Below are 72089 nucleotides of genomic sequence, written 5' to 3' on the forward strand. Positions count from 1 at the left end.
AGAAAGGAATTTACTTATTTGACCACTTGAGCGGGGATAGACAGAATATGACTTACAAACTCTACCAGAATCACATAAAAACCTGATATGGTCAAAACTGGGTAACCACAGAAGAAGCTCGTAATAGGATTCATCCCGTCAGGAGTGGGACTGCTTTAGCTGAGGGGTGTCCACTCTTATCCAAAAAAGGGCGGGTGTGGGTGCAGGTTTTTTTGCTTCAGCCCAGCACTACGACCCCTGATCTAACTAATTAACTAACCATGGTCTTCAATCAAGACCTCGATAAGTAGAATCAGGAGTCTTAGTGTTGGGCTAAATCGAAAACCTGCTCCCACACCAATATAAATAATATACCATTTAAGCAATATAAACATAAAGAGTGCCAGTGCAGTATAATGGATAGGGAACTGGGCTTATAATCCAGAGGTTGCAGGTTTGATTCCCAGGTATGGCACGGCTGCTTGCTTGAGCACGGTACTGATGATGTCAGCGTATATCCAACGGTTTCAATGGATTGTATGTAAAATATAAAAAGTTGAGGAAGTTGCCCTGGATAAGTGTGTCCACTAAACGCCAGTAACCCATATATTGGCCACTTCCATTCTCTACATTATAACTTTACATGTTATTTTGTAGACGCTTTCATCCAAAGCGGCGTACAATAAGTGCATACCGAAACGTCAGAAGAGGTACAATTCTCATGAAGTATCAGTCATCCATGCCCACGAACATCAAGGCTGGTTCACGCAGTAAGTATAGGTCAAGTCAGTGAGGCTATGGCACGTCACAAACTGGAAGTGGGGCACAATTACTAGAGATGATAAAGGCTGCGTCGTGGCACATTTACAAGTGCAACGTCAAAGTGCTAGATGAAGATGCTAGCGCTCTAAAAACTTTAGATCACAGGTCAGATTAGATTGTTCAAAGGCCCCCGCTGCGTTACCACCAGGAATACTACAAGAGCAATCGAAGTTCAGTTACTCCAAAACGATGGGTCGTGCGATGCAACTGGCGTACGACATGTACGCGATGCTTCCTACAGCCACGTCAAATTAACACGCGCTGCACTGAACACACCGTCCATGTCGTGTCGACTTCTCTATGGCGTGGTGTCAAAAACCTATGCGATTACGCTGTAGTGTGAAAAGCCTCATGTTGGAATAAATGTTCACACATTTTGTAAAGTGGTGGGTCCCAGAAGAAGCATTTCAAGATGCAGTGCACTCTTGAACTTTTCAGTTTCTTCATTTCTTTCAAATGAATTTTGCTTTCAGTTTCACTGTATATATTTGTGGGTGCCTGTCCACTTTAAATCAATCAGTGCAATATTACCATTTTTTAAACGATGCAGTCGCTTCCAATTTCCTGTTAGCTAAGGACGGAGTGTAGCACAGTGGGTAAGGAACTGGGCTTGTAACCGAAAGGTCGCAGGTTCGATTCCCGCGTAGGACACTGCCGTTGTACCCTTGAGCAAGGTACTTGCTTCAGTATATATCCAGCTGTATAAATGGATACAATGTAAAAATGCTATGTAAAAGCTGTGTAAGTCGCTCTGGATAAGAGCGTCTGCTAAATGCCTGTAATGTAAAGCTCCAGCTCCCTGGGTCATTGCTGGGCTACTGCCTGTGATGTTAGCAACGTGCTTGATGAGAATTCAGCTACAATGCCAAACTGTTTTGCGAAGAAAACAAATACCGTAGGCAAATACTTTTGATACCAGTTTTGAACATTCTTTCTTATTAAAAAAAAAAAACCTTATCGATGACGATGATCTGTGCCAGCAGGAGGGGATTTCCATGCTCAAACTGATCTTACCAACACACAGCAACCTAAGCCCTTTCTTGTCTTGCAAATTGGCGATCTGGTTGCGCAAGTTAGCCCTGAGCGCTACTATTCTACATCTCCTCCAGACCGGAACGGACTAAGGATCTGGACCCGGCCAGGCAGCACAATTGTGATTTCACCAATTGTGATGTCATGGAATGTGCCTTAGCAAAAAAAAAAAAACAAGAATCTCCCTTATAAAGTGTCCAGGCCTCTCCTCAAAGCCTTCTCAGAGAAACATACATGAGCAAGGCCTGTACCACAAAGGGCCCTCATAGCTGAACACGACAACCGAAGATCATAAGACTTCAGTGTCAAGAGTGTAATGCGTTATCTTTTTCTAATCACTGTTCTATATATCTTTGAATAAATAATGTAAATAAATGTTTTGTGTTCAATATTCTTGTCTCTAGTACATAGGGCTCTACTGACAAACAATAAAAAAAACCAAAAAAACTCAAATTAAAGTTATCAGTGGTTTCCTGCTAAACTGTTGTGAATTGTTAATGTTGATTCATTAACTGGTATCCAGTAACAGGACACCCTCAATCCACCCCAGGTGTATAACTCAACAGGGGAAATATATACCAGCCAACACCACTGCATAAAGTGGTGCCTTGTGTGGGAATCATTCAATCTGAAAGGCAATCTGTGCAAACAAATTGGGTTTCGCTTTAAGAAATCGCATATTTATGACACGTTTGATGTGTCCACCCCCACGACAATGGCAGTTCCACTGTATTACTACATAATAAACCAAGCTCGGTTTAAAAAAAAAAAAAAAGAAGTTTGGGAACCCCTGACTAAGTGTGAACACCACCTCTCCGCTCACGGCTAAATTCCTGGAAACACAGCTCAGCAGGTAGACATTCAGAGGGCCGGAGATCACCTCGACTGACCTACTTTAGCGATTAATCGTACTGGAGCACGTAAGCAAGGCTAAAAGTGTGTGTGTGTGGCGTCTGACCGTGGGTGAGCATCAGTGTACGTTTGTGCATGCATGGGCCCACCGCGTGTATGTATGTGTGTGTGCATGCATGTTCGTGTGTGTGTGTGTGTGTGCCTGCGTGCGTGCGTGCGCGCGCGGGTATGTGCGCGCGTGTCTGCGTGTGGGTGGATGACGCGTTCTGCCTTTGTCGAGTACTGATCTCCACAGAGGAAACTGAAACTAAAAGCCAGGATAACGGCTTCAAGCCTTCATATCTCAACATCACGACCTCAGAAAACCAGCAACACGCACGCACACACAGACCAATCTTCCCACGACCTGCAGAATTCCCCACCGCCATTTCAGAAAAGGCCCAAAGAGGTTTTACATAACTATGCACCTGGAAGAATGCATACCAGTATCTCGCAAACAAATGAATCTTGCAGGAGTTCTGCTAAGACTATCAAAGCATCACTGCCAAGGTACAAAGAGTAACGCCACAGCCAAGTCAGATGCTGGAAAGTTTTATTATTATTTTTTTTTTAGAAATAAACATTCAATCATCAAATACTTTGATAATTACTTATTACCCTCAATCACTGTTTATATATAAATACATATATATATATAGACTATGCAGCAGTGTTCAGCGTTACAATTAGGTGTATGGAAAAATGGAATAATAAATGGCATGAACAACTGATTAGGCTAATACAATTACCGTTTGTGAATTTTGGAAGACGCTTACAGGCTGTTTGTGGTAATACATTCACCGTCAAATAATAATGAGAATTTTCCTCAAAAAAAGAAAAAAGAGACTAACTCAAAATGCACAGGTATCTTTCTCGCAAAACCACGTTTTTACTTTAACGGGGCAGCCCGGATGAAGAGGTCCAGACAGAGGGCAATGCCAGGCCCGTGTTTGTGCGTGAGCTGCACGGTTAGCTCGCTGTAGCGGTTAGCTTGCTGTAGCGGTTAGCTCGCTGTAGCGGCTAGCTCGCTGTAGCGGTTAGCTCGCTGTAGCGGCTAGCTCGCTGTATCGGCTAGCTCGCTGTAGCGGCTAGCTCGCTGTAGCGGTTAGCTCGCTGTAGCGGCTAGCTCGCTGTCGCTGTAGCGGCTAGCTCGCTGTAGCGGTTAGCTCGCTGTAGCGGCTAGCTCGCTGTAGCGGGGCGCTCAGTGCAGGTAAGCGTTGAGCGTGGCCACGCTGCACTTTGAGATCTGCGAGCACTGCTCCACGTTCTTCCTGATCCTGTAGAAGTCCTCCACGTAGTTGGATCGGCACAGGAGCTCCACGAAGTCTTCGTCGTGCGTGATGATGAGGAGCTGGAAGTTGCGCTGTTTGGAGCGGCTCTTGATGATTCTGTGAAGAGAGACACACGAACGACCGCTTTACAGCACAGTGAAACTCCCCAAATTTCACCCCACTGGTCTTGGAACATTAAAGGAAAGTGTCATCTGTGCTTCGATGTCTTAAATGTTTGAGGGCCCCCTCCTAATTAAATGGAAAAATCAGAACGAAGCAACTTCCAAAGAGAAAGAAAAAGGGGTCTCTTTCACTCGAGAAAAAAAAAAATGAAACAAATTTAAAATATTGGCTTATTACAACGCAATACAATGACCGCATTGATACATAGTTTTGGGAGATTCTCATCGCAATTAATGGCTAGACTAGTGAGTATGCTTGTGAGACTTGACGTTTCACTAAGCAAGACTAGGTGCTCCAGAGCTGAAATGGTACAGGGTTGTATGATTTATAGAAATAAGGCCGTTATATATAATTTTGCAGTTCCAGCAGTTTTACTTTCATTAAAGTGTTCTGATGATGGCCAAACTGTGTCTAAGCTATAACCTGAAGGCCAGAATGAAATATTACAGTTTACCAGGGAATGTGCGCTGGAATGTGCTCAAAATCGGTGCTAGAACTAAATCCACTTTACAAATTTTACTTTATTTTTTTTACAGAAAAGGGGGGTTTCATATTTTGACTTCATCCAGCAAAAAAAAATTACATTTAACTGCAGTAAACTCAGGACAGCTGAGTCCAGAGTTCACTGCAGTTAAAATATTTCAAAAATGTAAACTTTATTAATTAACCCTTTGAAGACTTTTTATGAATGTTTTTTTCCAGTGTTCTAGAACTCCATTGCTTTCAGTTGCCAGCAGTGATTGTTACATCACCATTAGAATGTTCAGTTAAAAGTATTCTAATCACAAATTTGTGATCTTACACTCTAGATGGTTAAAAATGCAACAAACAAAGAAAAAAAAAAAATTTAAATAAATTAAATTAAATGTAAGTCCCTGTGAGTCGATACTCAGGCGTTCCGGTAATGTGTGGGGAACTTACTCCACCAGAGCGTGAGCCAGTGACTCGATGTTCTCCCGGTCCAGGTTGGTGGTGGGCTCATCCAGGGCCAGAATGCCACAGTTCAGACAGAAGGTCTCGGCGAGGGCCAATCGGATGATGAGGGACGCCAGCACCTGTGGGCACAGACCGCCTTCCCATTGGCCTGCAATCCAGTGCGCGTGGCCCGGAGCCGCCATGTCTTTAAAATGGCCGCCAAACCTCCGCGGTTAAAACCCAGACCCCCTCACAGAGGAACCCCGTCCGTCACACAGCCCACAATACCATTTATGCGCGTGTGAACGGTCTCTTGGAAATCAGCAAAATCACGTGAAGTGAAGATCAGATAATACAGCAGCGGCTTTCGCATTTACCAAGAAATTTGTGATTGAAGGGAGTGTGGGAACCGATGGTTTAACGTCTGGCGTTTAGCAAGCTAGCTAAAGTGTAAACCTTGCACTTGTTTGCAAGTCTTGCTGACCGCACTTTTCAAAAATGCAACGAACCGCAATGCAAATCCGCTTTTTCATGCAAAATCGGGCCTGTGCAAATAAGGTTCTCACTTCAGCCATGCAAATAAAGAGAGGACTTCAACTCAGGCGTGACTCGGGGGGCAATGTAAGTGCAAAAGTAACGACGAAGATAAAAACAAAACACTGATAATAAAAACCCAGCGGAAATGTGGCTCAGGTGGTCGTCACGGTGGCGCAGTGGATTGCTGCCGGATGAGGGCCTTTCTGTGCGGAGTTTGCATGTTCTCCCTGTTTTCCACGCGGACAGGGTTTCGTCCGGGTACTCCGGTTCTCCTCCCACAGTCCAAAGACATGCAGGTTAAGCACAGTGGACAGTCTAAATCGCCCCTAGGTATGAGTGTGTGAGTGAATGGTGTGTGTGTGTGTGTGTGTGTGTGTGTGTGAGCGAATGGTGTGTGTGTGTGTGTGTGTGTGTGAGCGAATGGTGTGTGTGTGTGTGTGTGTGTGTGTGCGTGCGTGCGTGCGTGCGTGTTTGAGCGAATGGTGTGCGGGTCTTGCGATGGATCGGCGACCTTGTCCAGGGTGTAATTCCTGCCTCTCGCCCAGTGCATGCTGGGATAGGCACCCCTGGAAGGGCCCCCCACAACCCTGACCAGGATTAAGTGGGTTACATAATGGATGGATGGATGAAATGTGGCTCATGCAAAGGAAAAATTAAATAAATTATAAAAAAGAAAACGACAACAAAACACAGAACAGTTACGGCGATCCAAACGGTGCACGCTAAAAGGTCTCGGTACCATGACCGGTAAACATCCAAACTGCTACGGCATCTTTTTCCCATAGCATTATTTTCCCTAATTTAAAGTAGAGGGAGACGGCTTCATTCTGAGGGGGCGGGGCAGGGGGCGGAGCTTACCTTCTGTCCCGCGCTGCAGCGCCCCCGCATGTCCAGCGCCGTGTCGCCCTTCACCATCACCACGCGGTAGTTGTACGTCCTCCTCTTCACGCCGGCCGAGGCGTTCTCGTCCACGTCGGAGCGGATCTCCACGTACTCGATGTCTGAGGGCGGAGAGGGAGAGAGCAGCGGCCATTTTAAAGCAGGATCTCCACGTACTCGATGTCTCAGAGCGGAGACAGCAGCAGCCATTTTAAATACGACAAACAGAGGTGCTGAGTCTCGCAAGAAACACGTTTAGGTTAAAGCCCGGGGTTGGATGATCAGAACATAAGATCAGCTACTCTGTACAAAGTGTGTACCAGGTATAGACTACTGCGTGTAACAGGCTTAAATTACTGTGTGTAACAGGCTTAGATTACTGTGTGTAACAGGCTTAGATTACTGTGTGTACCAAGCTTAGATTACTGTGTGTAACAGGCTTAGATTACTGTGTGTAACAGGCTTAGATTACTGTGTGTAACAGGTGCAGATTACTGTGTGTAACAGGCGTAGATTACTGTGTGTAACAGGCTTAGATTACTGTGTGTAACAAACTTAGATTACTGTGTGTAACAGGCTTAGATTACTGTGTGTAACAAATTTAGATTACTGTGTGTAACAAGCTTAGATTACTGTGTGTAACAGGTGCAGATTACTGTGTGTAACAGGCTTAGATTACTGTGTGTAACAGGTGCAGATTACTGTGTGTAACAGCTGCAGATTACTGTGTGTAACAGGCGTAGATTACTGTGTGTAACAGGCTTAGATTACTGTGTGTAACAAGCTTAGATTACTGTGTGTAACAGGTGCAGATTACTGTGTGTAACAGGTGCAGATTACTGTGTGCAACAGGCGTAGATTACTGTGTGTAACAGGTGTAGATTACTGTGTGTAACAAGCTTAGATTACTGTGTGTAACAAATTTAGATTACTGTGTGTAACAGGTTTAGATTACTGTGTGTAACAAGCTTAGATTACTGTGTGTAACAGGCTTAGATTACTGTGTGTAACAGGTGTAGATTACTGTGTGTAACAGGTGTAGATTACTGTGTGTAACAGGTGTAGATTACTGTGTGTAACAGGTGTAGATTACTGTGTGTAACAGGTGTAGATTACTGTGCATAATGCAATAAGGCCACAGAAGTGAAGGTTCCAGAGACCTTGCCCCCTGTAGGTGCTGCGCCACAGGTCGCGGATGATCTTGTTGATCTCCTCCATCTTCATGCTGTGAAACTTCATTATGGTTCTGCGGAGTGAGAAGAGAAGGTTACAGTACAATCCAGCATATATAACCCGCACATATACACGGACGTAGCAACAGTGCTGCTAAGAGCTATCGACGGACGGACTCGGGCCAAGCATAAGTGTGCATCTAAGGACCTCCCCCAGCTGTCCTCCAGCCCCGGAGTGATAGGTCCCTGTACTCAAGTGCTTATTTTAAGTCACTGATTGGCTAAAGAGTCTGCACACCGTGGCCGAGTCTGAATCTGTGCACTTGCCTACTATTGAGCACACAGGTTGTGCGACACTTGTGTGCAACCTGTATACTTGTAACCTTGTTTCAGAGGCCCAAGATGGCCGCCGGCAGAGGCCGCGGTCCCCCAGGAGCGGCGTTTGGGCATCCCTGCCTCAGGGGGCCAGCCCGCCGGAGCATGACACAGCACGAGGGCTCAGTGGCAGCGATAAAGAAATCAGAACGGTTCCGTTTTGGCTGTCGCTTCTGCAGGCGCTGCGATTCTTATCTAGCAGACACAGCCGAGAGTGGCGCTGTCACTTCCTCTGGAGAGACACGCAGTAGCCGAATTTGCTCTACGGGAGATCAAAAACGCAGATTTCGTCGCAAAAAAAAAAAAAAAAAAAAGATCAAACTGTTAAAACACACAGAAAGACCGAGAGCAAGCAGCGAAATGCCCTTTCCTAAATGAGTGTGCGAGAACAGCTTCTGCCTGCAAGTACAATAAATAAATAAATACATAAATAAATAAATAACGATTTCTGCGTTTCTGCATATCTGTATTTATCACAGCAGTTTGACACATAACACATTTACTGTATGAAAATAAGACTGATTATGCGTGTGAAGTAACTGCATAATTCAGACTGAGAATTACTCGAGCTTCCGCATGAATGCGCTCGCATTACAGCAGCCCCACGCAGTCTGGGAAACGAGCAGACTACCGCCAATCAAAATGGACGCAATCGATGGTGCCCGGCCTGTGTTTGCGCACGTTTAACCATACAGGCCAGCATTGAATGGAATGTGACTCATCGCTGATTCAGAAATAGAAACAGATGGTTTTGTGAAGCCCCGGCCCCCCAGCCCCCCGCCCCCCGTCCCCGGGGCCCGGTTCCAGGACGCACTGGTCGAGGGCCTTGTAGTAGATGTCCAGGTCCTTGTTGGCCAGCTCGGTGGTCCTCATGACGATCATCTTCTGGCGGAAGTGCGTCTCGGCCTGGCCGTACTGGTCCTCGCGCAGCTCCTTCCGGAAGCGCAGGATCTCCTCCTCGAAGCCCTTCTGCCTCCCCAGCGCCACGCTGCGGCTCTTCTTCAGCTCCTCCAGGCTCCGCTCCGCCTCCCTGCGCTCGCTGAGGAGAGGAGAGGAGAGGAGGCGCGCCTCATTCACCAGAAACCACCTCCTTCACCGGATGCCGCCTCCTTCACAAGATACCACCTCATTCACCAGATACCACCTCATTCACAAGATACCACCTCATTCACCCAGTACTGCCTCCTTCACCAGACACCACCTCATTCACCAGGTATCACCTCCTTCACCAGACACCACCTCCTTCACAAGATACCACCTCATTCACCAGGTATCACCTCCTTCACCAGATACCGCCTCCTTCACCGGATGCCGCCTCATTCACAAGATACCACCTCCTTCACCAGGTATCACCTCCTTCACAAGATACCGCCTCCTTCACAAGATACCACCTCCTTCACAAGATACCACCTCATTCACCAGGTATCACCTCCTTCACCAGACACCACCTCATTCACCAGGTATCACCTCCTTCACCAGACACCACCTCCTTCACAAGATACCACCTCATTCACCAGGTATCACCTCCTTCACCAGACACCACCTCCTTCACCCAATACCGCCTCATGTACCAGACACAGTGAGAACAGATGTTCCATTCACCAAACATCATCCCATTCAACCAATCTCTCCACCACACATCTTCTCAGCAGAAAATGCTTTCAGCCAATCAGCTTCCTTACTTTCTCAGCTGCAGGACCTGCATGTCCCCCATCTCCTTCATTAGGGTCTTCCTCTTCTCGCACACTTCCACCAGCTCCTCCATCCTCTTCCTCAGCGTCAGATTGTCCTGCAGCCAGCGCTCCTGGACCTACGAGAGGCACAGAGGAACGCGTGTCAGGTCTGGATCATACGTCAGTTCACACCGACACACAGGTCTGACTCAGCTCAGCACCCATGTTCATTCTCGGGCAGAAATTCCTTGAGAGGATCACAGCTGTGCTCCACAACTCTGACACAATCACTCTTACTATAGACCTAAACACAATGCATCTTGTGTCATTTACTCTCAGGGTACAAGCAAACACCAGAGAGCTTTTTTTTTCTTGCTTTCGTTTGACTTTTTTCTTCCCGTCAGGGAAGTTTTATTTATTTATTTATTTTTACATTACATTACAGGCATTTAGCAGACGCTCTTATCCAGAGCGACGTACAACAAGTGCATTAGTTCAAGGTGCAGAGGTGCAAAAGAAACACACTAGAGTTAAGTAAAGACTTAACAGCTCACTTGCTGTTCGGAGGTTCAGGTGTCTCACCTTCTGCGTGTCGATGTCCTGCCTGATGTTCCCGATGTCCTTGTTGATCTTCTCCCGCTGCTTCTCGGCCTCGTGGAGCTGGCTGTTCGTCTCCTGAAGCTCCGCCTCCTTTTGCTGAGAAAGGGCAGACGTCACCATTTATTTATTTTCAAATAAATAAATTAACGAACGAACGAACGGACGAACGAATGAACGAACAAACCAGGGAGCATTTTCAGGTCAAAGGAAGGAGAAGGTGAGCAGGTGTTACCTCTTTGTACTCTTCTTTCCCCTCTTGGATGTACTTCTCGATCTCTTTCTCCAGGACAGTTATGTTCTTGAGCCTCTCCTTAATGGCATTAACCTGGGAGGGAATAAGACACAGGTTAACACCGTGCACTTCAGTCTTCTGGCTCCATATTTAAAAGACTGTTGCAACTCCCACCTCGCCCCCCCCCCCCCAAAAAAAAAACCACACACACACTGAATCACATAGATTCCCCTTTAACATAGATCCTAATTTCAGTTTCCGCTCAGCAAACAATGACTGTGTCCATATCAATGCAAAACATACAGGACTGGTTCTCAGTGACTGGGGCTAACAGATGAAACATGAAAACGTAAGCAAGTGAACCAGCTGGTTCTCCAATAAACAGATCTGACTGGTATTGATCGCGTGACAGAACGGGCCCCTCTGTCTGATACTGAGAACTGCGGCACCGTCACCCAGTGTGACTGAGATTAATATTCATTAGCCTCGGTGTTCAAAGGCAGGAGCTGACGCAAGGTTAGCCTGAAGCTCTATCCTGCAAGGTACGTGCGAGGGCAGGATTTCTGGAGCGCGGTTTGCTCTGCTTAGCTTCCTATATGAATATTAATGCGCACACTGATGTGAATAATAATGCCTGTGGTGTTTAGATGCACCCTGTGGCTGCCGCGGTTTTCAGACCCAGTTGATGTGAGAAACCGGTGCACTTCCTCGCACCTTCTCAAGCCCCTCCTCCTGCTTCTGTTTCCGTCGGCCAATCAGCTCCTCCTTCTCCTGCTGAAGCTTCTCCAGGGTGGCAGCCAGGGGGTTCAGCTGCTCCTGGGCTTCCTGTAGGACAGACACACGCACGCACGCACACACGCACAGACACACACACACACGCACGCACGCATGCACACATGTACGCACACGCACGCACGCACAGATACAAACACACACAAGCACACGCACAGGCACACAAACGTACGCACGCACACACACGCACGCACGCACGCACAGATACAAACACACACAAGCACAAGCACACGCACAGGCAGAGACACACAAACGCAGAAACACAGAGACGAGCTGATGCTTTAAACCTTAAAGTGAAAACGCCATTTCAACCTCATAAGACCAACAAAACTCTTTCTACTCTAACAACAGTAATAATATGTGTGTGTGTGTGTGGGGCCTGGATCTTTGTGAAGAACTCCACACACTGATCCTTTAGCTGCCGTGTGTGCAAGTGTGTGTGCAAGTGTGTGTGTGTGTGTGTGTGTGTGCGTGTGTCTCGTACCCGGATCTCACGCTGCAGGGCCTGGACCTCCATAGAGAACTCCACACACTGCTCCTCCAGCTGCTCTGTGTGTGTGTGTGTGTGTGTGTGTGTGTGTGAGAGAGTATGTGTGTGTGTGTGTGTGTGTGTGTGTCTCGTACCCGGATCTCACGCTGCAGGGCCTGGACCTCCATAGAGAACTCCACACACTGCTCCTCCAGCTGCTCTGTGTGTGTGTGTGTGTGTGTGTGCGTGTGTCTCGTACCCGGATCTCACGCTGCAGGGCCTGGACCTCCATAGAGAACTCCACACACTGCTCCTCCAGCTGCTCTGTGTGTGTGTGTGTGTGTGAGAGAGTGTGTGTGTGTGTGTGTGTGTGTGTGTGTGTGTGAGAGAGTATGTGTGTGTGTGTGTGTGTGCGTGTGTCTCGTACCTGGATCTCACGCTGCAGGGCCTGGACCTCCATAGAGAACTCCACACACTGCTCCTCCAGCTGCTGCTGCCGCTGCATGTTGCTGGAGATCTGCAGCTTCTCAGCCCTGGTCTCATTCACGGAGCTCTTCAGCGTCTGGATCTGCTCCTGCTGGTCCTGGATCAGCTTCCTCTTCAGCTCCATCTTACTGGAAACTGCACGCAGTCAACGAGCAAAGAGAGCCAAAATGGGGGAGATCAACAGGAAGCCATTTGCAGGGACAGGGGGAAAGTAAGCTGAAGGCCATGCAACTTGACTGCACACAGCTCTGAAGCTGAAGTGTGCAAGATGGACGCTTGTCTGGTGTGTGTTGATGAGTCTGGGTTTGTGCTAGCCATTTTCAGAATCGCGTTGTTTTTAAAACTTTATTTTCCTTTCTACTGTGTCTGTTTCTCTTTCTATGGGGCCTAAGATTCGCTGGAGGAGGCAGGGGTCCCGGTTACAGCACTGGAGTGGGGGGCAGGGGCCCTGGTTACAGCACTGAAGCGGGCCAGGGCTGGCGGGGACTCACTGGTGTCCAGCCGGTGCTGGGTCTCCTGCTTCTCCTGGTTCACCTGCTGCACGGTTCGGTTCAGGTCCACCCCCTGGAGCCGGGCCGCCTGCTGGGCGATCTTCTTCTCCACGTCCCTGAGGTCCAGCTGCGGATTACACAGCCCGTAGGGGTCAGGTTCCGCAAGCCAATGACCGTCCCCGGGCACACATTCCCCGCCCCCCCATAGGAGTCGTCCAATAGAGGGGCAGCTTGGCCCAAACTGCTCTACGGCCCTTTTTAACAAACAGTCAAATGTGTCAATCTGTGCTCTTGACCACGCCCCCTCTTCTTTACCGAACCAACACATCGCAAAAAAATAAAATAAGAAATAAACACAATAGAATAAAACACTACACAAACGAACTGATAAAAACTGCTATCTCGCCTGCATCGACATGACATGAACCAAAAGTGCTTGCTAAAAGAGAAAGCAGAAAGCCCAAAATGAAAAAGAAAAAAAAAAAAACGAATGACTCATAGGATGTTACCTGTCAAAGCCTGGCTCTCCACTCGCCCGACTGATAACACTCGTGAGAAATCACAAGCTTGCAAAGCGTGCCCACACCCAGCACACAGCAGGGAGCCAGTGATTAAGTCACTTCAGAGAAAAGGTGCCCAGTTGCCACTTTGTGTGAGTAAAAGAATGCCAAAAAGGGCGATGAGCCAAGATTTGCGGGGGGATTCCTGCTGAAATAATACCTCTAAATTCACACCGGCAAAGATCTGCTTCGTATAGTTTTTTTTTTTTTTTGGTTGTTATTTTTGCCGACTAAGGTCGGAATCGCAGCGGAAGCGCAGCGGACGTGCGGTGCGGCGGCGGCGTGGAGTCCGCTTCCTCTCGCCCGCCCGAGCGGGATTGCTCCTCCTACACGCGTCGTGGCCTCGCGACTAAGCCCTGCGCCTCTGATGCACTGATTTCACAGAATTTACACCGTGGGCGGGGCGCGGGGGGGGGGGGGGGGTACGCACAACCCCCAACGCGGAAACGGTCTCATCTGCATCATCACATCACCACAGAAGTGCTAGACCAGGCGTTTGATGAGCAGCCCACGCTCACGTTGTTACCGATAATGTTTATTGGCGGGCTGTATGTACACGCACCAAGGTGACCTTTAAAAGCAAGAGTCGGTGCAAAGATTGATAAATGTCCAATCTGCTTTAAAGCATCCCTTTCCAAAAAAACATTGGGTATTCCTTACCTGGTATCGGTCCATCAGGGAGATGTCCTACAGGCAGGTCTTACCTGGTACCTGTCCATCAGGGAGATGTCCTACAGCCAGGTCTTACCTGGTACCTGTCCACCAGGGAGATGTCCTACAGGCAGGTCTTACCTGGTACCTGTCCATCAGGGAGATGTCCTGCAGGCAGGCAGGTCTTACCTGGTACCTGTCCATCAGGGAGATGTCCTGCAGACAGGCAGGTCTTACCTGATACCTGTCCATCAGGGAGATGTCCTGCAGACAGACAGGTTTTACCTGATACCTGTCCATCAGGGAGATGTCCCGCAGACAGACAGGTCTTACCTGGTACCTGTCCATCAGGGAGATGTCCTGCAGGCAGGCAGGTCTTACCTGGTACCTGTCCATCAGGGAGATGTCCTGCAGACAGACAGGTCTTACCTGGTACCTGTCCATCAGGGAGATGTCCTGCAGGCAGGCAGGTCTTACCTGGTACCTGTCCATCAGGGAGATGTCCTGCAGACAGACAGGTCTTACCTGGTACCTGTCCATCAGGGAGATGTCCTGCAGACAGGCAGGTCTTACCTGGTACCTGTCCATCAGGGAGATGTCCTACAGGCAAGTTTTACCTGGTACCTGTCCATCAGACAGATGTCCTGCAGGCAAACAGGTCTTACCTGGTACCTGTCCATCAGGGAGATGTCCTGCAGACAGACAGGTCTTACCTGGTACCTGTCCATCAGGGAGATGTCCTGCAGGCAGGCAGGTCTTACCTGGTACCTGTCCATCAGGGAGATGTCCTGCAGACAGACAGGTCTTACCTGGTACCTGTCCATCAGGGATATGTCCCGCAGACAGACAGGTCTTATCTGGTACCTGTCCATCAGGGAGATGTCCTGCAGACAGGCAGGTCTTACCTGGTATCGGTCTTTCAGGGAGATGTCCTGCAGACAGGTCTTACCTGGTACCTGTCAATCAGGGAGATGTCCTGCAGACAGACAGGTCTTACCTGGTACCTGTCCATCAGGGAGATGTCCTGCAGACAGGCAGGTCTTACCTGGTACCTGTCCATCAGGGAGATGTCCTGCAGACAGGCAGGTCTTACCTGGTACCTGTCCATCAGGGAGATGTCCTGCAGACAGGCAGGTCTTACCTGGTACCTGTCCATCAGGGAGATGTCCCACAGACAGACAGGTCTTACCTGGTACCTGTCCATCAGGGAGATGTCCTGCAGACAGGCAGGTCTTACCTGGTACCTGTCCATCAGGGAGATGTCCTGCAGACAGGCAGGTCTTACCTGGTACCTGTCCATCAGGGAGATGTCCCACAGACAGACAGGTCTTACCTGGTACCTGTCCATCAGGGAGATGTCCTGCAGACAGACAGGTCTTACCTGGTACCTGTCCATCAGGGAGATGTCCTGCAGACAGGCAGGTCTTACCTGGTACCTGTCCATCAGGAAGATGTCCTGCAGACAGACAGGTCTTACCTGGTACCTGTCCATCAAGGAGATGTCCCGCAGACAGACAGGTCTTACCTGGTATAGGTCCATCAGGGAGATGTCCTACAGACAGGTCTTACCTGGTACCTGTCCATCAGGGAGATGTCCTGCAGACAGGCAGGTCTTACCTGGTACCTGTCCATCAGGGAGATGTCCTGCAGGCAGGTCTTACCTGGTACCTGTCCATCAGGGAGATGTCCTACAGGCAGGTCTTACCTGGTACCTGTCCATCAGGGAGATGTCCTGCAGGCAGGTCTTATCTGGTACCTGTCCATCAGGGAGATGTCCTACAGGCAGGTCTTACCTGGTACCTGTCCATCAGGGAGATGTCCTGCAGGCAGGCCTTGGCCGTCTCCTCCTCGGACATGAGCAGGGACAGCATGGTCTCCTGCTCCTCGATGTCCCCCTTCAGCCTCTCCAGCTCCCGGTTGACGCCCTGCAGCTTGTTCCGCAGTTCCGGTAGCTCTCGCTCCTGGAGCTCGGACAGGGACTGCCTTCATACGGGACAGAGCGCAGGTACGCACCGATGACACGCTTTCCGTTTCCGAGGGAAACACGCCCTCGCGTGACGTCGATCACGGCAAATGGTAGGTAATTAACCAAAACTTCAGCGCTGCTTTAACTTTTCAGTTAGGGTTCAGCAGTGCATTATGGGATACAATAATGTCCCCCAACTCCATGAGTGGAACAGTTTTTTTTATGATAGATGAATATTACTTACTAATTCAGTAGCAGATATCAGTTACAGATAACATAAACAGCATCATAAATCTACACACATATAAATCCACTTACAAACCCCAGAGACTCAGAGAGCTTCATAAACATAAATGGAAACCATTTGTTAGTGAAGCTGCTTGTGAAGTTGGCTGCCCTCCAGTGGAATAAGCAGAGTATTGCACACACTCACAAGCTGCAAGCTGCTTAGGTAAGGCCTTCATATCCATAAAACGTAAGCGTGATGGCTTTTCAAGAGGATCAATCTCTCGACAAAAAAAAACAAAAAAAAAAACAAGAATTTAAAAGTACCTCTCTCAAGTACACCATTTTCAAGAACTTCAAAAACCATTGAGCTTACGACTGCACGAGTCCTGAAGCAGAATCCACCAATCAGACACAGGGCCCGGGTTCCCCCACCCAACCCCCCCCTCCCCTTTGATTGGTCCTCGGCTCTGCCCTCGCCCACCTGATTGGCTTGAGGGCCATCATCTCGTCCCGCTTCCGCTCCTTCCTCTTCAGGTCCTGCTCGGTGTTCTTCAGCTTGTCGGGGACGAGGCGGAGCTTGGACTGCATGTCGTTGATGACGTCCTGTAGCTCCGCCTCCGCGGGGAAGGTGCGCTGGCAGACGGGGCAGCACGGCTCCGCCTCCTCCGTCAGCTGGCTGATGAACTGGGTGTAGACCGCCGTGGCTCCCGCCAACATGGCTGCGCACGCACACACGAGACGAGACGCACGCACACACACACAGGCACACACACACACACCGGACACACAGACACGCACACACACAGGACACACAGACACGCACAAGCACGCACGCAAACGCAAAGGCACGCACACACACACACAGGACACACAGACACGCACACACACGCGCGCACACACACACGCGCACACACACAGGACACACAGACACGCGCACACACACACACACACACACACAGACACACAGACACGCACAGACACACGCACACACACACACAGAGACACGCACACACACGCAAACGCGCACGTACGCACACACACCAGGGACACACACACAGACAAACACACACACATGCACACACACGTATTATACACGGGCATGTATACGCAGAGGACAATTCTAAATAAAATCTGTTCCTTATCTCATTAGCTCCACTCCACACCAATGTGAGATTTTGACTGTTTTCTCATACTTCTCAGATTCTGCTACTGAAAAATAACTCTTCACTGAAGCCAGGCCCTAAAAGAGCAGACAGCACTAACAACACTGTCACTCATGATGATATTGCCAACAGTGTTCTGGCAATGTTCAAAATACATTATCCTGTAAAATGGTACCCTCCAGTGGCCAAACTTGAAAACTGAGTTGCTCAATTAACTCCTAACCAGTGAGTAGGTTTTTTGGAATTTTTATTTTTTTTTCCCTTCAAAATTCCAAATCAGTGTTCTAGAACTCCAGTACTTTCAGTCACCAGTAGTGATTGTGACATCAGCATTAGAATGTTCAGTTAAGAACATTCTAATCTCACACCATAAAGCGCTAAGCCAGAAGGCATGCCTCCCCTAACGCCGACAGTGGTCCCTGCTCCGCCCCTCTTGAAGTAAACTCCGTACCCCTCTGCTTGGAGCACTTCTCCAGGTCCTCCTGCAGCTTGACCAGATCGGACTGGAAGTCCTGGCTGCCACACACGTTGAACATCTGCTCCTCGAAGCTGGTCAGCTGCTGCTCCTTCCGCCGGATCTCCGCGCTGCAGTGACTCTTATTCTGCTCGGCTGAGGCCAGGTCCTTACTGAAATTACACACGGGAGAGACCAGCCAGGTCCTTACTGAAATTACACACACAGGACAGACCAGCCAGATCCTTACTGAAATTACACACACAGGACAGACCAGCCAGATCCTTACTGAAATTACACATGCAGGAGGGACCAACCAGATACTGAAATTACACACACAGGACAGACCAACCAGATACTTACTGAAATTACACACAGGAGACCAACCAGATCCTTACTGAAATTACACACAGGAGAGACCAACCAGATCCTTACTGAAATTACACACAGGAGAGACCAACCAGATCCTGGTTTGGTTGATTTCCTGGTTCTCACCTGAGTTTGTAGAGCTTGTCTCTGGTCTGGTTAACCTCCCGGTTCTTGCCGTGGATCCAGTCCTCCAGCTGCTTCTTGTTGGGGAAGTGCCCCAGGAGGGACGTCAGGTCCTCATTGTGCCTGGACTTGATTTTCCGCACCTGTTCTTCCTTATCCGTCTGATTAACGGAAAAAAAATAGGCTTTCGACAACGCGTGAAATAATTACATTTATTTATTTATTTATTTGTCTATTTTTATTACAAACGGAAACAGAAACAACTCTGTAGCAGGTGTCAAACCAAGCTGGCACAGGATAAGCTATAGGAGTGATGTCATTTCCTGTAGCAGGCCACTGCTCACTACTGAACTCATATTTGCACCAAAGAAGAAAGAAACCACACAGCAGCCTCGCTCAGATGATGGGGGCTCAAGTCTCGCTGCTGGGGTTTGCCCTCCACCGAACGGAAGAGGCCTCTGCCAGGTGTGAAGACACACAGTCCTCAGCGTCCACACGGCGCAACAAGAGATACAAATTAGCTTGTGGAGATAAAGCCCAAAGTTTAGTTCAAGGCCAAGAGAACTATCTGCACCGTGAGCCCCAGCATTTCATGCAGCCTCTGAAGTCTGGACGTTTACTACCGCATCAGGTATAATCAAAGACAAAACTGACGCAAAGAACGCCAAGACACCACACGGTGGCGACGACTGTTACTGCGCTGAGGCTGCGTGGCCCTGGGGGGCCCCCCCCACCTTGTCCTTCTTCAGCATGTCCATCTCGGTGCGGGTCTTGGTGTGGGCGTTGAGCGTCTCCATCTCCTGGTCCAGCCTGCGTTGGGCGCGGTCCAGCCGCGTCTTCTCCGTCTGCAGCTCCTGCACCTCGGCCTTCAGGCCGTCCACGTCTGAGGCCTGCACCGCGTTCTCCAGCTCCCGCTCCTGGGGGGGGGGTCGGTATAGAGGTTAGGGAACTGGGTCTGTGACCTTTTTTATTTATAGTCTCCACTTATGTTTCTTCTTCCCAGCAGGGAGGTTTTTTTTTACCTCACCGCTTGATTTCTGAGGGTTTAGGCCTAGTTTTTGCCTGGTTTGCCTAGTTACTGTAATTCTGTAATCTTTGTGGCAGTTAAAAAAAAACAAAACAAAAAAAATCTGAGTTGCTTCCGTATATATCCAGCTATGGATAAAATGGACACTATGCAAAAAACGCAAAAGCTGTGTAATTCATTGTGGATAAAATGCCTGTGATGTAAAATGATGTAACGCAACAGACACCTGCGCTGAGCTCGACACCGCACCAGCAGGGGGCGACGGCGAGCTCACCGCTTTGGCCAGCTCCTGCTCCAGCTCCTGCAGGCGGGCGGGCGGACGAGCCCTCGCACACACAGGGGAGCGCTCACCAGGAGGGGGCGACGGCGAGCTCACCGCTTTGGCCAGCTCCTGCTCCAGCTCCTGCAGGCGGGCGGACGAGCCCTCGAGCTGCTGCAGGTCCCCGCGCACGTTCCTGAGCTCCTGCTGCCGCTTCTGCTGCAGGTCCCTCTTCAGATCCACCGTGCGCTCCAGGCCCGTCTTCTTGTCCCGAATCTCGTCGATGCCCCGCTGCTTCGTCGCCTCCTTCTCCTGCATGTCTCTCTGGGGAGGGGGGGGAAGGGGGAAAATAAAAACGGGTTACTGGGCCGATTTTTACAATTCATTCATTTAGAAAAGGGCAGTGAGGTCACTTATCCAGAAACATGCAGAATGTTCTAGAGCAGGGCTGCCCAAACCCTGCTCCTGGAGATCTACCGACCAGTAGGTTTTCACTGCAACCCTAACAAAGCACACCTCATTCAACAACTAGAGATCTCCTGGAGCTGCTCGTTAGTAGAATCAGGGGTGCCAAATTAGGGTTCAAATGAAAACCTACAGGATGTTAGACCTCCAGGAACAGGGTTGGGCTGCCCTGTTCTAAAGCGATGTGGTCAGGCCGGTACCATCATTAGAAAAGCACTGGTGCTTAGCCAGCAGATGCGTCAGCCTGAATCTCTCTCATAGCCTTCTGCTGAAACTTAGCAGGGTTTGGCCTGGTTTGCACTTTGGCAGGAAAACTCCTGATAAAACTTAACTGCTGGAGGTTGTGTTGGGTGGCCAGCAGGGGGTGCTCTTCCACTGAACAAAACTGAAAACCAATGCCCCCGCACAGCACAGAGCTTTATAAGGTGCAGTCCATCGGAAAGGAATGTTACGACGCGGTCCTGACTCACTGTGACCTTCGAAGATCTCACAACACTTTTCTAAATAGTTGGAGTGGTGAAATCCCCCCCAAAAAAGGCTTAAGCTCCTGACTCACTGTGATCTTTAAACATCAAAGCATACTGTCCAAAAGGGTTGGGGTGAAAACAGGAAGAAAACGGTTTTCGCGTGTGTATGGAAACAGCTCTGTGCGTGATGTTGTAATCGTGTTGTAATTGTGCGACGGGTCATCTCGGCTGGCTGGCCACTTAACCGTTTGCAATTGGCTTTTTAAAATGACACAGAATTATTTTAGATTATAAAAAATGGGTAAAAAGCATTGTTTTTTCATATACAAAAAAAACGTCCAAATGTCATAATTTATTTTAAAGAAATTCGGAATTCGCCATTCAATTGTCCCATAGGGGCATCTATTTTTTGAACCGGAAGTCTCGAAAATGCTAACGAACCTGAACGGAATGACGACACAACTTCTGTTGAGGCCTGTAATGTCACAATCACAACTGGTAACTGAAAGTTGAAATGGAGTTCTAGAACACATACTTTGAATTTGAGAAAAAAAATAAATAAATAAAATGCAAAAGCAAAAACCTACTCTTCAAATGGTTAAAAAAAAAAAAAAAAAAAGGTTAAAAAAGAGAATTAAAAAAAACTGTGTGCGATGTGTCCAGTCTATGGATGCCAGAAGTGCCGTATGAAAGGCGGGCCTGTGGGCCTGCCACCCAGTGGCCGCACTGCAGTATGACAGGGCCGACGGTCTTACCATGGCCTGGTTGGCGGCCTCGGTCTCGCGGTCCTGCCTCTCCGTCACCTGCTGGCGGAAGCTCCGGAGCTGGCGCTCGCTGAAGGGGGCGCGCTCGTACCCCTCCATCTCCAGGTGCGCCGCCAGGTTCTTCACGTGCGCGTCCCGGTTCCTCACGTTCTGGGCCTGCCGGTCGGCCTGGACCTGGAGGCGGCCTGGATGACAAATAAACAGACAAACAGTCAGACAGACAGACAAACAGACAGAGAGACAGACAGACAAACAAACAGACATACAGACAAACAAACAGAGAGACAGACAGACAGACAAACAAACAAACAGACATACAGACAAACAAACAGAGAGGCAGACAGACAAACAGACAGACAGACAAACAAATCACATCAGAGTCTTCTGAGATATTCAGATCTGGATATTCAGATCTATCAATTGATACTAATTGGCATTAAAATCTGGATGAGGTTCTTCCCAACACCGAATCCCAAACCAGATGACCGGATTCAGCACTTTCCAAAAAACACCGTGACTGGCCTCGCGCTGCAGCAGTCGCAAACTTGCCCAAGACAGATTTGAAACTACTTTTCCAGGAAGCATTTGAAAGTATCTGAACTGCCTCTGACCCGGGCCTGAAGGCACCGAGACCCTATCCAGTACTGAATAGGCCGCAGTTCCCTGTCTCGACGCCGTTACCTCCAGACATGTTTTAAGGGCGGCAATGTAGTATAATGGGCAAGGAACCTGGCTTGTGACCTACAGGTTGCAAGTTTGATTCCCGGATAGGACCCTGCCGCTGTACCCTTGAGCAAGGTGCCTGCCATGCTTTGCTTCAGTATACACATCCAGCTGTATTTCAGTACAGTACTTGACCAGCAGAGGACGCTAACATCACGTAATCCCTGCGATTGGACCTGGTGGAGAGGACCGGCCTCACGGAGGACTTGGACCGCTGTACTGGCTGCCCGGTGAGGCTCAATTAAATAGCCTTTGTGTCACGGACATTTTAGCTAGGTCGACACTTTTAGTTTATAGGAAATCATTAAGTTGTATATAATAAATAATCATTTTCTCTCTTTAAACATCTGCGCGTTGGTTGCGTTATTGTGTAGATTGGTTGTGGTGGTTTAATGTTACGAACCGTTCCACCCTCTTTGTTATTGCAACACTGAAGGGTATTTCCATTCATAAGTCGGCCTGCATAAGAGCGTCTGCTAGACGCCTGTAACGTAATGTTTTTCGGTGATGTTTTTTCGGGCGACGTGGCGGGACGCACCCTGCTCCATCAGCAGCTCGGACTTGGCGCGGTTGAGCCGCTGGCACTCCCGGTACGCCCGCTCCGTGTCGCGCTGGCACGTCTCCAGGCGACGCTCCTTCTCGTGCACGGTGCGCTGGTGGTTCTGGTACATCTCCTGCAGCTGCTCGTCCGAGCCCTGGAACACCTGGAGCACATCACCACGCCTTTTCATTTTTATACTTTCTTTTATTTTATTTCATTTATTTTTTTTTACAAGAAAACACCAAAAGTTGAAGGTTACACCCGACCTGGGTCAAATGAATATGGATTTGTTTTGGATTCAAATACTACTCTTTACTGATCATGTCTGGTGTATTGGAACCAATGAAATACTCTCAAAAAAGTGCAAACCCCGCCTTCTGGTCATATTGGCAGGCTCAAATACACCAGAGCACAGAAAAGTATTTGACCCAGGTCTGGGTTACACACACAAAGAAAGGGACATCGCTCTACCCAGAATTGCTCACGTTAACAGTATGAGGAGGAAACAGCGCTCAAACTGGCTGTGAGCAGTAACAGCCAGAAAATATATAAAGAATTGACTTATGAACAGGCCACAACTCTCACTCTCAGTAAAATATTCTGATTTCATTTAATCCATTTCTATAAAAACCACTGATGTTTCGTCCATACTGTCAGGCCTACCTCGTCTGCATTAATAGTAAGAAATACCCATCAATCAGAAGGGAAATCTTTTTCTTGTCACTGTTTGTTGAGTGTTTTCCTCCCCACTGGGGAGTTTTTACCTTGCTTGCTTTCTTGGGCCTAGTTTCTGCCCAATTTATAACTTCGTCGTGAAAGATGCCGCGTTTGAAGTTCTGAATGCTTCTGAAGTTTACGTGCAACCTCAGACAAACTAAATTAACTACAGCAGAATCCGCTTGATTGTATTTAGAATGTAGCAGAATGAAACATTCTAAATGCAGCTGAATATAGGGAAAGAGCTCGTTGAGTGCCCATTGGCGGCAAAGCCGGATCGACCACAGTAACCGTTACACAAAGTCATCGCCTAAGCCCTATTTTGAGCCAGGAAAAACCCTGCGTATATTACACGCTTGGACTTTCTTTAAAAAAAAAGAAAAAAAAAAAGAAAACTTTATTAGGTCACGCATTGTCAGTAAGCTACGACAATGTTGGCATCTATCTGTCACGATCAGTGGAAGCTTGCTTCGTTCCTCCTCAGAGGTGAAATTTTACATCCTGTTCAAAAGCCGATGAATCACCACTCTATCATGCATGCTATCAGCGTTTGTAGAAAGGAGTTAGGTATGTGGTATTAATACTATATTTTTTGGTGTGTGGGGGAAAATACAAGATAAGAACATGCCAAATTTAGCATGCAGATACCAGCCCTCGTCTGATGGAAATCCCTTGACTCAAGGCTGACCTACAAGTCCATCCAAATTTAGTCTCGGTCGTATGCGATCAATTCCATCGATACTGGCGCATTCAAAATGCCGCCGCCACCGCCATAGACCAGGGGTTTTCCCAACCTTTCCAAATCCAGGGAGCCCCCCCCCCCCCCATATAACCCATATCGCAATTGTTCCCTAGGGGGGGGAGGTGGGGGCGGCGGGGTTGTTTACATTCAGTGTTCGATTCGGCTGCAATCAAATGCATGGGAGAGGGAAGTCTGCCGTTCTCAGTGCAATGTGGATGATCTCACCGCACTGCAGACACCCCAGACACCTACTCACAGGCCACCTGGCTCCGCCCACCTACGCAACAACTGTTCTGAGGAATCAGAAGGCTTAACTGCGGAATGTCCCACATCGTGGGCTGCAGTACTCCACTGCCCCCCCATCCCTCGGCCTACCAATCAACACACCACCTCACCACACAAAACCCGTATCGGTCACCACGACTACCACCAAGAAAGCGGTCCTCTGAGACTGGAAATATAGGAAATGCCACACAATGGCAAAACCATCTTATAGGAAATAATGTAATAAAAAATGTAATCACGCGGAATCAGTTTGAAGAAATCTGGGCACCATTTATAACCTTTGATTCCAATCTGTTGTTACCTACTGCTGCTTTTGACATTCCACACATTAAAATTTGCCAATCAATTTTGCCACAACATACACAGACATTTACACACGCGCACACACACTTGCTTAAGGTAGTCCATCGAGTTCGATGACGACTTCTTCTTCTGCATTTACCGGTGTGTCCTTTGGTGACTAAAAAGTCTGATTTGTGACTTGCACTCTCTACCACATTCAAGACACACAAATGTTGGGTTTGGTGTTGGTGGGCTAAGTGCTGGCAGGCGTGCATGTCTTTTTGCATGCTTTTCATGGCGTGCATTTGTGATACCTGTCTCTAGTTTTTGTAGACCCTCCTCACATTGTCGCCTCCAGATGGATCGCTCTGCAGCTAGGTTTTCCGGGTTAGCCGGGTTGATGTTACATTTCTTCATGGCTATTTTGGCCTGATCCTTATAGCGCTTTTTCTGCCCACCCGCCGAGCGCTTGCCACGGTGTAGCTGGCCATACAGAGTCCTCCTTGGAAGGCGTTGTTCTGGCATTCTTGTGACATGTCCGAGCCAGCGAAGTTGGTGCAGAGAAATGATGGTTTCTATATGTTTGCAATTGGTCCTTTCCAGTATTTCAGTGTGGGGTGTGCGATCCTGCCACTTGACTCCATTGTAGGCACTTGCGCACTTGCAGGTAAAACACAGTTGTTTGGATTAAATTATGTTCACTGCATTTAAAGGACTAAGAAACAACAGCACAGAGCCCAACACCCAAAGTGCTTCACTGGGTACACAGGTGTCCCATGCGCAGGTCAGAGTTTGGCAGAGCATTCTTATACAGCACAGTTTGGCACTTTGCAACGGCAACAGTCATTGGCTGTTCACGTTTGCATACCCACTGATCGCATGTAAACACATACGATTCAGTGTTACACAGTCAAAGAGTAAAGCTCCCAACTTGGGTTAGTTTGAGTCGTCCCTACAATGCTAGGAGTATAAGAACTAATAAAAAGACATAGTTTATAGTAAGTGGCCTAACACAAGAAATATGATCCCAGATGCACAGATACTGTGCTAATCATAAAAAAGTGACATCATCGTGGTTTGCCCTTTGCACAAGATATGATTCTGAAACACTGAGGTACGTGTAATTGTTCAGACTTGGCGCAGAAACACAAGTTCACGTGCATCGTCTGTTTATCTCGGTTCTGCATCCGGTTTCACGCGAAGAATCAAACGCGCGTCGAGGAGACTGTCTGGCAGTCGACAGGGCGGCCGACGCTGAAATCGGAAAAATGTGAACGGCGCCTTTTCTGTACGGTGATCGCGGCTCGACCTGCAACCCTCTGTGCCTTCCTGTGCGTGCGAAACTAAGCTTCAAATGATATAAGCAGGAGCAGAACGGCCTGCCCACTCCTCAATTAAAAAAATAAAAAAAACACAAAATACTAATTACAAATACTAATCAAGGAAAAGTGGCACAGGAAAGATTTGCATATGCTTTCTGGAGTTGTCCATCTCCAAGGGTTCATTTTGTACAAATTTACCATCCCGATCACTCACCAAGCTTAATGTGGCCTTTTTTTTTTTAAACGTGATGATTATTCAGAGTGAGGCTAGTATTTGAACTTTTCACCAAAGAATATTGGGGGGGTGGGTGTGTGTGTGTGTGTGTGGGGGGGGGGGGCGCAACCTCCAACGGTCACATCCTGGGCCTGCAGTGGGGCATTCTCTGCTCACTGCGGTGATGGTGCTGTACCTGCTCCATCTTCTCCTCCAGCTCCCGATTGTCCTCCTCCATCTGCTTCTTCCTGCTGTCCAGGGCCTTGATGTCGTTATCCAGCTTCATCACCTTACCCAGGTTATTATCGATGTCCATCAAACGGTTCTACAGAAAGAAACACATAAACAAATAAATAAACAAACAAACAAACAAACAAATAAATAAATAAATAAATAAAACAAGATGGCACAGCGATGGTACTTGACATTAGGGAGACAGATTGAGCCAAATGTCCAAAACTCACTCAGCATACTGCTATAATACACCTGAGGATCAATTGATCAATCAATCACTCACTCAGTCAATCGATCAATCAATCACTCAGTCTCTCTTTATTGTCCCTGGGGGCCATTTCAAATGAAAACATTCTGGAATCTGCATGATTCACCATGACACATGGGATACAAGTAAAATTGTATTATTATTATTATTATTATTATTATTATAGTGGAAAGTGATATTTGCTCCACTTCATTGCCCCTGTCTGTCAATTCAAAACATTCCAGTAAGCACAGCCAAGCTTTATCAGGCGGTCGTCACGGCAACGACGCGCGGTCGCCACGGCAGCCACACCCCACCTCCAGGGGCTCGATCTGGCCCTCGAGGCGCTGCACGCTCTCCCTCGAGGCGGCCAGCTGGGCCTCCTTGGCGGTCAGCAGGTCCCGGATCTCCTGGGCCTTCTCCTTGTTCTGCTTCAGGTACCTCAGCTCCACCTGGCAGCTCTTGACGGTGTTGGCCTGCTTCAGCCTGAGCTGGCGCAGAGTCTCCAGGACTTTGATGTACCTGGGACACGGGAAACATTACATTACATTACAGGCATTTAGCAGACGCTCTTATCCAGAGCGACTTACACAACTTTTACATAGCATTTTTACTGTATCCATTGTACAGCTGGATATATACTGAAGCAATTTCGGTTAAGTACCTTGCTCAAGGGTACAACGGCAGTGTCCTACCCGGGAATCGAACCTGCAACCTTTCGGTTACAAGCCCAGTTCCTTACCCACTGTGCCACACTCCGTCCATGCGGCCCGCTTAAGAGCCAAAAGCTCTACTTCAAACCATTCTATGTTCACCTTTTATTTCATTTTAGTTACTGCAGGAGGAAGCAATTTGACTGAACACCACCCAATATTTACCCAAAGGTTTTTAAGCGCTCGCACCGAGATGTGATTCAATTTAGGTAATACTGAGTCACTTCAAACAACTTTTAAAAGCCTTAAAAATTGCTGCCACTTTTTCCATTTTTTGAAAAACGTCACCGACCCTAGTGTAACAAACTCAAGTTTCTCGTGGCTACTCTTAAGAGGCAAACCCTTGCATTATACATATACTGAACTGAGCTCAAACTTGGCAAAAAAGAAAAAAAAGTTCAGCGAAAAAAATACTTCACAAGTTCACAAGTTAAAATAAATCCGTGAATATAAGACACTTCAACGTTAGTCATTTCTTATTGGTCGTCACCCTCCGAGGTGTGAATGTCAGAGATCTTTCTGGGAATGCACCTTTTGCTGACTCTTGAGTCCGCCAGTTTAAATAACCAAGGAAGTCGCTGTCACTCAGAAGACTATCAGTACAGCATCAGTGCTAGAGCAGTTGGAAACTTCCTGCCCCTTCAGACGTTATTTAAACCAGGAATCCCCTGTCTTACATGGAAAGACGGGGGACTTTGCACTAAGACACCTGATTACATTACATTATAGGCATTTAGCAGACGCTCTTATCCAGAGCGACGTACAACAAGTGCGTTGGTTCATGATGTAGAGGTGCAAAAGAAACACTAGAGTGAAGTAAGGATCGTAGTGCCAGAAGTGACCACATTGATCAGGACTCCAACCCTGTAGAGTAAGCTTGTTCAGCAACAAAGAATCCTACCAAGTACAAACTAGCACTGGAATCACATCTAATCACACCTAATCAGACAAAAACAATCCTGCCAGATACACTAACATAATCATATTATCCTAACTAGGTACAGTGAGCTAAACTATAGGCTAGGGAGGGGTGGGGAGAGGTGCAGCCTGAAGAGATGAGTCTTCAGTCTCCGTTTGAAGGTGGTGAGATTCTCTGCTGTTCTGACCGTCACGGGGAGGTCATTCCACCAGCGAGGGTCAGGACAGACAGCAGACGGGAGCGGGAAGTACAGACGCGAAGAGGGGGAGGTGCCAAGCGTCCAGAGGTGGCAGAACGGAGAGGCCTGGCTGGTGTGTAGGGTCTGATGATCCTCTGAATGTACCCTGGTGCTGACCCCTTAGCTGCCTGGTATGCAAGCACCAAGGTCATAAACCTGATGCCACTGATGAACTAATCACGGTCCTTTAATCAAGACCTTGACAAGTAGAATCAGGTGTCTTACTGCTGGGCTAAAACAGAAACCTGCACACCATGAGGGGTGGGGGGGGTGAAATACTATGGGGGGCAGGGGGGGTGCAATAATGCCATTAGGGGATAAAGTAATATGGGGGGGGGGGGGGGGGGGGGCGGTGCACAACCTTGTGGCTGAGAAGATCTCATCGAACTTCTGCTTGAGCGCCTTGCCCTCGCTGAGTGGCCAGTTGGACTCCTCCTGGTGGCAGAAGATGACGTGGTTGAGGACGGCCTTGGACACGCCCAGCGCCGTGATCATCTCGCGGTCGATCTCCGCACATTTGGAGCTCAGGCTCACCTTCTCCCCATGCCTGGAGAGGGGAACACACATTTGGGTGTTCAGGAAAAAGGGGGGGGGGGGGTAGTAAGTTTAATCTCTCTCAAACACTCCACATGACTTTGGCCATGAGTCTCAAATGCTTTTTAACCGCAATGCCAGCAAAAGATTTTATTAACCGCAACCACAAAAAAAAAAAAAAGGTTGCATCTGACACCATATCCTACACCATCTACAGATTGCAAAGCCCTTTCCTGTAGTCAGACTGCTAGTTTCCCAGAAAAATGATAGTTTGCGTCAGACTAGCGGAAAACATTAGATAAGTCACTAGATAAATTCTGCATGAACTTCAACTTGTTCAAACCATAAAAAAAGAGGTTTAAACGATAATTTAGCATATACACAAAAATATGAAGATTTTTGACGGAAAAAAACTTTCACATTAAGGCAACACATCTCACTCATCTTGTCCCCATCATGTGTGCATTTGTAAAACACCATATATGGCACCATGTTCTACATGCTTCCACTCTTGGGCATAGTGATGTCACAATTAGAAGATTCCGTTGCGTGGTGAGACTTTGCACATACTTTAGGCGTAGAGGCTATATTTTCAGTAACTACACAAGCCACGAACACTAGTTCTAGGGTTTTCCCCCCTGTGTGCAACTCCTGTTCAGAAATGGCCCAGGGCTCTATTTTAAGGACGCGAAAGGTCAAGTGCCCTGTCCAATAAGCTCTTGAGCAGGGTCAGTGCGGGGAGTGGGGGGGGGGGAGCCCGAAATTCTGTCCAGCAGAACCCCTGACATCTGGATATTATGAAAAAAATAACTTGACTGAGCTCACATGGAATAGCCTATGAAATAATTCTAATATCGAACAGCTCTAATTAATGACGGGAACGCTATCTACCGGACGGCTGGCGTTCGTCCGGTCGTGCTCGGCGATGTGACTCACTTCACCCTGGCGATCACCCCTTCCAGGGTCTTGAACTCTGGTGTCTTCTTGCCCTTCTGCGTGCTCTGCATGGACCGCTGGACCATCACCTGCTCGCCGTTAACGTCGCGGAACTGCAGCCGGATCTGGGCGCGCACTTCCGTCTCGTGGGCGTCCTGGGACGGGGACGGGCACGGGACATCGCCGTTAGCCACGCTCAGCGAGCGGAAGAGGGTCGCACTCCGCCTTAATTTCCAGTAGACCGGTAGCCCAGGCTAGCTTGGCTTCAGACTGCCACGTGTCTGCAGTTCTTTTTTTTTTTTTTCTTTATTTAGAAATTAAATCATTTAAAGTTTAATTTCATTTGCAAACCTGAATGGTCCTGAAGACCCATTCTGGTTATTGTTACAGCCAAACTGTTTGTCAATACAGGTTGGGTAAGACGTGTCTCGAGGTCTATCATTCATTTTCTTTTGTCCTAGTTATTTTAGCACAGTGCCTGCTTGCTTATTGCCACAAGCTTTGACCTTTGAACTCTCCAGACTTTAAAAGTGCCGAATTGAGAAGAACCAACAAACAGTCCATCAGAATTCTGAGGCCGCACAAGACAAACACTAAAACAAGGCAGCTGAAACCTGGTTTGCTGTTGGGATTTTGTTTTTATATTTATTGTTTATTTACAACAACACTACATTTTTTTGTTGTGATTTTTTTTAAAATTTTTTAAGGAGGGCAGACAGCCCACAATCTCAGCAGGGGAAGGGCCTCGGCTGAGAAACGAACCCCCAGCCACACGGTGTGGTGGAGGGAACTGGTTTTGTGGGTTGAAAGTGGGCCAGGCGTTCTCTCTCCGACAAGCAGCGGTTCTAATAATTGCGTCTGTGCTCAGGCGCACCGTGTCACGTGACAGAGGTCCTTACCTTGGGGTCATGGACAAAGGTGTTCCCCTTACTTCCGGGTGGAAAGTCACCGGATGTGATGTACTTCAGACATTCAATGATGGTCTGCAGTTAAAAGTACAGAAAGAAGAGTCCATTTTAGCTTAAATGCATTTTAGCTCTGGTAATCGAACACAAATTTGCTCTACAACCCTGGGCAAATATGATATGATGCAAGACTGCAGTTGAGTGTCCCTTTTTTAACGTCAGTCTTGCACCTTGCAGGCAATTTTATTATAAAGTACATATATTAAGCAATGTCACTAATAAAATGACTACTTATACTATATGACCAAAAGTATCTGGACATCTCTTGATCTGGGGCTGTTTGTCATGGTTTGCGCTAGGCCCCTCAGTTCCAGTGAAGGCAAATCTTACAGCAAGTACATTCTAGACTATTCTGTGCTTCCAACTTTGTGGCAACAGTTTATGACAATGCCCCTGGGCACGCAGTGAGGTCCATATAGAAATGGTTTTGTCGAGATGGGTGTGGAAGAACTCGACTTGCCTGCACAGAGCTCTGACCTCAACCAAATCCAACACCTTTGACACCAACTGGAAAGCCAAACTTCAGGCCAGGCCTAAACGACCAATCAGCGCCCGACCTCATGCTTCTGGCTGAATGGGAGCAAATCCCTGAAGCATTCCCAGAAGATTTTAACAATAACAATTGGAGGTTGTTATAGCAGCAAAAGATGGACCAACTCCATATTAATGCCCATAATTTTGAATGAGTGTGTCACGTGTCCACATACTTTTGGCCATGTAGTGTATATCAGAATGAGTGTATAGTGTGTATGAAGTAGGCTATGCCATCCCAGTGACTGAAGCAAAATAAGGCTGCACAACAAAAGCAGCCTATAAGAAAAGCCAATGAAGCAAGAGTTCTAGGCAGGAACTGACGTTTCTACACAGGGCTCCAGGCTTTTCAGGTGAACTTGCGAGTGAGTAACATTGCACGACATCGGCTATAGCAGAAAACAATGCTATATGCGCTATTGATCGGGAGTGCACGACGAACCGTTTTTCCCGCTCCGTTTGGCCCCACGAGCACCGTCAACGGACTGAAGAACGTTATGACTTGCTTGTCTTTATCCTCCACTCCGAAACTTCGCACCCCGAGGATGCTCATCTTCTCGATCTTTGACATGTTGATTTCCTAAACTGTAAAATACTTGAGTAAAATGGCATGAAAACACGCGCACAACCGAATGCTTCTAGCGCTAACCGGTTAAGGATATGTCTAAATATAGGCTTTTCCTTGCTGGTATATCTAACAACATTGTCGTGGAATGTATTCTTGCCGTGAAGAACGCTCGACATGTTTACATTCTGGACAGGTGTGACCGCTAAGCAAATGTATCGCTGTAACCGTCGCAGCTCTTTCGAAACAAGCAATATCGGAAATGCTGTCCCAAAATGTCTCCTTACTGTGAGGAGTGCCTGAACCCGTAAGCGTAGGAATGGGTTACCACAGTGACGTAACTGCACTTATATCAAACCTACCATGCATCAAAACATAAAAACACTCATCAATCACCTGTTCAATGTGTTTATAATGCCATCATAGCACGGAGTGTTTAAAAAGGTCCCCCAAAGATCCATCCCAACCAGTACAGGTGGTTCTGTCACCTGAACAGTTCCAAAAGATTTACGAGTGGACAATGAAAAATGTTAGCAACTTTATACACAGAGGCATGAATACATGAAGCGTAATTGAACTGGGATATTTGTTTGTGTTGTCTGCTGTTCTTCTGGTACTGAGGGGAGTTGAGGAATAAGGTGCTGTCATATTTTCATGCATTTTCAATGATTTCTCACTAATAACATCTTCAACTGTGCTGTCAGTTTCATTAACCGAAGAACACGGCTGAGGCTCACTTCAGTTTTCTTATGAACTACCTATGGACACTCCCCTGAATTGTATGATGGGGTGGTGCTCGGATGATATCATATGATAGGCCTACCTTATAACGTACTTGAATAACCAGTTTCAGGCTGAAGGGAACTTTGGCCAGGTGGACCTTACAGAGTTTTATAAGCACAATAATATAGCATACTTTTTGCGCATTGGTATATTTGATATAAATTAACATCATATGACGGTAGCCTTTTATCCCCAAAGATGGTATTTATCGATGTCACTGTGCCGCCGCAGCAACACATGTTTACGCCTGTGGGTCAGGCACTCTTCGTGGTAAGAATACATTTTTAGGACGATTCCAATATTGCTTGTTTCGAAAGAGCTGCGGCAGAAACGACAGATTTACTTCGCAGACACATCAGTCCAGAAAGTAAACAAGTCGGGCATTCCTCACAGTAAGAAGAAATTTTACGACAACGTTCAGTAAACCACTGACGTAAAACAGCTAGCTAGATTAGCTTCCTGATTAGCTAGTCTGCGTGCTGAATGGAAACATGCATGCACTCTACGCAGCCTCGCTCAAACATGCTTCTTAGCGATTTCACGAACGTCAGTTGGCGCGTATTTTTCATATTAGCTCTGCAGTCAGATACTGCTGGTCAGACATGCTGCCCATGGGCATCCAGCAGCAATGTTGCCTCGGTATGAGGCTGCTAGGAAGCTAACATACCTCGCACTACTGCTATGATATTGACGATAAAGCCACTTGAATAACTGGCCATTCGATTATTTATACACATTAATTCTCACCTAGATGGCTAAGTACGCTATCTGTATTGGAGCAACGTAAAAACGTGTGAAACTACGTAAGAGGAGAACACGATTTTACCGGCAAGTATATGTTTTGAAAGTTGCAGAACTCACAGCCTCCCCTTACCGCTTTTGACTATTCATATGACGTAACGTCACTTCCGTCTGTGGAGATCAGTTGATTGGCGAGGGGAGGAAACAAGCGTTAGTGGAAGGTGTCATTTTTTGATGATGTCATTTGCTGGTTGGTGATGGAAATACCCATTTATTTTCTATGCGCCTTCTAAATTAGATTATTATAACTTTTAATTAAAAAAAAAAATTAATATTACACGTGATCTAGCCAAATAACTCTTACATCAACAATCAATGTATTCCAAAGAGACCTCCTGGTCAATAAATAAATAAATAAATAAATAAATAAATAAATAAATAAATAAATAAATAAATAAATAAATCATAGTGATGGGAAGAAATCAGAAGCACATTTAGTGATGGCCACGACTGTTTTTGTGTGTATCCTTGAAGTGTCCAAAAATAAATACTTTCCCTATTTATTCTCAGAATAACATGCTGTATGTATGCTTTATATGTTTTACAAATAAGAGTTTGAAACATGAACTTCACAAAACGACTGACACTGCTGCAATAGCACAGCATGCTATTTAAACTCAGATAGGATAACTATTGAGTTGCCATTATAAATTAGGCTAGTTTGATAAATATCTTGGTATATTTTTGTTATTTGGCATGCTTCTTTGGAGCAAACCAGATTCAGCCCATTTGGACTGACCTCTATCGTAAGAAGGGCATCACGTTATAGTAAGAGCTACTCATAAAGCAGGGTGTTAAAGTCAGAGCATATGTAACACTTATATTTAGATACCAAATCCTCATGAGGATACACTGAATGTACGTGGGTGCATGTATGCATACGTGCAGGTGCCTGCATGCGTGTGGACGCATGCACACTTGTGTGTGTAGAATTTACTATGTGAATGATTATTGCAACTGTGATATTAAATTGCAAAAATTGATTTTTGTCATTTTGCATTTTCAGGAGTAATTTACAAAGTGTTACAAAGGGAATTACATTGGTAATTAATTTCACTCACATTTCACGATCTCCTTTTTTTTGTTCTGTCATTTTGAGGCATAGAACAGAGTGAAAATTATATGGGCCTCAGATATTTTTACAGGTGATTTTTTTTTTTTTTCAGCTGAGGTTAGTCTCGTGGTTATTCTTGTGAATGTCACCTAGGTGACACTCATGGCAAATATGAACATCACCCCCCACCCAGCCCACAAACTTCCTCCTTTTGATGGATATAAAGCAGTCGGCAGCAGCGATAACTGAAACGCATCACTCACTGGATACAGCATGATGAAATATGTTGTTCTGACCATTGCCTTGTTGCATATTTGCAAGGGAAGTGATTTAGGCGTGGGCTGTATTCTAAAGGAGATCATTATTGACTTCAATAAGCTGGAATTGTATCATGAGCATTTCTACTTCGTAAGTAATGGCATTTATTTTATTTTTTTGTCAATGGAAAATTGCAAGACGGTGACTTTCAGTAGCTTGATGGATTTCCTGTTGTGCGTACTGTGAGCTTGTATGCCAATTATAATTTTTAAAACCCATTTAATCCAAATATGGAAATCCGAAAGCATGCAAGAAATATATTGGCATCACTTAACTTATGTTAACCACAGTTAAAAGTTTACAGAACATACTAAGCCAGGGGTCCTCAATCTTATTCAGAAAGGGCCGGTGTGGGTGCTGGCGTTCATTCCAACCAAGCAGTTACAAGCAGTTAGCAAAGACTCTAGTGTTTGATTAGTAGAATCAGGTGTGTAACTGCTTGGTTGGAATGAACGCCTGCACCCACACCAGCCCTTTCTGGATAAGATTGAGGACCCCTCTACTAAGCTATTATAGCATGTTTATATATCGTATATTATTTTTTAATGTTGATTTCATGAATGCGTTAATAGCATTTAGCATTAGCAAGTTGAGGTTAGTTTTACAGCCTGTACATAAAACTACTGAATATGCACATTAGTTGTTACACAGATCAGACCGAAAAATCATTGGAAAGACATACTTTCACTTTGACACCTTTGCACTTCATTCAGATGCTAAGTAAGACGTGTTCTGTGTCAAAAGTAAAAGTCTTCAATGCGACCCAGCTGCAAATCAGCAGACGGAACATGTGCAGCACTATGTAACAAAACAACAAAAAAACTAAACTGTGAATTACACTAGTGAACAGTATCATCTTTACAGCACATAAATATACTATATTCACATTTCTAACAAAACATGGTTAGCAAACAAAGCACAATTAAACATCGTATCAACTTTGGCTTTCACAAAGTTATTTTCACATAAAACAGATCAGTGAATAATTCCTCATGAAAGATAGTAGCTAAATGAAATGTGTGTATGTGCAGCAAGTAATTATGAATGTTTAGCTGAATTTTCCTGTTTCCCTTCTACCAAAGGATGTGGAAGTCATACTTCTGCCAAATAGGTCTATGCCGAATAAGGTAAGTTATGCTTTTATTCTAATATATTTTGTTTAAAATTTTCTGGTAATAACTCAGTGTTGCTTTGCTTGAATAAGCGAAATCTGCACTGAAAGTGTACTCATATGAACAACTTTATATAACATTACACAAGTAAACGTATAAGTAATTACAGCATAGAGTGGTTAAAAAAGGAAAAAAAGTCTGTTCAAATTGCATAATATGTAGAAAAAATGTGATAAACCTGTGCTAAAATTAGAATTTTTCATTTTTCCGGAGTTTGATCATATGACATTTTGTTTCAGTGTAACTGTTCAGAGATGGTGAGGCAGAACCTGGTGAAATTGCTGGAAAAGGTGAAGGCGAAAAACTCTAATGACCCAAAATGGATATCCATAAAACCTATCCATAACCTTTTGAGGCAACTGAAGGGTAACTTAAACCTACTGGAGCTGACCAAGGTTTGTGTTGAAGGCATTTTATCTTTATTGTTGGCATTCTCCAAACCACTGCATTTACTGTAATCATATTGGTCCTCATTCAGTACAGCAAGCTGACGGGAGCCACTTTATCTGACTTATTTAGGTAATTTGGGCCCTTTCAGTTCACGTGGGGTCAGAAACTAATTGAACTAATCTACGAACAAAACATTTTAAGTTTGTTTGAGTGTAAACAGTGACAAAATCAATGGGATTTCAGTTCCCTTTAGGAACTATTTTTATATTGTTGTTGTTGTTGCTGCTGTTGTGTCTGTGTGTGTGTGTGTTTGTATGCTTGCATGTTGTGTTAGCATAAGCACAGCTCCAATAGCACATTTTGGATGCAAGAACAGTGTAGACAGGCAACCAGTGTTTTTTTAAGAAATAAGCTTACAACTAAGATTGCAGTCTTCCAATTGTATTAGTGTGTTAGTGAACAAAAACCCTGCAATGATCTCTAGCTATGCTCTGAATGCACTTCGAATTCTCCATCCATTCAGTGTCACATGATCTATTCTTTTCTAAGTGGATAGTCCATATTTAAAGAGTCCTCTGTTGGACTAGTTTTGGATTCTATGTTGGATATCCACAAAACAAATTTTGTTTTCCAGAACATTTCTGGAAAGTTAGGGTTAAATGTACCCTAAGTTAGGGTTACACTTGTGAACGTATATGATTTTGTGGTTGCCCTTTGAAAGTTATTTTGTAATCGCAAGGAACATTGCAGGGACTTTAAATGTTATTTTATTTTGTTATGTCAGCAAACGATTTTAGATTGGATTTTTCATTGAGAAAGATTAATTTAATTGAGAAAATCAGTGAGGTTCATCAAAAGATCTCAACGGATTTAAATGCTTCTACATTAAGAACATTCTTGCAGTGCTGTTGTCATACATCTTTCATGACCAAATAATATCCACCAGGAGATGATACCAGTATGTTCTGTGTTCATACCTGTAATTATGTGTGACTTTAGCAGAATGTGTTTGGAACAATAAATATGTTTTATTGTCTGTTTGAAGAACGTTCTCATCCTCATATTACTCGTGAGGAAATGGGAATCTACTGGATTTCTCCCCAGCGTTCATGGAATGTTAAATGCTATCTCAACAAGTCCATTGTTTTCCTCTTATACTGTATAAAGGGAGAAGATGTTTGCCTTCTGGACCAAGTCAGTGCAGAAAGAAGAAAGATGCACAGTAAACCTCTAATCGAAGTTCTACGCAAACAAATCCAAACCTGGAGTCAACACTGCAACGTAAAACTGAAAATATAAATACAATAACTGTGAAATGAACAAGCAATATAATGTATTGATAATGTGTTTATTTATTGCATTTATTTATTTAATATAATTTATTGTTTTTATTTAAATTGAATGGTTTAAACTGAATGTAGTTAGTCATTTTTTACTCAAGAATTGCCATATTATACATTAATTATTTTTAATAAATTACATATTTATTTAAATAGTTTTTGGTCTCAGCTTTTTGTTGTGTTGATTTTTATAATGCAATGTGAAATCTAATAGCCTCATCATTTACCAACCTTTGTAAATACAACTGAAATCTTGGGCCTGGAAAACAAAAAAGTAATGTCAGGTATAGATTCTTAAACAGTTGACACTTCAGAAAATGATTTAATGTTTTTAAACACTAATTAAGATTTGTTATTGTAGTCATCCAAAGACATTTTATTGAACAGGAAGTTCCAGCTAGAGGACATTTGGTATTATATCATTGAGATTCCAAGAGAGCTGAACATCCTGTCCCTCCATCCGTTATCTATAACCACTCATTCCTGGTAAGCGTAGTGGGGGGTGCTGGAGGCTATCCCAGCGTGCACTGGACGAGAGGCAGGAATACACCCTGGACAGGTCACCAATCTATCGCAGGGCACACACTCACAATTCACTGACACACTCATACCTATGGGCAATTTTGAGTCTCCAATTAGTCTACCTGCATGTCTTTGGACTGTGGGAGGAGACCCACGCAGACACGGAGAGAATGTGCAGACTCCACACACAAAGGATCTGGCCGGGTGTCGAATCCGGGACCTTCTTCCTGTGAGGCGACTGAGCACCCTACCTCCGTGCTGCCCCCTGAACATCCTAGTGCAGAAGCACTATGAGAAGCCCACCCCTTAATGTACGTTAATGCTGGAATCTCACTGCGAGGATGTATAGCGGCGACATAGCTCAGGAGGTAAGAGCGGTTGTCTGGCAGTCGGAGGGTTGCCCGGGGCTTGTCGAAGTGTCTCTGAGCAAGAGCACCTAACCCCTAATTGCTTAAGACGAACTGATTGGTATCTTGCATGGCAGCCTTTCACCGTTGGTGCGTGAATGGGTGAATGAGACGCATCAATTGTAAAGCCCTATATAAACGCAGTCCATTTACCATTTACCGTATATGCCGCTGCATACATCTGGACATACGCTGCCATTTTGCGCTGCGCTTGAAACACTAGGGGGCAGTGTTAGCCTGACTTAAAAAAAAAAAAAAACACTGAAATGACATGTTGAATTTATACACTGACTTCAGTTCTTGTAACTAATTTAAAGTGGATGCCATGGTGACCAGGCTTAGCCGTACATTTGCCTGCGCTGAGCCAGGAGAACATGTCAGGCCCAATTGAGGCGACTGGGGTTCAATTGGGATAGGAGGGATATCATATTAATAATTTTAACGACTACTGTTTTGTTTACTTATTATAGTAAATATTGAAGGACATAATTTTAATTAATTCAAATGTTTAGCTTCAGCTTATGAGTCAGTCTATTTTATTTATTCAGCGGTGTTAGTGGTGGCCACGGGGTCATTGTTGCCGCTAATAACACGTCTCTGACTGAAACCGCAAATGCTATTTTTCGGCGAGATTGTGTGTCAGAAATTCTGGTAAACTCACGTCATTACCGTAGCTGTGTTTCCATTATGTTTTAACACCAAACACAAACTTATTTTCGCGAAGCACTTACCAAAGACAGGCGTTGCAGATTGGAAACACAGGAAGGAGAAGTGCATGGTAAGTTTTCTGAAATCGTTTCTATTTGATATAGGCCTAATTCGCGTTCAGAACACGCGTTTAGCGTTTCCCCTTATTTAGAACTTAGTAGAAATACTATGGTCATGATCATCGATAATCAGTCTGTCAGGGACTCATCATGACTAATTAACCCTCAATGGTACAGAGCACCTCACAGTTTAAAGCATAAAATAGCAAAAAACCCAGGGTAAATAATTACGGTGGACTTGCATAGGTCGAACCAGGTTGGCGAATAGAAGCAAAGGAAGGGCAGCGGAAATAATTGTTATGACACTGCGAGCAGGTGAAAAGCCTTTATGCTAGACAGAAATGATTTTAAGGCTTTCTGAGGTCGCTGCTGACTGCTCGCGTCCGTACTGCGTTACACAGCGACGCCTCAAACGAGCTGGTAACTCTGATGGTGACTCAGATCCGCGAATGCTACCCGACCGGTTTGAGATACAGCGCATCAGCAGGCACACACAGCGTAAAGCGCCGGAGATGTAGCCTACCGTAATTAACGACGTCATCCGGCCAGTAACAAATGCCATTCTCCAGCCAATATGGCCACCTTCCACCACAGGAACTACAAGAAAGAAAATCAGGATCCCCCACCCCCATACACACACACACACACACACACACAAACAATAATTTATTGCTATACTTGTGAGGACTTTCCATTGACTACATTCATTCCATAACCTCTAACCCTAACCCCAACCACTGCATGCCTAACCTTTACCCTAACCTTAACCTAATTGTAAGTCCTAACCCTAAAACAGCCTCTTTAACTTGTGGGGGCCAGCAAAAGGTTGCCACCTTGCATAATTTTCCTCATCTTTCTATCCTTGTGGGGACATTTGGTTCTCGCAAAAAGAGTAATACGTGTCCACACACACACACACACACAGACACACACAGACACACACTTAGTGGCTGTAACTGAATCTCTCCCGTCTCGGTGGCCTGCATCCAACCGCTGTCTTAGAAGTGGTTTGGTTTTCCTTACGCCGTTTCTTCAAAAGCGTCAGTTAAAATTAAACCAAGTTCATAATCGGCAACACAAACTCAACAGGTGTGAGTAGGACAGAAGAAGAAGAAGAAGAAGAAGAAGAGAAAAAAAACACTCGTATTTTCTTTAAGTTAAAGCTAAGGACACGCGTGCTGGTTGAACCCGAGTCTATATCCGATCAAAAGTGACGCCGTCGGTTCGGAAAACGCCTTTGGGCCTGGCCGCGCCGCGCCGCGCCGACATTTAAAAGTCCGAGGCGCCGCGCGCGTGTCTCCCGGACGCGCGGCTCTCTCGTCCCTACGCCGGGGCTGCCGTTACTTCGCTGGGACACCTGCACGACAGACGGTCCCCGGTGGAAAAGAGAGCCGTTTATTTCTGCTTCGGCAACCCGCGCCTCTCCAGCCAGGTGTCCCCCGGGGCGACTGACACGGGCGTAACGCCCAACGGAGACGGGCGGCAGCTTTTTTAAAAATCTCTGACGGAACGGCTCCCGGCTCCGTCTCACAAACGAGAGGGAAGCGCGGACGCGTGAAAGGAAGCGCAAGGCTTTATTTAGCGTGTTACGATCTGCGAGGCGGTCCTCGAGACGTCTGTAGGCGTCTGGAGTAGGGGCGGGGAGATGGTATTGGAGGAAAAAAAAAAAAATTTCCCACCGGGGAGATTTTGTTTTCTTGCCACAACACGAGTGTTTTTCTTCCTGTTTCGAGCGCTCTTGCTTGTTGCCTGCAGGGCTCAGGCCAGGTTATTGTCCAGCTTTTCTTTTTTTCTGGAAATACAAACATTTGTTTTCCAATATTTGCGATACAAATGCATATAGAATTCTTCTCCTCGAATCAGTAACATGTATTTTAGCTTTTGAGTGGGTTGGGGGTTAAGGAGTGAAACAGAATGACACCAAAAGGTGGATTTTTATCTTTAAACAAGTCCAAAACTTTCAAGAAGCAATATTTTTTCGGTGGACCATAAAGATCATAGCACATCACTGGGTGTAGTTTTTCTTTCCAGTTACCACGCAGAGCCAGCCCTAGGATTTTTGGTGGCCCTAAACAATTCTGTGGGATGCGTTTGAGTGGGGGGGGGGGGGGGGGGGATCTAAGGTAAATTACAAGAATTACGTTATTTACCTCAGATAAACATTGGATTGTGTGGCCGCCCCCTCGTGGTCGTGTGGCCCCCCTAGCGGTTGTGGCCCTAAACAACCGAGCATTTATGCCACAGGCCGGCCCTGTTACCACGTAGGCACCTTGCACTGCACATTGTTGGAGCTAGCAGTTAATTCTCTTTTTTAAAACACAAAAAATATTTAAAAATATATTTCACCGTAAATATTTACCTGTATGAGCACACAGGTGAATACTGGCGTCACACAAAACGTCTGGTATTTAGCTTCTTGGCAATGAATAGCAACTACTCCAGTCAATGTTTAACATTTTTATTTTCATCTGGGCTGCAGCTAAAATCCAAGGCGGATTTATGAAAGCATAAATTGTTGCTCTCCCATCAATTTCGTCGCTCCTCTCAGAACACAAAAAGTGCCTTAAAGTGTCTTCCTACGGTAAATTACAGCTGTAAACAAAGAAGCACCATTACCTGTCCACGTATTTTTCGCCACCTCAAGCACTGAGCTACTGTACAATTATATGCAGGGATGGTTGTCCACATAATCGGACTTAAGAACTTTAGGAGTAAACTCATGGAATGTTAGGCGTGATCATTTAAAAAAAAAAATTGTGCGTGCGGTAAGAAATCAGCTTGAAGATATAATAATATTTTAGGACAGCGGCGCAAATTTTCTTTCAGCGGGAGCCAGAACTCGTTAAACTTGTTAATTAGTTTGAGCTCTGGGGTGTAATGGCTTGCGAATCTCAACGAACGCGGAGGAGATGAGTTGTGACACCGTCCCATTAAGCCCTGAATACACGTGTCTGCCCCCCCTCCACACACCGTTAGTTATTAATTACGCTATTGCCTTCTCCATTAAGCCTACTTTATATTTAATTGCACACGTTTATGCAAATTGTACAGAAAACCACCTTGCCGTTGGATCCGGGGCCTTTAATTTACTGTGTCGCAGTGGAATGCTCCGAGAAGCTGTGTTCAGCCTGATTGTTTGTGGCAAGCGTCCCTGCGTTATTAAGGGCAGCATGAACCACCTCCGTGATGTCACGGGCTCTCACGCCGGCGAGCGAAGCTCCAGGGTAAGGGCAAAGCACACGCACACACACACACAAACGCGCACACACACACACACACACACACAAACGCGTACACACGCACACACACACACAAACGCACACACACACACACACACACACACACACAAACGCGTACACACACACACACACACAAACGCACACACACACACACGCACAAACGCGTACACACGCACACACACACGCACAAACGCGCACACACACACACACACACAAACGCGTACACACACACACACACACACAAACGCACACACACACACACGCACAAACGCGTACACACGCACACACACACAAACGCACACACACAAACGCGCACACACACACACACACACACACACACGCACAGGGCCGGACCGTGGCTTAAACGGTCTATGCGGTTGTTCAGGGCCACAACCACTGGGGGGGGGGGGGGGGCAAATGTCCACGAGGGGGGGCCACACGATCCAATGTTTATCTAACGTTATTCACCCTCTATCGCGGAACTAGCGGTATAAGTATATTTGAAATGGAATGTAAACTGAACATTTCATAACAATGTAATGTAAGAAGGATTTTACCAAGCGATCCCGCCCCCCCCACCCCCCCGCGTGTGTGTGTGTGCGTATGTGTGCGTGTGCGCACATGCATGTGTGTATGTGTGTGTGCATTTGTGTACGTGTGCACGTGCGTATGTGTGTGTGCATGTCTGTGCATGCGTGTGTGTGTGTCTCATCATTTCTTGTCACACTATTGTACCAAACGCAGGTACAATAAATATATAGCTATAGGACGCATTCCAGAGAAGAGAGCGAATATTAATTAAGAGCAATATAATTAATAAAAAAAAACAGATAGCAGAGGAGTACACTAGCACGAAAGAATAAGCAGAAGAATGAAAAAAGACAGTGAAAAATAAGCCAACGAGCGTAGTAAATAACACATAAATAACAGCAGCCGGCAATAAAACAGCCTCCAATTCTCCAGCCTCTGCTTGCGTTTAACGCCAGAGAAGGAATCCGAGCCCAGACTGGAGTAAACACAGCCAGAGGCCGTCCGCCAGCCACTGGCAGTGACTCATATCGCTTGAGTCACACTATTGCGGATGTGTTAAAAAAAACAAAAAAAACTGAAAAGCGTTTAAAAATTTTTTTAAAAAATTTATTTATTACATGTTTACATCCTTGGGATCTAGTGCAGACCAACGCGGGCTTTCTGCGCGGTTTCTCACGTGGGTTTTCTCCGGGTACTCCGGTTTCCCCCCCCCACAAACGAAAGACATGCAGGTTCGGTTAGTTGGAGAGTCTAAAAATCGCCCCTAGGTATGCGTGCGAGAGTGAACGGTCGACCTGCGTAAGAAACTCGTCAGATACACCGGTGGAAGTGTCTGAGCGGTGAAAGAATGCGTGTGGCCTTACCCGATGGTACTGGAACGAGATCAATTTAGTGTTATCTTGGTTATCTGACTTCAAAATGGTGTCGTAACCTTTCCTCTGTGCTAACAGTTATGTATAGACGGAGGAAACTGCTTTCCACCTGTACTGTGGCTCTATACAGATCGCTATCTATCTTGGTATCTGGGCGGATGTGCCTCTGGCTTGTGTAACCTCCATAAATACAGTTGTGTTTCTTGTGCTAAGACACTAATGTATAGACATCAGTGACTACGGGGTGCGGGTATCCTGAGTTCTATGTGTATGTTAGGACCTTAAAACTGCTAGTGGAGTCAAAAAGTGGGTTAAAGTGAATTGAAGTTATTGTACAGTGTGTTAATAATTGCATTCTACAATGGTGCAAAAGTGTGTGTATTGGATGGCTATGCATATGTGATGCGCAGGACCGTGTTGACGAGTCTCTCCGAACCATTGCACTTTTCTTCCCCTTATACGAGAAGATTAAAGGAAACGAAACAAACACTCAATCATAACAAAACAGCGCATCAACGATCCTGCTTGCCCTATCTCTGTAAACATGCCACACCGGATTTATCTGTGTATCTGGCTGGGCGCTGACCCACAGGTACTGTATCAAGATCTTCAGTCAGCACCCCAGCACCAAAGACGCCTAACTTGTTCCCCATGACGTCGGCTTTCCAGCAACACAAAAAAATTAGGCTGCATCATGGAGAACCGACGGTCCTGCATAATGCACGTTTTGCGGAGGGCGTCTGTGCTTTTAAAAAATAAATCACTGCGAAAGGGACACTTCCACTTGCCCGTCTCAGGGCAGGAGGCGTATGCACCTCTGCCAACTGGGCAACCATCTCCTGTGCAATTTGATAAATACGTCCTGCAGGTGGGCGCTCTCTGTTGGGGGTGTGATGGATGTTTAAGGTCACGGGCGAACAGTGTGCCAGCCCCTCTCTGTGTGTGCTGTTTCTCCCGCGGTTTCTCGCCGGTGATTCTCGACCTGGTTGATCTGTAAGCGGCTGACAGAGTGCGCTGAAGATAGACCCGATATATTTTTCTCGGCACGAGTAGCCTCGGTATAACGAAGATATCTGTGAACCGAATGCATTAGGCCACTTCAATTTTTTATCTCTGTTCAATGGCGGGAAGGAGAAGGACTCCGGCGGGATTCCAGAGAAGCAGCTGACGGGCCTGGAGTCAGTCCCGGGGGTGGGGGGGGGGGGAGTGGTGGGGGGGGGGGGTGCTTATACACAGCTGTCCTTTCCGAAATCTTCGTGTGCAAGGGGCCTTCTTCTCCTTCAATTCCGCGTGCCCATATTGTCCATACGGCTCTGTCTGCATTTCAAACCAGTGAGATTTTCCCGTTAAAGTTCTTTTTTTTTTTTTTCATTTCGGAGAGTACTCCTCAGAACTCTGTCAGAAACCTAAATGAATAAGTAAAAACAAACAAACAAACGAACAAACAAACACAGCAAATTCACGCTTCCATCTTGCAACAGGCTGAGTGATTTATGCGCCCGTACGGGGAACTGCTCTCTCTGCCGCAGGCCACAGCTGTCTGTAATGCTCTTAAAAGCTCTTTCATCCATCATCCAGGTCACAGCTGTTTGCACCAGTGGCTCCTGTGCTCTTTTTTATTTATTAATTTTTTTCTGTTAATCCCATCACCACACGGGGGCGCAAAAGAGACCCCCAAAATTTTGTGCTGGGAGGCGCTGGCTCCTCTGGGGTCTCCAACGTACCGCTGTTCACTTCGTCGACGGTGGAAGGGGGTTGCGACAGAGTGGCTGGGCGGAAATAAGCCGACCCCCTTGATAGCGGTGGATTAAACGCCGGATATACATCCGAGCCTTTCTAAACGCGGGCGGCGTAAACGACGCTAGCGCCGCCGCGGGGTTTCTGGCTCTGAAGACGTGAAATGAGGGAATCTCCGCGTGGAGGAAGAGCTGTGGATTTTCTCTGAATCGCCGCCTGACGCTGAACGTACTGCGGGGGGACGCAACGCCGGCCCCCTAAAGCCGCAGAAGTCACGTGACGTGCTAGGGTTTTTTCGCGTCTCTCCAGCGGGAAATGTCGGCGCTTTGGACAACGTGAAAAGTCGAGAGGTGAAAGGTGAAAAGGTCAGCCTGAAGGTCACTTGGTAGCTGTGCTAAGCCTGATTTCACAGTGGGAATGCCTGAGCAGGAAACGACATTCACTTTACATTAATTGTATTTGTTTATTTATCTTGCATACATATACTGTATATATATGCTATATGTCCAAAAGTATCTGGACACCTCTTGGTCTGGCTTAGTTCCAGTGAAGGCAAATCTTAATGCAGTGACATTCTAGATGATTATGTGCTTCCAACTTTGTGGCAGCAGTTTGCAAAAGGCCCTTTCCTGTTGCAGCATGACAATGCCCCCAAGCACACAGCGAGGTCCATATAGAAATTGTCGCGATCGGTGTAGAAGAACTTGACTGTCCTGCACAGTGCTCTGACCTCAACCCCATCCAGCACCTTTGGGATCAATTGGAAAGCCAACTGTGAGCTAAGCCTAATCAATGCTCGACCTCACTAATGCTCTTCAGGCTGAGTGGAAGCAAGTCCCTGCAGCAACGCTCCAACATCTAGTATAAAGCCTTCCCAGACAAGTGGAGGTTGTTATAGCAGTAAAGAGAGTGAAGGTAGTCCGCGGTTCTCCTGCAAAACGTGCCTGCCAGCCAACCCCTTATTTTCACTCAAGTGCATAATTTATCATGAAATCCAAAAGCAAACAACGCCTGACATTAACGAGGGTGCAGTGACAAAGTTTTACCACTAGAGGTCGTTTAATGAGAGGATTGACGGTGTGTGACTGTTGGGTCATTTCAATGCCTCAGCCCTAACTTACAACATGGATAGCATCCTGTATGTGGATCTGCCTAGCTGTATATGCTTAAATACTTGTACTGTTTATTGTACTTTACTTTACTGTACACTTATACTGTACACAGTAAAATAATGAGTGTGCATGTGAGTCCATTAGGGACTGTATGTACTCTGTAGGAGTTGGTTTATCACTGAACATTTTACAGTATACTTACGCTGCATAGAAATATTCTGTACAAATTAGGACTGTATAAAATAGGACTATTTTGTAACTAATTTATAATTTTATGGACTATTTTTCTAGACTCCAGTTGCAGCTGAAATGTGGTGGGGACTGGGGTTGGGTGCGTGGAGTGAATTTCAACAAAATATTTAATTATACCTGTACATGGAGGGGGAGAGGATATAACTGAAATAGATGATAGGGCCTAAGGCACCTAGGGTATTAGCTTAGCCGAAATCTCATTTTGTGTGGTATTCTGTTGGTACAACTGACTCTGTTAGAAGTCCAGTCCATTAGAGACAGATCAGCACACATGGGACTTTTCTTAATTGTGTCTCACAAATTATGAAATTTATTCAGGCGTTTCATACTATGCACACATACTTTTCTTTCATGAAGGAATTCCTAAATTGCAACATTTCATGCCTGGTACTTTCAGTCAGATTGCTAGAGAATGGTACGTCCCAGAATTTTCATTATGGTGTGTAATCATAGCCAAGGGATGTAGGTTGTTTGTATGAAAAAATGATTAATCCAGCTCTAATAACGTTTTCAGAATTGAGCCAAAATACGAAAGCCATTATTTCCCTGCCCTCTCCCCTACCTGACGGCTGAACAAAACCTGCACTGTTTTGACCACAACAGACCCCACAACAAGGACATCATTACATATTCACATACCTTCATGTTATATGCTGTCCGTGTTGCCAGAGGAGGAAGAGATGTCAGCTGTTCAATATATATCTCCTGCTCCTTTCACTCTAACCTTGAATATATTCATATATAATATATTAAACGTGAGTAAACACGTTTAATATATTCCCCGTTCCCTCAGGTATTCGGTTGCTAATTCCTCAGTCTGTAAGTTTTTTTTTTTTTCTTCTTCTTCAATTCACTGATATCCCTATGCCTAGAGTAAAAGTGCCATCTGGATAGCAGATCCCATTAAGTTCGCTCGGGGAAGACGCCAGGTACCTCGTCCTTCGCTCAATCTTTGACAACGTCCCCAAGAAATCTCCTCATCTGCTGTGATAAATAATGAATGCCGCTTGTTTCGCATTAGGGCTTCGCTGCAGACGTGCTCTGTGTCGGCCATCCGTTACCCTTGTCTGTAGGACACGCGAACGAAGACGAAGGCCGAAGTGACGCGTTCGTCCGCATCGCAAAACCCCCTCGACTTCGCCTTTAAAAGTTTCACTACTGGCTTGTGTGAAAACTTGGGTCTCATTAATTAGTTCCGTTATTTTTTTTGCTGTGTTTCTAGGGCCCCTGTCCGAAGCAGCTTACTTGCTTACTATAGGGTATGCAAGGTGCATACGAGTATGCTCAATAGTAGAGTAGGCAGGTAAGTTGTTGTGCCTATGTATTATGCCCCCATTATTGCTTTCTTGGTTTCACATGCCAAAAGAGTTTATCATTGCTCTTGCTGTCTTGATATTCATTTTGTAATAATCAGAAACAACAATGATAAATAAACTGCATGCTGCAAAAAAAAGTGTGTTAGCAAATACAGAAATGGGATTAATTCAAGTAAAATTATTATATTTTTACACTATTCTATATTAAGTTATAGTCATGTAAAACATTTAGTTTAAAGTCTAACCCCCCACTCCTCTAGGTTCAATTCCCTTCCATGCCACCTTCTGACCTAACACCCTTCTGACCTTCTGATCTAACACCCCTTCTGTTATCCTCTCTGCATCCCTCCCATCTTCTGAATAAAACAAAATCAAAAAATAAATAAATGCAAAAATAAGGTGGTCTTTCTGCTCTTTCTCTTTCTCTCACTCTCTCTCTCTCTCTATCTATCTCTATTGCTCTCTCTCGCTCTCTCTCTATTGCTCTTGCTCTCTGACTCTTCCTCGCTCTCTCTCGCTCTCTCGCTCTGTGTCTCTCTCTCTCTCTCTCTCTCTCTGCCCTCCCCCCTCTCCCCCCCCCCCCCCTCCCTCCCTCCCTCCCTCCCTCCCTCTCTCCCCTAAGGTCCTACCCTTTTTGCCTCTGGTGAAGGGCAGATAGCCAGTGTGGCCAGGATGTTTGGCGGCCCGCCTATCGGCAGTCAGATTACATGATGTCATCCTTTATTGGGCCAGCTGGCTGTGTGATCATGGCCATCAGCTAAGTACTGCTGGGTAGTGTCCAGGTAGCGGGATTGAAGATCGCTGATGGGCGCGCTGGTGAGGAGACTGAGTCTCCCGGCTGCGTCTTGGCTTCTGCAATAGCCTGCGGAATTCGGCTGAAGAGGCATCGGTTTGACTCCGGGGTGCTACAGGTGGTTTGTCCCGCAGAAGACCTGCAACACGGGACTGTGAATTTCACCGCAAAATGAAATACCAATCAATTTATACGCTTCTGTTTGGGGATTTCAAAAAAAATATAATTGGATGTTTTGCCATTTTCTGTCAGGCAGCACAAAAGGAAAGAAAAACAATCAAAGTGATGCAAAGAGACATTTCCATTGCATGTTATTGCTGGTTAAATATAACACCTGCTCATGTTTAGTCTTCAGAGAGAGTACAGCCAATTAAACACCATAGCATGTTATTGTTGCCAGTGCAACAATGGATGGATGGATAAAAATAACAACTGAAATGCATTAAGAGGTGACTTTAATCCCTTATAAGGGCAAAGCGCCACAGCAGTGGCAACAAACTGAACTTGTGGTCTATTAAAAACATTACATTACATCACAGGCATTTAGCAGACACTCTTAGCCAGAACGAGTTACAGAACTTTTACACAGCATTTACACTGCATCCATGTATACAGCTGGATGTATGCTGAAGCAATGCAGGTTACCTTCCTCAAGGGTACAACTGCAGTGTCCTATATCATGAATCAAACCTGGGACCTTCAGGTTACACGACCAGTTCCATACCCATTCTATTACCCATTGTACTACACTGCCGCCCAGCAGAAAAAAAACAGTGGCGGCTTTTGACTGAGAGTTGTAGGACAGAACATAGGCGTGTCCAAGAGTATCTCTTTCAAAGGGATATTCTTGGCCTTGATGTACAGATGTGATGAAGGTAGCAAGCAACAGCTGGGCCTCTGCTGTGCTGGCTTGTAGATGTGGCGAATGGTATGCACGCTGCTGTCCATGGTCCTGAAGACCACCAAACATGCATTATGAGACAGTGAGCAATTCTGACAGCATAAAACAAGGGTTAAATCGCCGTTGCTATCATAGGTGCCCTCTAATGTTTCCTGTCGAGACCAACCGTGGTTAGGTTACACCATCTGGGGTCTGGATTTAACATTTAAAAGAAACCATCATACAAAAAAGCAAGAAGTGGCATAATTGCAGAAGAAAGGAAAGTAGAATTTGTGCAGAACCATATGCTGTATGGCTTCATTCTGCACGTACACAATCTATTTATTTTTTTTCACAATTTGCATTCATATTTCAATGAATTTCCCCTGAACGTTTCTGTTTGAATTATCGGTACTTCAGGATGTACACTGTAGTTTGTGAGTATTTGGACAGTGACACAATTTTTACTGTTTGGGCTCGATAGTCCAGCACATTGGATTTGAATAAGGGGGGGGGGGGGGGGGGGGGGGCTATATCTAAAAAGAGCTGCAATTTGTACAGGGATCACCCGATATTGATATAAATGAAAAGTAAGGCTCACAATCTCTACTTTAACCTCACATTCATTGTTTCATTTCAAATCCAATGTTCTGGGGTGCAGAACCGAAACAACAAAAATTGTGTTCCTGTCCAAGTACTCGCTCACTGCGCGGTATTTGTGAGACCCAGCCAAAACCTGAGTTATTGCTGCATTCCACATTGCCTGAATTCATATGAGAATATAAAAAAAATCTGGAGAGACGGTTACTGTGTCATAAATTTGAAGCCCAGACAACAGAACCATCTCTCACTTTTAGCATCACCTGCCAATACTGGGTGTTACTGTGACTAAAATGAGAAGCACCTTGGTTTCAGTGCCACTGTACAAAGAAGTGTATATCTGTAATACATAGAAATAGAATACATTCATGTTTGTGTGAACTGGACTTAATATGTTCACGGCCTTGAATAACTGTTACAAAATGAGTATTGTGCCTTATCAAAACTGTGTTTTGTAGTTGTTCAAATGACCTCTGAATGCACTTATTGTACGTCGCTTTGGATAAAAGCATCTAACAAATAAATGTAATGTAATGTAAATGTCTGAAAAGCATGTTTTGCATTCCCGTGTTACTGTCGAAGAATTTTTCCATTTATTTCTTTTAACCAACAGGATTTTCAGCGCAACAAATGCAAATGACTGCCTTAGGAGAGAAATCTAGAAAGGGAACATGAATAAATTTGTTTTAAGATAATAAACGCTTTGGAATAATTCATTACAACTACTCGCTGCAGACAAGCGGTGTTGTTTAGTCGTCAGCTCCGTTTAGAAAGCAGCACGCTTGCGCGTTGTCTTTTCATATAGCACTTGTGAATAAGAGGGATTTAAATGGAGGGATTAGTCCCGAATGTATTTTTTTTTTCCTTTGTCGAATTCACATCTATATCTCTTTTTCAGGGTCTCCTGAGTGCCTCGTCTGAGCACTGTGTTACAGGGGGCAGGAAATGTCCACCGGGACACTCGAGATGGGATAAAAAAAGACCTCGACTCTTAGACCTCTTCCTCCTAGATTGCTGCATGAGTTACTCAAGTCATGTAGGCCACACTACACTACAGTGCAATGAGCTGAGGATATGGAAGTCCATAGAGGCTTTCCAGCTGTTTAATTATTCACAGACAAGCTGGTCAGATTTATACATCTGTTGTAACTAGCCCGTTTGTCCATGAGTTGAGGGGACAAGGGCATTCTGTCCAGGGTTTGGGAAAACCCATCAGAGACCGATATGATTTCGATGTTTGAAAAAAATGCTAATGCTTCTTCAAAATGAGCAAGGAAAGTGATTTCCATCAAATATTCACTGCAACCGCAGGGATGCATTCCATAGGCAGAGTAAAGCACCTTCTGTCACAGATGTTTATGGGAAGTGGAGTCCAGAGTGTGGAGTCATCCAGGCTTAAAAATCAGAAGCTCCGGACTACAACTCCCATTAACCTCTCTGTGCAACATTTCATGATGCTCTGCCTTTTTTAATCAACCTGGGACTCTCTTGAAGGTTACCCAGGAGGGAGAGAGGGGGCACTCTGTGTGGCAGGATCGTATAATGGGTAGTGGGCGGGTTTGTAACCTAAAATTTGAAGGTTTGATTCTCAGGTGGAACACTGCCATTGTACACCTGAACAAGGTCCTTGAGTTGCTTCAGTATCTATCCAGCAGTATGAGTATGATGTAAAAATACAAAAGATGTGTCTTTAGCATTAAGCGAGTCCACCAATAATGTAATGTACTTCATTTGTGTGTTTGAGTTTATTTATTTTATTTTTTATTATATTTTACTTTATTTTATTCTAGTTATTTATTATATACTATGTTGCTATATTCTGTGATCTTTTATTATACTTATTGTGTTTTAATTGTGCTTGTAATCTCGGCTACATTGAAAATGAGGGCCTGGCCCTCAATTGTACCTCCGAGAATTTAAATAAAGGTTCTGACTGATTTGAAACCAAGCTGGGTCAAGGGTACCAGAACATCTGGATCACTAGGCCACCTAACCAAATGCATTTCAGTGGGTCAAACTGAGAAGTGGATCCACCACTGCTTTTAATCTGTACATGAACACATACTTATTGTTGGTATTCTATGCATTGTTTCTATCGATTACTGAACTGAAATATTACCTGCTCCAGAAAAACAATAATTACTGTACAATGTGAAAAGGCTGCAGATCAAGTGTACTTAAGTAGGACTGATGGCATAGCTGGATTATATTGGCTTTAGCGTGACAGCTCTTGACATTTATGATGATGAGGTGCGTTTGTGAGGATGCTAAGGAAATTATAAGTCAAGGAAAACAGAAGTGCGAGGCTTAAGACAGTGGCATGGGACTCATTCAGTCTGCATTCAGGAAACATTGATGACTACCCTTGTTTGCGAATTTAATGAGGATGCTCCTTAACTGAACATTCTAATAGTGATGTAACCATCACTACAGGTGATTTAAAGCAATTGAGTTCCAGAACACTGACATCGATTTTTTTTTTTTTTTTTTTGGGGGGGGGGGGGGGGGGGGGGGGGGCATATATATATTTTTTTAATTTCAGAAATCTTATTCTTCGAAGGGTTAGAAAAAGAAAGAACAATAGGAAAGGGATGAGCAAGTTTATGGGGAGAACCAGATCAGAGCTTAAGGTGAACGCATGGTGAAGGAGGTATTAATATGTGGAAATGGGGTGTTATTTATTGACTTCTTGAGGTCATACTGTAAATACTGTACTGCAGTCTTGCGGTATTGGTTTCTCTTCTTTGCAGTGTAGGCTACCAGCTTTGTTTGTGTTGTATCTTTTCTTTCTGCCTGCTGGTCATTGAGATTCATCCTCCACACCCACCCCGCTCCAGCCATACACACATTAACATTTGTTTTTGAAAGACGGGTCTTAATGCACTGTCGTTTGCTGCAGTCGAGGAATTGCTTTTATTTCACGGTGATTCTAAAACGTGTGAGAACAAAAACGCCCATAGGTGGCCTTGTTGAGCCAAGTTTAGCGTGTAAACCCGAAATGTACCGTCACACCATCTGACATTTCGCTTCGCTGTTTCATTCATCGCCTTCCTCGTTATGAAATGTATCGCATACATTCCCAAGTGTACTTGATTGTCCTGTAAAAAAGCTGAAAATGTCAGTTCTAATCATCAAACTATATTTTAATCAAGCTATTATTGATATACTAACTGTAATGTAGCGTGCACATCGTATAATTTTAGGTTATATATATATATATAACCTAAAATTATACGATGTGCACGCTACATTACAGTTAGTATATCAATAATAGCTTGATTAAAATATAGTTTCACGTTTCTAAATGAAAAGGCGTGTGCGTAAATTGACGGCAAATGCTTAAATCTCCTGTACTGAGTAAGCGGTATAATCCATAAACGTCAGTGTTAAACTGTGAATGAGGATGCTCGGACTATTCACGTCTCTCCAGTGCAAGTTGCAGAAGAGAGAGAGAGAGAGCGAACGACCATACAGGCGAGACCACGGGAATACAGAAAGCTTACAATTGGAAGCTTTTCTTCGTGTTACTCCTGTGGAACCGGTGATGAAAGCGTGTCGTGTTGCGTGATAGACTACCGTCAAACAGTGCAACGATGCAGTCCATAACCCTCTTGTTATTTAATTGAGGTCGAGTCATTTTTTTTTCCTCAGGGGGCAACTTATATTTTGTTCAAAGGCACGTCCCCCCCCCCCCCCCTAGATAATAAGGATGGCGGTAGAGTTCCATCTGCGACGTGTCTATACGGGTTCAGCAACTATATCCTACGGATTGACTTGTGTGTTTTGGTGGAATAACCGAGCAAATTAAAGAAAGGAAGAAAAGTATACATTTTGAACACGACACATTTGCCGAGGACGTATTTCTCAAGGACATCGATAAACAGGCAGCGGGATAATTATATAACCACAATTTTTTGGTTTTAAAAGTCGACGGTTTAACGTGGAGTGAGGAACGGATATAAGATATCTCACAACGGATTGTAGCGACTACTTTGCCCGAAGACAACTTTGAGTTCAAACTAGCAACATGCACTAACCTACTGTGAAGTAAGAATTTATTTATTTATTTATTATTATTATTATTATTATTATTATTATTATTATTATTATTATTAATGCGACGGTGAAGTTCTTATTTTATTTAGGCTGCTATTTTATAAAAAAGCGGGGAAGAATAATGTGTTGACGTTTTAATTTCCATATATCATCAGCTGCAGCAGGTATGCGCGCGTTTTCTTGGACATACCATCTGTTCCGCTAAGAATCTGATCTCGCGGACCCGCCTGGGAAGTCATTAAAACGAACAAATCAGACAAACGCGGGGGGAAAAAAAAAGAAAAAAAAAGAGAAAAAAATCAATAGACAATATCGACAGCCTTATATATAAGGCTAATGATCACTTCGTCAGTTGTGTTATTTAACGTAGCGCTTTGACAGCGGAGTGCCATTTGGGACTACTACTGGACGCGTAGCTGCTGAACCAGGGAGGAGAAAATACATAAAATAAAGACGTTTTTGCAAGCTAGGATTCTGGTTGGATTTTAGATGTTTTGGTGTTTCAAGATTTGAACGTTTTTTTTTTTTTTTTTTTAATTTCTCGATCTTTCTCTTGGAAGCTATAACCGGGCGCTTAATTTTATTAATTACAAAAAAGAGGTTTCTTTTTTTTTTTTTTTTTTTTTAAATATTGATGACATACAAACTTCTGGTAAGCTGGTAGCAATGGTAAGGAGGGCAGCGCAGCCTACAGACCCGGCGGTCCGTAGCCCCCGCGCCGAGACGCCGCTTTCCCCAAAGCTGCCGTCGCTCCGACCCAGTGGAATTATGAGGTGATTCCTGCCTCCCGCGAGCTGCAGAAGATGGATCTGAACTTGTCCACGGTCCTCGACGGCGACCTGCCGGAGAAGGACTCGTCCGCCCGGGTCCTGACCGGCTGCTTCCTGTCCCTGCTCATCCTGACGACGCTCCTGGGGAACACGCTGGTGTGTGCCGCCGTCACCCGCTTCCGCCACCTGCGCTCCAAGGTCACCAACTTCTTCGTCATCTCGCTGGCCATCTCGGACCTGCTGGTGGCCATCCTGGTGATGCCGTGGAAGGCCGCCACCGAGATCGTGGGCTTCTGGCCGTTCGGCTCCTTCTGCAACGTCTGGGTGGCGTTCGACATCATGTGCTCCACCGCGTCCATCCTCAACCTGTGCGTGATCAGCGTGGACCGCTACTGGGCCATATCGAGCCCCTTCCGGTACGAGCGGAAGATGACGCCAAAGGTGGCGTTCGTGATGATCAGCGTGGCGTGGACCCTGTCCGTCCTCATCTCCTTCATCCCCGTGCAGCTGAACTGGCACAAGGCGCAGGCGGCGGGCTTCCCGGAGCTCAACGGAACCTTCCGGGAGCCGCCGCCGCCGGACAACTGCGACTCCAGCCTCAACCGCACCTACGCCATCTCCTCGTCCCTCATCAGCTTCTACATCCCCGTGGCCATCATGATTGTCACGTACACGCGGATCTACAGGATCGCGCAGAAGCAGATCCGGCGTATCTCTGCCTTGGAGAGGGCGGCGGAGAGCGCCAAGAACCGCCACAGCAGCATGGGCAACAGCATGGAGTCGGAGAGCTCCTTCAAGATGTCCTTCAAGCGGGAGACCAAGGTCCTGAAGACCCTCTCGGTCATAATGGGGGTGTTCGTCTGCTGCTGGCTGCCCTTCTTCATCCTCAACTGCATGGTGCCCTTCTGCGAGCAGGCGCACCCCAGGGGCGCAGCCGACCTCCCCTGCGTCAGCTCCACCACCTTCGACGTCTTCGTCTGGTTCGGCTGGGCCAACTCGTCCCTCAACCCCATCATCTACGCCTTCAACGCCGACTTCCGCAAGGCCTTCTCCACGCTGCTGGGCTGCCACAGGGTGTGCTCGGGCGGCAACGCCATCGAGATCGTCAGCATCAACAACAACAACGGGGCCGCCGCCCACTCCTACCACTACGAGACCAAGGGCCACATCCCCAAGGAGAGCAACGTGGCCTACATGATCCCCCACTCCATCCTCTGCCTGGACGAGGAGCTGGAGAAGAGGGAGGAAGACTCCGCGGGGATGAAGGACCTGGAGAAGCTGTCGCCCGCCGTGTCGGGGGACTTGGACAGCGAGGCCGAGGTCTCCCTGGATAAGATCAACCCCACCACGCAGAATGGACAGCACAAGTTGTGAAGGCTGTAAGGGAGGGAAATGGCATCATGTTGCAGAAGAACACCTCACCACATTGAGCTTTGCGTCGATCCGTGCTTACATACCACAGCGTAAGAGGAAATAGATCCACAATGGACGTGCGGTGTGGAACTGCGGTATTATGACTAACTGACCTTCACTGAGGACCTTAAATTCTATGTAGTGTCCTAAACTCGACAGAAATCTACAGAATGTTACAGAGGCACTTTATACTGAATAACTCTGCAAAATGCTTTCTCCACTTGTCAAAGAAAGTAAAATGTATATGTGAATAAATATGTGAACAAATCATGAAAAAAAAATCTAATGTAACTTGAATAAACAAAACAAAAAAAAAAATGTAAATGTACATTTGCCACGTGGCAAGGAAATTAGAAGCCCATTTAACTTGGAATCAACAGAAAGTAGAAAATAAGCAAACATCTCTTGTAGGTAAGTGCTCTGTGTTCAAATATACATTTTATTTTGTATATTTTTGACCAAACATTAGGTGAATTGGTGTTGAATGTTTTGCTTTAAGGTGCAGTCTGTACTTTATTTTGTATTTATTTATAATATAATTGTACTGCAGCAAAAATTATTTTGACTGTTATTGGTAGTTCTGCTTATGGTATTGCACAAAATATGAAAAAAAAAATTTGAGTTTGACCATATGATTCATGCAATCAAACAGCATCCCTTTTCAACCATTTAAATTGTGAAAGAGTTGAAAGAAGTTTCATGTCGGTTAAAAATCAGTTAAAACTAAGATTTTACAAATCTATCGGTCTCCATGCTCTTTATTCTCAACACCAGGTTTGTGACTGTTGGTATGCAGGGTTTAACACAAAAAACATCCTCTGTTAATTGATTATTCATTATTAATTCTAACGCATAGATCTGAATATGTATGAAGGAAAACTAACTTATATAACCCAGGGACATCTGGCAAAAAGTGCCCCCTGAGCAGAACCTTCCGGAATGACACGGAAAGCTGGTTTGCCAAAAAAAAAAAAAAAAAAAACTTTATCAGAGAAAGAGGAAACAGAAAATACCTCTGTGCTTTGATAAGCTCTGGGCAGAGAAGTGGCTTTGAAAACCAACTGCTCTGAGATCGGGCTCAGTGTGACTGTGACTGTGACTGTGACTGTAGTGCATACCAAAACATTGCATTTTGCTGCATGTCAGTCATTGGATATTCATTTAATGTAAGCAAACAGCAAGCAAATATAAGCAAAAAGTAAAATATACATAGGCCCAAAAAACTAAAAAAAAACATGCAACATGTGATAAGTTCAGATTGAAATGAAAAGATATGGCAAGAGATGAAGTACTAAAAAACAAATTCATATTTGGCTGATGCGTGTGCTTAACATTTAAAAAAAAAAAAAAAAAATCTGTTGTGACTGCCACTGAAAGAAGGATTCTTATCTCAGTGAGAGAAGTCACTGCCACCTTTTGTACTAATTGCAATGATTCTCTGAACGACCAGGCCTTGAGCACTTCCTCTCGAACCTCCCACAGCGAAAGAACACTTCGCACCCGGTCCCCTTTCCTTCCCCACGAGCTCGGCTGGCCTTGTCGCCTGAACCTTAGACATCACATACAGCTGCACCCTGGCACAGAGGATGCTAACACCCCCCTTCCCTGCTGGTAATTATTATTATTAGCATTTCTATGGCATTTATGCATGAGGGAAATAATATTCCTGGAACAAAATGTCAACAATGCATAATTGAAAACGTAATAATTTTGTACGTCGTGTTCGTTTCTCCGTCCAGATTGCACTTGACACCCGGTGACCTTTTACAAAACGGCCGAAATGTGATATCTGTGGTGACGTAGGTAAAATATTATCTATAGGGAATGAAGTATTCATACATTGAGGGGCACCACGTACAGCACATTCATTTGCTGTATCCTCGGGCTAAAGTAGAATAGATTAATCTGGTGCTGCTTCAAACATCTGGTTCAGTACACATACTGCTAAGTGAATGAGGGATATTGAATGTTTCTCCTGAATTTATTTCAACAGTGGTGCATTTCACAAATAGATGTTGTTATTTTTTTATTTATTCAGAAAACAAAGGTCTCAGAAGTGAAGTGTTTTACAGCTAAAACTAAAAAGCATTCCTGTGGTCTTTTGCCATTTTTTGATATGTATGCTGCCATTGTGAGTTAGCTGCAGGTATTCAGATAAAGGCAGTTCTTTGCAAAGCTTCTATCAAAACACTTTGGTGGTTATAAAACTCCTAAAAGAAAGCAACCCTGAAAACAAAGATGGATGTTTTTGACTCTAAAATTGAGAGGTATGCTTTTAAAGAAAGTCTTCGGTGTTTCTTTGAACCAAAAGCAAATACTCAGAGAGCAGACATACTTATTCAGGTCTTATTTTCCATCACTGTCTAACACCGTATCAAGCCTGGTCTTGAAAATCCCCAGAGTTCCATCTTCTGTCACAGGTTCTGTGTTCCATCACTAGGTTTCCATCACTAAGGTGAATAATATGATTTCAGTTATAGATCCCATGAAAACTTTTGTGCATCCATGAACAGCAAAATATTCCAGAAGCTACCCGCCCTTTTCCCATTCAGTGCATATGTGCGTATGTCTCTTCCTCTTGAAAATGCACACAGACACACACAAACACACACACACACGCCCGTGCGCACACGCACACACACACACATGCCTGTGCGCACACACACAAGCACATACACACACCCAAACACTCAGGCATATGCACACACACACACACACACACACACGCATACACACACACACACACACAAACACACACACATATGCATGCCCGTGCACACACACATAAAAGCACATACACACACCCAAACACTCAGGCATACACACACACACACACACACACACACACGCACATACAATAGTAGTGGGGACACACTGTGGGATGACCTGACCTCACATTGACCTTGTGTGATGTTTCTGAGATGACCAAGTTCAATAATTTTCTACCATATCAGATTCCAGAACAGGCATTGCTATTCCAATTCCAATTCCACACAGAATAATGTGCTTTTACAGTGACCTCCAGATATCATTCTGTAAAAAAAAAAAACAAAAAAAAAAAAAAACAGATATAAACATTACACTGAAGCAATGAAGCTTCTCTAAGGTAAGCTTCAGAAGTATCTTTTTTACTTACCACCCAATGCAGGTATTGTTTCATGCGGGAGTTCTCTATTTGATGACACTGCAGAAAGACCTCCCTTGTTACTCCTTAAGTGGAACACTACAGGAGGGTAAATATGTCCATGCCATCCTGTGGTATCCGTGATGCTAGCTGTGCCTCTCTTTAGCTCTGTCTACTCTATTGCTTTTCTAACAATGCTGAGCGCAGCAAGTATGGCTAAAGGCTTTATCTTGTTGGCTGGTCATCGCATCCTAGAATTGTGTTTTAATGCCAACCGCAGTGACTATTGTATGTTTCAGTCACCCCTCTTTGCTAACACCACGTTATAAATACTAATTTAAAAAAACAGGAAGTTTGTAAAAAAATAATTTTCTGGCATGGTTTATTTTATCAGGAAAAGCTCATTACAGACAGAACTCACAGGCATCATATTTATTCATGTAGCATTTTTACATTACATTACATTACAGGCATTTGGCAGACGTTGTTATCCAGAGCGACGTACAACAAAGTGTATAACCATAACCAACCATTTAAAGTAATAACTTGAAAAAATAGTTATATAGCGTAAATTACGGCTGCAAAAGTTATCCATAAGGACCCTATTTAGTGCAAATTTTGCTATGATAATGTAGCTTTGGAGTGACATAAAGCATCTTTATGAGCTTAATAAATCAAGAGAAAATCAAGAAAAGTGTGTTGAAATCCAAGTGACGATACCTAGGTTGGTAAAATGACTATGTTGAGAAAAGGAGAAATATAACTGAGAAATGTAAAGTTAACCCTGGATAAAATTAGATGATTTTCCTACCTCTGCAATCAATATAACTTCGCTTTTTTTCCAGAAATGAACAATGTAAGTGTTGTGAAACATTCAGATGTACATATGAACACAAGTGATTGTTTTGTGTTTTGGGTCATTTTTCAATGTGCATAACATACTCTGTGTGCCGTTTTAAATGTGAATTTATTTTCACTAGAGCTGTGATAAAAAAAGATTGGGTGTGAGTGTGTGAGTGTGTGTGTGTGTGTTGGGGGGGGGGGGGGGGGGGTGGGGTGAGGTTAAAATTCCATCATCCTTGATGAAGTACATTTTAACATGACCAAGAAAATAAATTAAATTAAATTAAATGCCATTGTAATCGTTATTCCAGGAAAAAAAGTGAAAACTGTTTCTGTATTTTTGAGTCAAAGATAAGGGAAAAATGCTAATTGAAGATGGTGATTGTTACAAAGCACAAAGACCATGTTAGCTATCCCACAGAACATTTTGCATCATAAATGAACTATCATTATATTAATATGAAAATATATTAATCTCAAAAGGAATCATTTGGCAGTTATTTAATTTAAATATGGGATGAGACAGACACGTGACATATTTCTTGACAGACAGAAGCAATACCTCTGGTAATGCAGGTATGAACTCAAATATCCTCAGTTAGAGATAATACATTGTTATTTGACGCTTCTAGCTTATGAGAATAGAAATGATGAGACCATTCTAATTTTCATTGTGACAATGATCCGGTATAATTTCAAGAAATGGTTTTGTTGTGTTGTGCAATTAAATCCATCGCTATCTCTGGATATATAGCCTCACTCATGTTTGGAAAAATTCATGCACATTTAAGTTTCATTTTCATTAGAAGTTGAACTAGTTTAACTTTAATTTAAACTACATTTATCTAATGTTAAAATTTACAAGCAACCACTAGTTCTATTTACATCCTTCCCATTAATTATCTCAAAGTTCCTATCTTTCCAGAAGTTCTCCAAAAACGTCCAGCATTCAGGCAAAGCCAATGTAATTCAATACCCAGAATGCATTTCCTCTCCAACTCCCCTGGACCATGCCCCAATCAGACAAGTTACACCTGCTCTAACAGGACCTGCAATACACCACAATACTTCTTTTACTTGCTCCCTTGTGTAGTCATGTGTTAAATCCATTGGCTAGCTCCTGGCACTAGTAGACATTGAGAGAAAAATCACCAAAGAGGTTCATCGGTTGTGCTGGTGCAAGGTCAGTTGTAGAATCAGTTGTAGAATCTCCAACATATTTAGTTTTGCATCAGCAATTTTCTTTGTACATGCATTCAGTACCCTGTATATATACCTGATAATTAACATCTCCGCCATCACTGTAATTAAACTCTCGTTTCCTGGAAGGACGAGAACCTCTTGGGTCCCCCATCCACGCCCTTCAACAGCCTGTCCTCAGTTGTCTCTGAAACCCAAGTCCTCTTCCTTCGGGGCATTGGAAAATGGTTGGTAAGAATGCTATTTTTCCAGATGTAGGATCCCTATGCATTATGCATACCTTTTTCATGTGAAGTGCAGACTCCTGGCGTGTCACCAAGCTGTCTCTCTCTCTCTCTCTCACACACACACTCTCTCTCTCTCTCTGCCTCTGCTAAGGGCACTTCAGTGAGCCCGCTGCTTTACTTCTGAGCGCATAGCATCTGTGTGACTGTGTGCATGCTGTCATTCCTTTGGAATGAGCGGCGTGCTCTGTGTGATACTGCCAGGCTGTGTCCATGGGAAACTTCAGACCGAAGGGACTCTGTATCGCAAAGCAAGATTACAGGAGTGTCCAGAGTTAGAACCTGGAACCTGGAACCCAGAACCCTCACAAATCTGGAACATGGACTTGAAGTACGAAGAGCTGTTTTCCAGGTTTTACTCAGTGCAGTTATCCAACTCAGTAAGCCTGCTTCCTGGAGATCCACTGTCCTGTAGGTTTTCACTCCAACCCTAACTAAAGCGCACCTCATTCAACAGCTAGAGATCTTGTTGAGCTGCTAATTAGTAGAATCAAGTGTGCCAAATTATGGTTGGAATCAAAACCCACAGGATGGTAGATCTCCAGGAACAAAACAACAGTTTTTTACAGTAAATACGGGCATCATTACCATAATAAACAGGCAGATGTGGCAAGCCCAGGGTTCAGAAAGTAAATGTCCTGCTATGTGTTTCCTCCACCCATAAATTCAGCCAGCTGATTTCACTCATTAGTTCTACCTTCTGGCTGAAGAATTGTGCTAATTTAGCAAATCCAGGTGATTGTAACAAAATACTGGGGAGGGCTGGAATTTCAACCCTAAGCAAAAGCAATAAGAAGCCTTCAAACAACCCACAATAGTTCTGATTCTGCATTATTATTGCAGCAAGCTGTGTGAGCATTTATTTGAGCCAGCTAATCAAATAATAAAAATATGATCCGTCACTCAACCCTCTCTCCAAAAACCAGCTAGTTACTGTCTCTGATTTTTATCATCAGGTTGCCTGTCATATTTTTAACTAATTACATCCCTTTGCTGAAAGTGTCCGGAGTGCTTGTTCCTGGAGGAGGGAATGATCATCACTTTAAGAGATAAAAAAAAATATTGCATAGTTTTATTGCACAACTGCACTCCTCTGTGAGTACATTCAGCATTGACTAATCCATTCTTCAAGTTATGGGAATGCAATTTCTACAATTTTTTAGAGGAAGAGTTCAAGTTTTATTGTCCTTGGCTCAAGGTGCTTGACAAGTTGGCAGTGTGTTTACAGACAAGATGCTTTCAGATATCTCTTTGTAGAGAACAATTCACTCAAGCAAAACACCAGCCTGGGCTCAGTCCAAATTTGTTTTTTATTTTGACTTTGGAATAAACCCAGGTTTACCTTCTTTCTTTACACAAGCAGTTTTGTGCGACAATTTTGTCAAAGCAGGGCAAGCTTCTTCAGTGCTAATGCACTTGACTGTTCTGCTGTCATGTCAAGCCGGTAAAATAAGCGGCCTGGGGGCGTTTGAAGCCACATCGGCTTTGCTGTAACAGCACCATACGCCATGTCAGTCTGGAGTACCCCTGGGTGTTCTGTCCACGTTACCTGGACTACAAAAGGCATTTAATTACATCATTTATCTTGGTTGCTGTGCGTGAAATAACTCTAGGAACTGAGTGAAATCGCACTACAAATCTATTTATTTATTTATTTATTTATTTATGTGAAGGGGGTGATTGCCAAGGAGATGAAGATGTAACGAATGAAAAATGTTTAGGCAATTTTACAAAATTGTTTTTTTGTGTGTGTCATCTTTCGAAGGAGGTTAATCATCCCAAATTGTTTTAGAGTCTGCGGTCCGTGTTTGTTCCGGGTCCACTGGAGCATGTAGGTGAACGCTGGGCCTCTTTTCTCACCTTCAGTTTTTATTTTGGACGTGATAGCCTGCCTCTGACAAGTCTGTAAATTGGCCAGAAGCCTGTCTGGATCCTTAAACCGCCCTCCCCCCCCGACCCACCACCCCCACCCCCACCCCCCACAGCCTGAGCCATCAAATCTTGTGCCTGTCATTGGTAAGGGACATCACAACAACAGCAGATCCTCCTGATGCGTTTATTTTGGCTGCTGGGCGAGGCTCTCCTTCAGGTGTAAATACCCCCCATTTTGAGAGGACAGACCTATAAATTCTGCCCCGCTGTGAAACGAGCTCACACAGATGGACCCACATCAGGAGAAATCCGGAGGTGGCATTTATTTATTTATTTATTTATTTAGATTTTGATTTTTTTGCAATGCATGTGTTCTTCTCAAAGTGTAATTCCAGTGATTATAAAGAGTAAGAGCAGGAGTAAATATTTAAAATCTGTCCTCCTGGAGCTCAGCTCTCCTAAACAGAATAAAAATCTTGCCTCCTAAAAGTCTAAAGCTATATTCTGTGGTACCGTAGATATCTGGCGGATCCATGGACATCAGCAAGACGTGGCGGAAAAGGGTCTTCTAGGTTCCTGAGCAATCATAATAGGTAGAATTGCCCTTTGCACTAGATTAAGAGCACAGCTGGTGGTATGTACCTTTCCACTGACAGCCCTACTATTGAAAATCCAATGCTGTTGAACTGGCTTTCCCATCATCTATCACAAAGGTGAAAGACTCCCATTCAGAGGGCTAACAAAAACCCACCATTGTGGAAATAAATAAGTAAATAAATAGAAGCTATCAGCCTCTGGTCATTCTTATCTGCCATTTGGTGCTTCAGAGACAAATCCGTGCAGAACAATGAAACACCGTGGCCCGAAATCATGACCTTTAGGTCTTGCCTTGAGCTTTCCTTTCTTCTGTATGCTGTACAAAAAAAAAAAAACATTTTTGGAGGCATGCGAGAGGGCGGCAGGGTGGTGCAGTGTGTAGCACTGTCACCTTGCAGCAAGCTGGTGCTGAGTTTGAACTCTCTGTGGAGTTTCCGTGTTCGTCCCGTGTCCGCATGGGTCTCATCCGGGTACTCTGGTTTCCACCGCAGTCCAAAGACATGCAGGAGGGATTAATTGGAGAGTCTAAATTGTCCTTGGGATGCGTGAGTGGTGTGTGGACCCTGCGGAGGACTGATGACCTGTCAAGGGGGGGTATTCCTAATGAATGCTGGGATAGCCTCCAGGAATGGGCGGTTTAGAAAATGGATGGATGAATGGATGGACCTGTACAGCACTTTACAGTAGAGCCAAACAGAGAATGCAGAGAGCTTGAGACATAACATTACATATTCACTGACCTCAGCCACGTGCGTATGATCAGAATGTGAGTCTCTGTCACCAAGAAGAAAGTTATCAAGACAATCTCACATAGGAATCGGACAGCAGCGTAGCACAGTAGGTAAGGAACTGGGCTTGTAACCGAAAGGTCATAGGTTCGATTCCTGGATATGACACTGCCGTTGTACCCTTGAGCAAGGTACTTAACCTGAATTGCTCCAGTATATATCCACCTGTTTAAATGGATGCAATGTAAAATAAGTTGTGTAAGTCGCTCTGGATAAGATATATATATATATATATATATATAGATATTGTCTAATCTATTTCCTGTCTAAAAAGATAGTTTGCTAGCAAGCTTTCAAGCTATCGGTTGTTTTAGAAGCCAATTAACATTGTGTGCCTTGAAGCATCTGTCTGCGCTGACTCAGTTTGAACTTCCATGTGTGGCCAGAGGGGGCAGCACAACACTAGAACGCCACGCTTTGGCAGCATGATTCACTAAAATCGCCTTAAGTCATTTGTATCAAAGCAACAATTTTAGGATTCATGCGAGTCAAAACCCTGTTCTTGTGTGCCATTGTGTATTACGTGTGATTAAAACAAACAGTCAAAACACCAGAAGATTCACAAGAGGTTGGCAATCGTTCCAGGGATCCCTTTGTGGAAACTGTATTGAACATGTTTGCTTTCGAATTTCAGTGGGCACATGTAGTCTCTTCGGGGGGATGCATGGAAACTGTTTTTTCCTGAATGTCCAAAAAAACAGCATTCGGAGGTTACATTGGCAAAGATCCTTCTGGTGAAGTCAACGGAGTGATTTGTTAATGCTTTGAACACGAGCCTAGCGAGGGTTTTCATCGAAACAATTCAGAGCCCCAGCTGTATCCACTTTTGATATACAAATGTTCAAATGGATTGCATCTTGTAAATCAGGAGGAAATGTATTAGCATAACGCAACTAAAAGAATCACCGGAGTGAGGGCCCATTTTATGTGAAGTGAGATTTTCAAACATTCCAATTTTGCCTTATTATTTGTTTGATGACTTACAAGAGGCAATCCATTTGACTGCTTGTTATCGATGCACATTCAGACATTCATGCATTCAAGTCACAGTCGAGGGTTGTAATTTATCTATTTTTTATTCCATAAGGAATTTAAAAATATATTCTTTACACACAACAATTTCAATTTAAACTCAAGCAGGGGAAACATTAGCCAGGATAAAATTCAAATTGGATTGACTCCGGTCGTTCACCACGCTACTGCTTACGTTTATCTTTACAAATTCAGTTCCCCAATAAAAAATAAACAACTTTGTGAAGAAAAAATAAAATGGTAATTTACAATTGTCAATTAAATCTAGGCCTCAGTTGTACGATGAGAATACTGAGAATACTATGCCAAAAAAGGTGCGGCACTTTGAAGGTATGAGCTCGGTATTATGATGATGATGATGATGATGATGATGATTATGATGATTATTATTATCATAATTGTTATTGAAATCTTGCAGAGGAAATTTTTATGTCATACATGAGATATTAGTTTTAAAATTAAATGTGTTGTACACACATTTAATTTTTTCTTGACTGAGGAATTTACACTGCTCAATTGCAGTGATTAAAAATGGTAAGCTAATGCTATGGAAACAAGACCCATAGGATAATTTTATTCTCTATCCTCCAGTCATTACACCAAGACTGTTAAAGCAATTCAGCACAACGGTAAATCATGTGAGAGATTTTAAATACGAAAAATAAACTGACGTGTGAGTGTTCATTATACATTTGAGTTGACACCATTTAGTTAGCCCTGGGTGAGAGTGGGGGGAAAGAGAAAAATTATAGCATGTGTAATGGGGATGTCATTTACTTATAATGCAAATGTAACTGCACCTGTTACATACTGTAACTCAGCATGTACATATGATGAATGCATGCAAATAATGACATGTGGTGTAGTAATATAAATGGCATAAAAATGTTTTTTTTTTCTTTTTAATATAGAAAATCATTTTCATGGATTGAATGCTGAGGACAGACACTGAAAGCAGATAATGATTTAATGATAATGGCGCAAATCACCACAGGCGTGGACACATTTTGAAAATCGTTGCTTCAGATATTTTGACTCTGTCCTTCCCCCTGAGTACAATGCCAGTCATACTGTAGGTTATCCTCCACAATTAGACAGTAAACTCAATTACTTGAACGTTATATTAGCCATAAGGTCAAAATGCGCAATTATGAACACTGGAAAATGTCACAGCAAATGGGCAGTACAGTATAACGTTAATTAAATAAAATGAGGCCTACAAAATCCAACAGACGTGGAGTTAATGACCACATTCTATGAACCATGAAAGAAATCAACTTCATATTCACAGCAACTGGTAGTGATAAAAATTATATTTTCTGTAAATGAATTTAGCATGTGATCTAAAAGTACCCAAAGTTTCCTAACATCAGACTTAGACGTTAACGTTTCATATTCAATTCAGTACATACAAGGCATTTGTCTTTGCCTCTTTGGACCATGAGCCACCAGGACAGCTTCATTGCGCAGGGAAGCAACACCATTATTACAAAAGATATTCCCTCATTTGGTGTTTTGAAGATGGTGGTGGAGAGTGCTGTCTAACACGTCGGTCCAAAATCGCAGATAGGTGTTCAATTCGGTTGAGATCCCGGTGACTACGAAGGCCATTATCATAAGATTCACATCATTTTCATACTCATCAAACCATTCAGTGATCCCCCTGTGGATGGGGCATCGTCATCCTGGAACAGACCACTTACATCAGGAGAGACATGTTTCATCACAGGCTAAAGGTGGTAACTCACAACATCTTTGTGTTGATTTGCAGTGACCCTTCCCTCCAAGGGCACTAGTGGACCAAAAACATACCAGGAAAATGCCCCCCCCCCTTCCCCAACAGCATAACAGAGCCACCGGACTCCCTCACTGTAGGGGTCAAGCATTCAGGCCTGTACCAAACATGCACTTGCCCACTTGTCGAGAATATGGTGAAGGATGACTCATCTGACCAGCTGACTTTTTCCCACATCTCTGTAGACCAGTGTCAATGGTTTTTGCACCACTGAACTCGCAAATGTGCATTTGTCTTTGTAATGAGGGGTTCACGCACTGCAACCCTACTATTACAGTATATCCCTGTCCGTGTCACTGTCGACAGTCAGTTCTAGCGGACACAGTCTGATCACGTCCTGCGCTGGCATTCTCAGTCACATGAGGAAGAGTTGCTCTTCTGTTTTTCCTTACGTATCGCACTAATGCACGAGCGTCACGGTCGTCGAATGTGCGTTTTCGACCACAATTTCCAACCCTACTTACTGATGTCTTTCCCATAGATCTAAATGCAGATGTCACTTCAGTCATTGTTCCTATTGAAACACTGGCCAGTTGAGCAGCCTTTGTGACAGAAGCTCCTGCCATCTGTGCTGCGATAATGAACCCCCCTTCAAACTCACTTTGATCTTTTCCTCTTTTCCTCTTGATCCAAAATTGAGGTCACTTGGACCTGCTCAGCATTTTTACACATGCCACAGAGCATGATAGAATGTCAGTTGCTTAATTTTATAATGCAGTACACCTGTATAGAAGCATCTGCATTTGCTATGTTTCTCCATTCATTTATTCAGGTTTCTCCTTGAATTACTTCTGGAGCTAATTTCTTTCTGAAAACGCCAAGTGAGCCAAATATCACAGTGATAAATTAGTCAGAATTGAAATATATGAATAAGCAAAAGAAAAAATAAAGAAAGATTGATGAAGGTAAAAAAAAATTAGGCCACACCTGGCTGCCAGTTCAGGAAGCAGCAAGCCGCCCTAATCCAGGTGATGCAGGTGATGCGGCGTGTTGGCGACGTGCGAGAGGACGACCAGTGAAAGTGCGTCTGGAGGATTCCGGGGGACAACGGAGCCTTGTTCTGTGAGATTTGAGCGGAGTGGAGTGATCAGTGTGAGCCATTTTCCTGCCGTCGCCCGCGGGAGAGAAGAAGCCGGCTCTTTTCATGCCTTTCAGCCGGAACCAGAGGAATTACCGAGCAGGATAAAGAGCGGCCCACTGCAAAAAAAATCCGTCCCCTGCACAAAATGGCCAACTGGTATTTTTTATTTTTTATTTTTTTTGCTTTTATTCATGCAATGCATTGTGAGCCGATGTGTTCCTCCCCAACAAAAAAAAACCACACCATCAACCTCCTCCACCCCCTCCCCTCCCCTCCCCTAGCAACCGCATGAATGTTTTCAGTTCACGCGTGGTTATGTATTTTTAACCACTTTCTTTACGGTCATGTGAAAACGTACAATGGCACCTTAAATGCATGTTTTCCACTGAACCCTTTCTTTTGCGTTCATACGTTTACCCATCATGCCCGGCGCCTGCACACACTTACTACACATGCACGCATGCACGGGCATGTGCTGAAGTTGAAGAGGTCACTGTGAAAACCCCAAGCCAAGGTTAATGACTGCCTCCCGGCACTGCTCAGCCTGGTGGAGGGGGCAGGGAAGGGGGGGGGGGGGGGGCGGGGTGGCGAGGGGGGGGCTGGGGTGGGGGCGGGTGATGGCGAAGCCACTGAAGTGGGCTTACGTAACCCGGGCCGACCGGCTCTGTAATTTCGCTGTGCCTCGACTGTCAGCATTACCGCTCGCAGGGCCCGGACTAAAATAACCGCCAAAGCCGGCAGATATGGAGCAAGCCGCCCCGCTCCGCCCTGCTCTTTCCGCGAGGTTATACATACTTTAGGACTGTCCAAGGTCAAACGGCAGTCAGCCATCGTTCCTCTTCTCCTCCGCGCTCTGCGCTGCTGGGAATTTGCCTTCGATTCGTCCCTTTGTCACCGTCTCCGAAACTCTACTGTCCCGCATGGGTGAAATGATTATGTGCCAAACGTTCGCTGAAACATGACGCTAAAACAGCAGTAAACACAGCCTCTTCAGTGCTGGCGAATACGTCGCTGCTGTCTGCCGGTGCTGAACGATGTACCCTTTGGGATGTAAGCCAAGATTGCAGAAAGAATTAACTATTAATGCGCATATTAGTTAAGTATTAATGCCACCACTAGTCTGTGTCTTGTCGCTGTGATTGGTGTTTGGTATATGTCATTTTTCAGTATAAATGCTCAATAATTGCATTACAGAGGATGTAACTTTACCCACATGCATTATTAATATAGCAGCTTAAATTGTCTTTTCTCTTTTTTTTTTACTACCCCTTCAAATTATGCCACTCCTCTCCATTTTGTGTCGTCCGTCCTTTCTTGCCTCTTTCAGTAGACCCCAGTTTCACGCATAGTGCTGTATAACGTGGCTGGGTCCTCACATTTTCTTGAGCCTCCTCATTATTTACGGAAAAGGGAGGGGGGGGAGTTGCAGCATTCGCTGAGGAGACATTAACCAGGATTTAGAGCCTTTGGGGGGGGGGGGGGGGGGGCAGGGGGAGTTATTATGCTAATGCACGGGAAAACTGACGAGAGCGCTCAGGAGGGATGGGTGTTTTTTTTTGGAGGGAAACAAATTGTCGCAGGCAGCAGGGCGGACTGCCAACAAGCAGATTTAGGAACCCGCCATATTCAGCTTTCCCCCTTTTGTGCTTTCAGTATTTTTATCACATTTACTCAAAGCAGAGCAACTTTTACCGGAACTCTAATGAGGGCGGGGGGCCCACAATCTAACCTCCGTGCCCATTGACGCTCACACCTGCATATTTAAAAACGTAAAGATGGAAGCTTGGTGAGACACAATTTAAAAACTGTTCAAATGTAAAAGCAAAGAGTAAATGACCAGGCATTCAGGAGCAAAGCCCCCTCAATGTCCTAGTACATTAATACAGGGCATATGATGTTCGACAGGTACCGGCCCAGAGGAAATTAATTAATTTCTTCCATATCCAATTTACTTCTCCCAGACCAAACTGAGCTCCATTCAAGACATCCAAATGTGAGATTTCGACTATTTTCTCATACTTTTCGGATTATGCTCCTGAGAAATAACTGTTCACCTGTCCCTCTAAGATAACAATATGAGCTCTAACAATATCAGATAACACAATGTTCTCGATTTACTCTCATGCCAATTCTTTTTGTCTGAAATTAATGAGGCAGCCACAAGTTCCAGGGAGGAACCCATGAGAAATATATACAGTAAGCACAGCAACAAATCAATAAGAACTCCTGCTTCTCTAAGGCCTCTTCTGTTCCTCTCAAATTGTCCATGATTTGTCTTAGATTGATCTATGCCCTTGCTCTGCAGTTCTGATAAAGCTGGGTACGCTGTACACTGAGCTATTTGC

At 44.9% G+C, this 72089-nt stretch overlaps 3 protein-coding genes across 8 annotated transcripts; 1 reads left to right on the forward strand and 2 right to left on the reverse strand.

Moving 5' to 3' along the window:
* Positions 1 to 3260: 3260 nt before the first annotated feature.
* rad50 (RAD50 homolog, double strand break repair protein) lies at positions 3261 to 33697 on the reverse strand. 6 transcript variants are annotated; one of them, XM_035434711.1, is made up of 27 exons: positions 33613 to 33692; positions 31881 to 32023; positions 30842 to 30925; positions 29943 to 30097; positions 28834 to 29019; positions 26920 to 27124; positions 26318 to 26446; positions 22557 to 22722; positions 21287 to 21480; positions 19717 to 19923; positions 19048 to 19230; positions 18317 to 18474; positions 17819 to 17994; positions 16686 to 16923; positions 15804 to 15993; positions 12800 to 12926; positions 12304 to 12443; positions 12082 to 12135; positions 11276 to 11386; positions 10562 to 10654; positions 10312 to 10425; positions 9739 to 9866; positions 8871 to 9095; positions 7670 to 7755; positions 6489 to 6631; positions 5100 to 5233; positions 3261 to 4112 (listed from the first exon to the last, which is right to left on the reverse strand). In XM_035434711.1, the coding sequence occupies exons 2-27, from the start codon at positions 32007 to 32009 to the stop codon at positions 3926 to 3928; spliced, it is 3942 nt and encodes a 1313-aa protein (XP_035290602.1). In that variant the 5' UTR covers positions 32010 to 32023; positions 33613 to 33692; the 3' UTR covers positions 3261 to 3925. The 6 variants fall into 6 exon arrangements, with proteins under 6 accessions (XP_035290602.1, XP_035290606.1, XP_035290601.1 ...); XM_035434715.1 differs by lacking the exon at positions 12082 to 12135 and having other exon boundaries at positions 12250 to 12443; positions 33661 to 33697; XM_035434710.1 differs by lacking the exon at positions 12082 to 12135 and having other exon boundaries at positions 12250 to 12443.
* On the reverse strand, positions 14673 to 15795 carry LOC118236387. The gene is made up of 2 exons (XM_035434718.1): positions 15587 to 15795; positions 14673 to 15494 (listed from the first exon to the last, which is right to left on the reverse strand). Exons 1-2 carry the CDS (start codon positions 15640 to 15642, stop codon positions 14930 to 14932), a joined length of 621 nt encoding a protein of 206 aa, XP_035290609.1. The 5' UTR covers positions 15643 to 15795; the 3' UTR covers positions 14673 to 14929.
* Positions 33698 to 54289: 20592 nt separating the features above from the next.
* drd1b (dopamine receptor D1b) lies at positions 54290 to 58463 on the forward strand. The gene has a single exon (XM_035432493.1). It carries the CDS (start codon positions 55749 to 55751, stop codon positions 57087 to 57089), a length of 1341 nt encoding a protein of 446 aa, XP_035288384.1. The 5' UTR covers positions 54290 to 55748; the 3' UTR covers positions 57090 to 58463.
* The last annotated feature ends 13626 nt before the right edge of the window (positions 58464 to 72089 follow it).

Source organism: Anguilla anguilla, chromosome 9 (assembly GCF_013347855.1).
Source record: "Anguilla anguilla isolate fAngAng1 chromosome 9, fAngAng1.pri, whole genome shotgun sequence".
In the NCBI taxonomy this organism is placed as follows: Eukaryota; Metazoa; Chordata; class Actinopteri; order Anguilliformes; family Anguillidae; genus Anguilla; species Anguilla anguilla.

Bases quoted from the DNA above. Each gene is read 5' to 3' on its own strand.
- LOC118236387 (XM_035434718.1), bottom strand. From the start codon at position 15,642: ATGGACAGGTACCAGGTAAGACCTGCCTGTCTGCAGGACATCTCCCTG. The intron at 15,495-15,586 runs GTACCAGGTAAG...CTTGATGGACAG, and splicing joins GACATCTCCCTGATGGACAG to GTACCAGGTAAGACCTGTCT.
- rad50 (XM_035434715.1), bottom strand. From the start codon at position 32,009: ATGTCAAAGATCGAGAAGATGAGCATCCTCGGGGTGCGAAGTTTCGGA. The intron at 15,994-16,685 runs GTGGGCGAGGGC...TCCCGTATGAAG, and splicing joins ATGGCCCTCAAGCCAATCAG to GCAGTCCCTGTCCGAGCTCC. The intron at 9,096-9,738 runs GTAAGGAAGCTG...TCCTCTCCTCAG, and splicing joins CAGGTCCTGCAGCTGAGAAA to CGAGCGCAGGGAGGCGGAGC.
- drd1b (XM_035432493.1), top strand. From the start codon at position 55,749: ATGGATCTGAACTTGTCCACGGTCCTCGACGGCGACCTGCCGGAGAAG.